Source organism: Centroberyx gerrardi, chromosome 11 (assembly GCF_048128805.1).
Source record: "Centroberyx gerrardi isolate f3 chromosome 11, fCenGer3.hap1.cur.20231027, whole genome shotgun sequence".
Classification (NCBI taxonomy): Eukaryota; Metazoa; Chordata; class Actinopteri; order Beryciformes; family Berycidae; genus Centroberyx; species Centroberyx gerrardi.
The window spans coordinates 5,634,185-5,704,688 of record NC_136007.1 but is presented as its reverse complement, the minus strand read 5'-3'; the positions used below and the strand labels follow the sequence as shown (position 1 = coordinate 5,704,688).

The 70,504-nt window shown below is 43.6% G+C and overlaps 6 protein-coding genes across 7 annotated transcripts in view; 3 read left to right on the top strand and 3 right to left on the bottom strand.

Annotated features, from left to right (window-relative positions):
• Positions 1 to 3,943: 3,943 nt before the first annotated feature.
• LOC139915493 (heat shock protein beta-11) lies at positions 3,944 to 4,940 on the top strand. The gene has a single exon (XM_071904137.2). It carries the CDS (start codon positions 4,147 to 4,149, stop codon positions 4,789 to 4,791), a length of 645 nt encoding a protein of 214 aa, XP_071760238.1. The 5' UTR covers positions 3,944 to 4,146; the 3' UTR covers positions 4,792 to 4,940.
• An 8,254-nt stretch (positions 4,941 to 13,194) lies between these two features.
• On the bottom strand, positions 13,195 to 19,397 carry fam53c (family with sequence similarity 53 member C; the record flags this gene model as incomplete). The annotated part of the gene is made up of 5 exons (XM_071904140.2): positions 13,195 to 14,208; positions 14,840 to 15,402; positions 15,466 to 15,849; positions 16,457 to 16,514; positions 19,278 to 19,397. Coding segments are annotated over 5 exons (1,419 nt in total), but the record flags the coding sequence as incomplete, so codon positions are not given.
• Positions 19,398 to 27,991: 8,594 nt separating this feature from the next.
• slbp2 (stem-loop binding protein 2) lies at positions 27,992 to 36,099 on the bottom strand. The gene is made up of 9 exons (XM_071904125.2): positions 36,050 to 36,099; positions 33,946 to 34,104; positions 32,612 to 32,692; positions 31,605 to 31,688; positions 31,038 to 31,181; positions 29,854 to 30,024; positions 28,848 to 28,998; positions 28,247 to 28,376; positions 27,992 to 28,056 (listed from the first exon to the last, which is right to left on the bottom strand). Exons 1-9 carry the CDS (start codon positions 36,097 to 36,099, stop codon positions 27,992 to 27,994), a joined length of 1,035 nt encoding a protein of 344 aa, XP_071760226.2.
• A 1,158-nt stretch (positions 36,100 to 37,257) lies between these two features.
• zmat2 (zinc finger, matrin-type 2) lies at positions 37,258 to 43,335 on the top strand. Its single transcript, XM_071904132.2, has 6 exons — positions 37,258 to 37,279; positions 38,702 to 38,795; positions 39,343 to 39,466; positions 39,997 to 40,070; positions 41,100 to 41,245; positions 41,940 to 43,335. Exons 1-6 carry the CDS (start codon positions 37,262 to 37,264, stop codon positions 42,081 to 42,083), a joined length of 600 nt encoding a protein of 199 aa, XP_071760233.2. The 5' UTR covers positions 37,258 to 37,261; the 3' UTR covers positions 42,084 to 43,335.
• Positions 43,336 to 45,080: 1,745 nt separating this feature from the next.
• Positions 45,081 to 61,686, bottom strand: LOC139915483 (cilia- and flagella-associated protein 70). Its single transcript, XM_071904127.2, has 26 exons — positions 61,615 to 61,686; positions 59,288 to 59,474; positions 58,543 to 58,641; positions 58,330 to 58,415; positions 57,983 to 58,171; positions 57,542 to 57,724; positions 56,744 to 56,838; positions 56,019 to 56,118; positions 55,154 to 55,291; positions 54,506 to 54,655; positions 54,174 to 54,248; positions 53,991 to 54,082; positions 53,388 to 53,448; positions 53,121 to 53,303; positions 52,577 to 52,708; positions 52,074 to 52,199; positions 51,327 to 51,460; positions 50,685 to 50,800; positions 49,831 to 50,040; positions 49,426 to 49,589; positions 48,456 to 48,608; positions 46,977 to 47,138; positions 46,213 to 46,302; positions 45,905 to 46,006; positions 45,340 to 45,387; positions 45,081 to 45,217 (listed from the first exon to the last, which is right to left on the bottom strand). Exons 1-26 carry the CDS (start codon positions 61,684 to 61,686, stop codon positions 45,137 to 45,139), a joined length of 3,228 nt encoding a protein of 1,075 aa, XP_071760228.2. The 3' UTR covers positions 45,081 to 45,136.
• Positions 61,687 to 65,299: 3,613 nt separating this feature from the next.
• The window catches only part of lcp2a (lymphocyte cytosolic protein 2a), a 21,777-nt gene continuing 16,572 nt past the window's right edge, over positions 65,300 to 70,504 (top strand). For both annotated transcript variants that reach the window (XM_078286697.1, XM_071904131.2), the window contains exons 1-3: positions 65,300 to 65,779; positions 67,121 to 67,183; positions 70,369 to 70,415. In XM_078286697.1, coding sequence (XP_078142823.1) covers positions 65,702 to 65,779; positions 67,121 to 67,183; positions 70,369 to 70,415 — 188 coding nt within the window. In that variant the 5' untranslated portion in view covers positions 65,300 to 65,701. The remainder of the gene's footprint in view (positions 65,780 to 67,120; positions 67,184 to 70,368; positions 70,416 to 70,504) is intronic.

The following is a 70,504-nucleotide window of genomic DNA, read 5'->3' as shown; positions in this document are numbered from 1 at the left end:
CCAAGCTGCCAGCTGCCTGGAAGAAAAATAAGCACCACCTGTCTTTTGACCACGATGCGAAAAACCCAGAACAAGAGGCAGCTTCCAACAAATGGGTATCCCCAAATAAAAAATGTGAATGGAAAGAAGTTTTCATTCTCTAGTTGATTGACTGAGGTCTTGGTACAGGGAGTAATACTACAGAACAGAAAATCTGAGTTTTAATTAATTGTATTGTATTCGGTATCTACTCCATTTTGGGGCTGTAATAGGTTTGGTTACTTTCATAATGTCTGTAAATACTAGAGTTAAACAGACTTATATTCTGTTTTATAAAGGGCTAAGAAAGTGCTGTTTTTTAATTATTTTGCACTGGCCCGCACACCCTAAAAAATATTAAAATGGAAAGTAACTTGTACTTTGAGTAATTTATTACCCAGGTACTTTTTTACTTTTACTTGAGTAGGTTTCTCAAATGGTAATTTTCACTTTTACTTGAGTCATTTTTTATGGGAGTAATTGTACTTTTACTTGAGTATAGATTTTCAGTACTCTACCCACCACTGCTTAAGAGATAAATAGGCTAGCAAAAGATAAACTATAAAGGAAGAAATAAACTGCAGGCTAAGAGATAAATGAACTATAACAAGAGATAAACTATAAACTAGGAGATAAACTGTAAAGAGAGATATAGACCATAAAGTCAGAGATAAACTATAAAGTAAAAATAAACAAATGAAGTCAGATGAATAAATTAAGAGATAAACTATAAGGTATGTGAACGATGTAACTGTAAAGTCAAATACTTATTTCTCCCTCTCCCAAAAGGATAGATAGATAGATAGATAGATAGATAGATAGATAGATAGATAGTAGATAGATAACCACTAAACCAGCTCGATCCTCTCCACCGTCTGAATCTCTGCGAACTCATAGAACAGAGCTTTCTCGCAGCTGAGAGGAAATGGAGAAAATCGCAGCGCCCTGACGATCTCGCTGCCTACCACCTTCTCCTCTCCAACTTCACCTCTGCTGTGTCAACCGCAAAGACTTCCTTCTTCATTACTGAAATCCAGTCTTCTGCCTCCAACCCCAGTAAACTGTTTTCCACCTTCTCCTCCCTCCTCAACCCACCCTCCCCTCCCCTTCCCTCTTCCCTCTCAGCTGATGATTTTGTCACCTACTTTGCTAAGAAGGTGGATGACATCAGCTGTTCCTTCCGTCATCCAGCCACTAACAACACTATTCCTTACTCCAAACCTGCTTCTCTGCCCCTTGTCCTTGGGCTTGCCTCCTTCTCTACCCTCTCCCCAGAAGATGTCCTCACACTTGTCAGGTCTAACCGAGCCACCACCTGCCCCCTTTGATCCTATCCCTTCCACTCTTCTCCAAACCATCTCCACCGACATCACTCCCTTCCTCACTACCCTTATCAATTCCTCTCTGTCCTCAGGCCTCCAGCTGCTCTAAAGACTGCCAGAGTCAAGCCTCTTCTTAAGAAACCCTCCCTTGACCCTGCTGCTATCCAGAACTACAGACCTGTATCTCTTCTCTCATTTCTATCCAAAACCCTTGAGCGAGCAGTTTCCAACCAACTCTCTCTCTATCTCTCCCAGAATGACTTCCTGGACCCTCTTCAATCCTGTTTCAAGGCTTCTCACTCTTCTGAGACTGCACTCCTTGCTGTCACAGAGACCCTGCACACTGCCAGGGCTTCATCCCTCTCCTCTGTCCTTGTCCTCCTTGACTTGTCTGCTGCTTTTGATACAGTTGACCACCAAATCCTTCTCTCCATCCTATCTGAACTGGGAATCACTGGATCTGCACACTCTTGGTTTGCATCCTATCTATCTAACCGCTCTTACCAGGTCTCATGGAGGGGATCTCTGTCCAGACCCTGCACTCTTAACACCGGTGTCCCTCAGGGCTCAGTCCTGGGGCCCATGCTATTCTCTCTCTATACTAAATCCCTCGGCCATGTGATCTCCTCTCACGGCTTCTCCTATCACTGCTATGCCGACGACACTCAACTCTACCTCTCCTTCCCCCTCTCAGATACACAAATCGATGGACGCATCTCCGCATGTCTCAAAGACATCAGTGCTCGGATGTCTGTGCACCACCTCAAGGGTTAATCTTGAAAAGACGGAGCTACTCTTTCTCCCAGGGAAAGATTGCCCTCTCACAGACCTCTCCATCTCCATTGACAACACTACTGTGTTGCCCTCTCAGACTGCCAAGAACCTCGGGGTGATCTAACCAGCTGTCCTGCTCTGCCTACATTGCAGCGACAACCCACTCCTGTAGGTTCTCCCTCTACAACATCTGCAAAATTTGTCCATTCCTTACGAGGGAAGCGGCTCAACTCCTGGTCCAGGCACTTGTCATCTCCCGCCTGGACTACTGCAACGTTCTTCTGGCCGGGCGACCCTCTGCCATCAGACCTTTACAGTGCATTCAGAACGCTGCAGCCCATCTGGTGTTCGATCAACCAAAACTCTCTCGCGTCACTCCCCTCTTCCGGTCGCTTCACTGGCTTCCCATCTCTGCATGCATCAAATTCAGGACACTGGTACTCGCCTACAGGGCAGTACACCAGACTGCCCCTCCCTATCTACAATCTCTGGTCAGGTTCCAAACCTCGCCTCGCTCCCTCCGCTCCTCCACCCTCGCAGGTCGCCTCGCCCCTCCATCGCTACGTGGGCTCAGAAGTCGCTCATCCCGGTCGCGACTCTTCTCATCCCTGGCGCCACAATGGTGGAACGAGCTCCACCCCCTTCTGTCAGGACGGCCGAATCACTGCCCATCTTTCGGCGGAGACTAAAGACACATCTCTTCAGGTTACACCTGGACCCTTCTTAAACTTAAGAAAAAAAAAAAAAAAAAAAAAAATTCAATGAATGCTACTTATTTCTATTAAAAGTCTTAGCTGATGAAGACTGTGATGCACAGTTGGTTTCACTACTGGTGACAAAATGTACTATTGTAAGTCGCTTTGGACAAAAGCGTCTGCTAAATGACGTAATGTAATGTAATGTGATAGATAGACAGACAGACAGACAGACAGACATGTGACAGATATTTTGGTCTAAATGAGGACTGGACACTTGTGGGTGTTTATAGGTCTTCACTGCTGGTATTGCACATATTGTCTATACAGATATTGCTCACATTTACTGTGTATCACTGCTTCTACAAATGAAAACATATTGGGAATTACTTAATTGCTGTTTTAATAGTTACAAATGTACCATACAGTTTCTGTTGCTATACATCTTTAAAAGAAAACATGGTGAGAGTGAATTACTTCATGATATTTCTGAGAGCTTTGTTTTAAATCAACTACAAATGAGCTTCTACATTTTTCTCTGTCACCAGGTACATTAACTCAAACGCAAATGCCCTTTTCTAATATCTAACATATCTTTTCTTGTCCTCCAATAAACATATAACCTCTAAATATCGTTTAATATCACTAATGGGTATTTGGGAGAATTACAGAAATTTGACACCAATAGGAAGTACAAGCTTTTCTTTAAATTTTAGCTGATACATCAAAAGAAAAAAGAAAAACAACAGCCGTTAATGTTCTTTATTTCTCGTATGATGGATGTTCTTGCACCATCAGAGGCTTGTGTCAATGAATAATGAACAGTACTTCAGGTTGCTGTGTACTCAGGAAGCCATGTGTGTGTGTGTTCATCTCCTTTATAAAGATGGTGAGCGGACCGCAGCGACCTGCCGCTCCGGTCCAAACCCCTGAAATAGAACAAAGCTGTGATCTGCTGGCATGTGGCAGCCGGCTGCAGTAATGCCACCGGGCCGCATTTAGAGCATGAGCACACTGTCGTCGTCATAACACACTCACACACAGCGGGACGAGGAATGCTGCTGGAAGTTTCCGGGAGGGTATAAAAAGCAGGGAGGCACGGACGGAAGGGCAGAACAGACAGAGAGACAGAGAGGGAGAAAGACCCCAGAGCAGCCGGGACCAACGCAACTACAGACAGAGGGAGAGACAGCAGAGCAGCCGGGACAGACACGACTACAGACAGAGGGAGAGACAGCAGAGCAGTCAGGACAGACACGACTACAGACGAAGAGGCGAAGACGCCAGACCAGCTAGAACCAGAACCAAACGAAATCTTTCCCCAGCCTGAAGACAAGATGCTGTGTCCCAGTGTGTTCCAGCCGTCCCCCGTCTCCATGAGGCCCTTCCTGGACCTCCACTGGCCCGTCCGCAGCCTGTGGCCGGAGACCAGGCCGCTGTTCTTCCAGATGGAGCAGGAGATGATCAGACACATGCAGGAGATGAGGCAAAACATGGAGTTCATGGAGAGGCTCCACCAGAAGATCTTCGAGGAGATCGACCAGTCCTCCTCCTGCTCCTCGGCCGTTTTCAAACCCATCTCCTTCCAGGTGGGGCCGGACAGCAACACGTTCGCCCTGACGCTGGACACCAAGGAGTTCACCCCCGAGGAGCTGTCTGTCAAGCAGGTGGGCAAGAAGCTGAGGGTGAGCGGCAAGACGGAGAGGAAGCAGGAGGACGGGAAGGGCTCCTACTCCTACAGGTGCCAGGAGTTCAGGCAGGAGTTCGACCTGCCGGACGGCGTGGATCCCGAGGCCGTGTCCTGCTCGCTGGCGGGGGGGCAGCTGCAGATCCAGGCCCCCAGGGAGAGTGTGTCGGACGGGAAGGAGCGAGTCGTCCCCATCAGCTTCGCCCCGGCCCCGCCAGCCCTCACCTCCCACCAGACAGAGGGAAGCAGCGCTGCGAGCGACGGCTCCACAGAGAGCCTGAGCAGGACAGACTGAACCACACTGTTCACCTTAGACCAGAAATAGACAATGGAATTAGATCTTTATCTGTCCATTATCAATGTTGTTTTAATTGTAATTTGATGGATATGGGGAACTCTTAATGATGCATACTGTTGTGGACACAATGAAAGCAAATATTCCTTTCTTGCACACTTTTAACAATAAACTATTTATAGTAAACGTCTACTTTGTTGCATGGTTATGTTTCAAGTGTCAGAATTGTTTTTTATCACAGCTCCTGGTTTAGTGGGAATGTCCAGTATCCTGTTAGTCATGTGGCAGGATGAAGGTGCACCTCTTTTAGTCGCTAAGAAACCATTTTGGATGCTGATGTATGATTCTGAGTATTTCAAAAGCCTTCAAATTATATGTTAATAGTTTGATTAGGTCAATTTAAAATCCATCATAATTTGCACTCAAATTGCTGGATTCACATTCCAGAGTGCGAGCCGTTACACCATGCAACCTCTTGCAGAAATGTGGATGATCAAGAAACTTGGCCAAAGTTTTAAGAACAACATGACTCCATTTTCATCACTAACCAGAAGTCACAATACTTCAATAAAGCTTGACCAGAAATGGACCTTAAAGCTTCTCGCTCCATAGGAAAGAATTAGAACAGTGAACCAAGGAGCCAGGGATAAAACTCCTGGCTTCGCTTGCTTTCACTTGTTGGACTGCCAACTTTAGCTGTGATCATCTAACTGTTGTGATCATGTGGTGGGACGGTAGTGAACACAGCTGCCTGTCATGTACGAATGCCAGAGGAAGTTTGCCTCAATTACAATCCCCTTTGTAACCGAGCTTTGAATCCAGCTGAGGACAAAACTGTGAATTATCAAACTGCAGGCAGACAGGAATGAATGAATGAATGAATGCATACATACCTTGAATAGCTGACATTTCCCTTTCAGTAGGAAGAATTTTCTTAGGCAGAGAAGATGCAATATGACAAATATATCTAACATAGTACACTATACTCATAACCATTGATTAACATATCAAACATTTATTCAAACAGCTCCACTTTCCCAAGTGTCGGGAAGGGGGAGTGACTGCCCTCCTTCATTTCTGCACCACAGAACTAGAGGATAGAACTACAGTTAAGATGGCTGCCGCAGAATGTCAAAGTTTTGTTATGTTATGTTATGTTATGTTATGTAGGCCTACATTTTGTTTGATTTTACCTACAATTACTGGAAAATCTAATAATTACAGTTGTTGCAAGGTTTAGGCTACATTATTAGGGTTGATTTTTAAAAATATCACTGAAGATATCTTTGTCCCACAGGTATTAAAGGGTAACTTCGGTATTTTTCAACCTATTTTCCCAACTTTTTGTGTCTAAGTAACTAAAGGGGACAACAATTTTTGAAATTGGTCCAGTATTGAGCGAGATCGCTTCAGCCGGCAGCCGCGAAACGAGCTGCAATGTAATCCGACGGAGCAAATCGCACCGTCAATGTTCGTCCACTAAAAGTTCTTGTTTTTGCCACTGACAGGCTCAGATTGTTATTATAAGTGTCTGACAACATTACGGAAAAGACCCTATAGAGAAATGAAACGTTGTTCTTTACCTTTCGCTTGATCCGGTCTGCGTGTAACTTCTTGCAACAACTCAACTCTCGCGAGACTTGAGCGAGAGTTGGTTACACACAGACCGGATCAAGCGAAAGGTAAAGAAAAACGTTTCATTTCTCTGTAGGGTCCTTTCCATAATGTTGTCAGACACTTATAATAACAATCTGAGCCTGTCAGTGGCAAAAACAAGCACTTTTAGTGGACGACACAAAAAGATGGGAAAATAGGGTCCAGGTTGAAAAATACCAAAGGTACCCTTTAAGACTTGCAGACTGATCATAGGTTTTGTTGTGCTGCTAAATAGTCCAAAGTTTAGATCATCCACATGTAAAGGAACACTGTGCAGCTTCAGAGGCCTCCAGGCCCTGTGGTTTGGGGTATGAGCTTCAAAAGGCTTCAAAAGGCCAATGAATGCCATGTATTGGGTGACACAAGACTAATTTAGTTTGAATAACATCTATGCAGCTCAGCAGGTTCAGATGCTCTGCCACTGTCAAGGCTGCTGCAGGCCTCCATGGACGGAAAACACCATGAAGCGACCCTGTGACCCTCATATCACTGCCTTTCTTTCTTTCTGCTCTCTTCTCCCTTCCTAAACACTCTGCTTTCCTCTTTTCACCTCATCAATTTTTTTCCTTTTATCTTCTATCTTTCTCCTCTGCTCCTCCAATCACACAGGGTTAAACACCTTGCTGTAACCAACCAGGACCCAGCTCTTCAGCATCAACACCCCCACCTCCTGTGTGTGTGTGTGTGTGTGTGTGTGTTATGGAGGTGGTGCCCATGTCCCAGCAGAGGAACAGTGGCACCGCTGTGTGGCTGTAAGTTGTAAGTAGCACTGGCTCCTTGATGTGCTTCAGTCTCAGTAATGTTCTCCCAGATGTTTGATGACTGTCACTCTGACCGGACGTTTGTCTCCATCGTTGTCGACCCCACTCTTCTCTTCTCTGCTCGCCACCATGCAGCCGTGCATTGTGGGAACACCTGCCTCCACCCACATCGCGGTGAGTTTTGGCTGTGGGTGCAGAGTTTCTCTACCGGGCGCTTTGACAGGAAACCAGCCGTCATCTGGAGGCTTTTAGCGTTACTCTAAAATCATACGTGGCTAGTAATATAGTCAAAGTGGATGCTGAATTTTGGAATTCATCATTCACTGTGGCTGGTGGATCAAAATAACAGTTTCCTGTCCTGCATTACAGCCTTAAAGGAACAGTTCACCCCAAAATGAAAATTCAGTCATTATCCTCTCACCCCCATGTCAGTTCACTACAGATGTTTTTACAGCTCCAAAACTGCATAAAGTGTCCATCAAATGTCTCCAAACAGCTCCAAACTCAAGTGTTTTGTGGCCAAAAGATTGCACTGTGGGTCCAAAAGTCCAATATTCACCTCATTATCTCCTTTATTTTCCTCACTGACTGTTGAGTAAAACGTGCCAACAGTCGCCCTGCAGCAGCAGAGTCTCCTGCCAGAGCGCTGCAGGGTGACCAGACGCCGTCAGTGAGAGAAATCTAGGAGATAATGAGGTAAACTGTCATCATTTGGCTACAAAACAAAAAATAATTGCAAAATAATTTCAAAATAATTGCGTCATTAACGGGATATAACGGTTCTAAAACGGGCTTGTTTTCCTAGTGATTGACAGGTCGACGATAACGGACCAATAGGCTGCAGCTCTGTGTCGACCCTCAGTTCACTTGCTGCTCTGGCTCCAAAAAATGTCAACATGGCGGCGATCGTAAAACCCGACCTTTGGGCTTCAAAACGGCCCTTCAGAAACCTGTGGTGAAGAACACTCACTACTACATCTGTTGTTACAGTTTATGGGGTGAACTGGCTGTTTGGTTTTCCTACAAATTTCAATGGAGTTTCCACTTACATGGGTGAGTAGATGATGAATGAATTTTCCTTTTTTTGCATCAACTATTCCTTTAATTCTTACTTCTCCCATATGGGCTTGAGTCCTAGAAGTGCTGCTCCTGGCAGACTTTCACCAGGATCCTATGCAGTGAAGACAGGTGAGCTGTAAGACTTTGTTCAGATGTAAAGAAACTCTACAGACGAAGATAATAAAAAAAAATCACAATATGCCAGTTTTTCCCTTTCTTTGTAAAATAATTTTCAATAAACTTAATTTATTCACAAACTGCTTTTGAAATTGCCATCATTTTTTTTTTAACACATACAATAAAAAACATTTCTAAAAGACAAGAGATGGCCTGCCCCGAGTCTCTCAACTAGCATCTTTACACAACTGGGTTTCAATGAAGGATGGCCGCTGTGGTTTACTATATTACAGTGTGCCATCCAAATACAGTGGTCTCTTCCATGTCGAAGTTCTTTTTTTAAACGCATCAAACACAGTGCATTCATTACCAATGTCAACACATCTCGCTCTTCTCAGAAGTCTGAGTTGTATAGATTAGAAATATTAAGAAAAACAGCAGAAAAGAATGAACAGAATGACTAAGATTTAACAGCTACAGTACACAATTCCATTTCTTCTCCATAGTTGTCATTTCCGTTTTTTTTGTTTGCTTTACAGAATAGATTATGTTAATTTAAGGCTTATGCTGAGTGTTATGGACCGATCAACAGAAACAAAGCAGGGGTGATTTGGAGGGGGGTTGTGTGTGGGAGGAGGGGGGTCGGGGGTGGTGGAGAGGTGGTGGAGGGTTGGGTGGGGTGGGGGGGGGGGTGCATACCACTTGTAGGCATCAATCATTCTTATTATTGGTGATGGACGCAAATCTTTAAACTGCAATTTTTGTGTCGTGTTCTTCTTTTTTCTTTATTTTGACCAACTGAAAAATTGGCCTGGCCTTGGAAAAGATTTCTAATTTGAATCTGAGTCCTTCAGCCTGAGACTCATGAAATCTATTGATTCATCTCAAAACATCATGGTCATCAATCTGGGAATAAGGTTTTTCCTTAATTTGTGAAAAGTTGTCTTTTTGGATATGCAAGTTTGTCTTGATATTAAATCTGACAGCAGTGGTGTGCCCCCCGCCCCCCCTGCCAACCATTGTTTTTATATGACAACATGAGTGAAGAGATCAGGCGGACTGCCCAAACCCCCCCCACCCCCCCTCTCTCACTTGTTAAATATGAACACACAGTATTAACACGAGGTAATACTGAGCCAAGCACAGATATTCCATTCTTCACAGCCAACGTTGACCAAGTGAGAGGGATACTGCGACATTTTAAATTTGGGTTATTTTTCTTCTGTAGTCACATTTTCAGCACAGAGCGTCTGCGTTGGGACTTCAGTTAACTGTCAAAACACCTTGCTAGCATTTGTCACCTAAAGTAAAGGAAACTAACAAGCTAGTTTGTGGCCAGCGGCTGGCCTACAACCACCAGCAGGCGGTTTCTCAGTTGACTGGAACACCAAGTCAGAGACGTTTTCCCCCCACAATGTGACCGAAGAAAAATAACATTAAAATTCAAACTGTCATTGTGTCCCGTTAAATCAGACACACAGACAAGCTTTAAGCAGCCCTCCAACATCCTGACCAGCCGCTCCACACAGTAAGAGCTTGAACTGTAACCGGCTGCAGTAACTGCTTCAACTGCATAAAACCAAACTCATCTTTTACAAAATGACAAGCACTGCATTTTGTTTTTAACAAATCTTTGCAATTTTAACAATAAATGTTTCAGTCCAGTGCTGCACGAGCAGATCACTGCCAGCTTGACCTTTGTCTAGCAATTTTCAGAAATCTTTACTTTTCATGAAAATAAACACAGAGAACACTTTGGCTTAAATAAATAAAAAAAAAAGCACCACTAAACCAAGTATGTGTAGTCACAATGTTGACAGAGGAAACCCAGAGGGATTCTGCAGAGACTGATTAAGACTTGTCTGTGAGATAATCCTGTAGAAATGATTCAGGTCTTGACAAGCAGACAACTTTCCTTGACAATAATGTGGAAGTTTAGTGACCAGAACTGGGACCAAAATCCACTGATCCCAAATCAGTCCAGGAGTTAGTTGTTCACTTCCAGCTTGTCACTCAACCTGGTCATTTCTAGACAGTCCAGCCTCCTGTGGTCCTAGCCCTGGTTTTGTAAAATAAATTAAAAATTACATCTTGGCTCTGAAATCAATTTCATTGGTGTTTTAGTGCAGAAGCATTGACATTTTGATCATTTTAGTCTGTTATTATGTGTCTTTTGGCACGTTTAGCACTCGCAGTGTGGGCAGAGTGTTTCTGGTGCTTCAATTAACCAAAAAACATCATGTTAGCATTATTAGCATCACTTATTCACGCTAGCTCGTTACTATGTGGCTAGCAGCGCACATAGTCTTAAATGAGAAATGCTAATGATGCTATCAAGCCATTTCAGGGCAGCTGAAGGACCAATACAGCACCTGGTGATGAAAATTAACCAAGTCAAGTTCAAAATGTCAAGATATCACTTTAACATTGATCGTTGGTTACTGTTAAGCTGTTGAAAGAGTTCTTTTGGATTCCAAGAAAAGTCTAGATCACCACAACCTGCTGTTGTTTTCACAGTGGATGATCCTACAGGCTACTCTAAGATCTCAGGGCTTGGAGGCTGCTGGGAAACCAGGAGCTGGTCTGTTGGACAGCGCACACACACACACACACACACACACACACACACAGACAGACTATGAGGGAATTAGCTGGCACTTCCAGCATTCAGATTTCATTGACAAGAATGTTTTCAGCTACTGGTAGTGGAATGTGTGAACACTCAGATGGAACAACAGCATCAGTGGCTACCTGCCCTCAGTGAGGTCTGGCAGGGCCGCACCGCACCGCGACACCGCCCAGAGGATCACCATGCCACACTCTGACTGCACCCCCCTTACACACACCTGTTGGTGTGTGTGTCGTTCCTCTCCACCTCCGTTCAAGATAGAGCCATGGAACAACAGCCAGAACACCATTTGGTGGACGCTTTACAGTACCATGCGTCCATGTTGTTAGTATCACTGCAGTGAGAATGTGTCAGTCTCAGTGCCTTGCTCTACCCACTGAGCCACCCTCATCTCTGCTCCATCCTTAGAGCTATGCAGGACCACTGTATGCATATCGGCCTAACAGCATCGGTGGTCATGGAGGATGTTGCCTTGTTACTGTACATCTGTGATACTAAGATTCTAACGTATCTAAGTATTGTATTAAAATGTATGGATCATGAGGGAAAATAGCTTTGTTGACATTAAATATGAAAAAGGACGAGACAAACTAGCAAAAGAGCTGATTAACTTGCAAGTTTGAACCGTTGGCTTGCTTCTGTACCAAGGATTGCTCCAACCATCGACTATTTATGTATAAATATTTTCCTGTACTCTTCCCATGCTACCATGTAGGCTGCGCTCCTACAAGTAAAGTCATGCTACTTAGGAAGCTGAAAGAAGAGCACATGTGACACTTGAGATTCAAAGGAGAGAACAGCGTTTTAAATTATTTTCATAAAGCACGCTCCATGGCTTCTTTCCTAGTCGAAGCCCTGCATGGTTCCATGCTCATACTTGGTAAAAACTTGGGCTGGTATTGTATTATAGGGTAAAATTGTAATGGTATTGTAATACTTGATCTTGTATATAGTTGTAGGATAACCAACTACCCTTATATTCTGTCTGGGACAACGTTGCAGATTAATTTAATTAATTTGAGGGACGGTGATACTTGGTCTGTTAAAGAAGCGTTGTGAGCTAAAATGACAGATTTGTGATACTTGGTCTGGTGCTACAGAGTCTGTGGCATGGCGATAATGGTCTAGTATCGAGGGTCACGTTGCAGTACGGTGACAGCCCTATCAGACAGTAGTGTGTTGTAGACAGACTCAGCAGCAGTGTGTTGGAAGCTCCCTTGGACACCTGGATGCCATTAAGCAGGGATGCTGAAGGGAAACCTTGACAATCTGATTTTCCTTTCCAGTCAAATACTGCATTTGGACCTCAATTACCTTAAAGGAATTCTGCACCCAAAAATGAAAACGTTGTCATTATCTACTCACCATCGTGTCAGGCGAAACACAGGTGAAGGTTGTATGTCCACATAACGCACAGCGAGTTAGCTAGCGCAGCTCCATTTTAGCCTTCTCCAAAACAACAGAAAACTGGAAACATGTTCTTTAGAGTCCCAAAAAGGGCAAAAATGACCATAAATTTACTCCAAACAGTTCCTGCAGCATAATCCAAGTGTTCTGAAACCAAACGATTGCACTATGAGCCTAAAAGTCCAATATTGACCTCATTATCTCCTGGAGCTTCCACACTCCAACAGTCACCCTACAGCAGCAAGCAGACGCTGTCAGAAATATTGTAATTATGGGTAGAGTGTGCGTGAAGGACCCGATAAAGTTGTAAATACAAATACAAAAGTTGAATTTTACATGATATCCAAGATGCCAAAATGTGACATTCTCACATTTAGTAACTTTTAATATGCAACAACTTTAACCAGTAAACTTGCGTGTGAATGTTCTCCTCTTCATTCTACTGCTGCAGCACAAAGTAGCTCTGTACCACTTGGTTTCTAAAATAGTCACCAAAAAAGCTACCTTTATTTCAGGGTCCATTTTGTTTTTTCTGACTAAAAAGTATTTGATTATGCAATCAATTTATGACATTTATGAGGACAACGTAAAGGCAGCAAGGCTCTTCATCACTGTAGAGCGACCTGAACTCCATGAGGGGAAAATCTAGGAGATAATGAGGTACTTATTGGACTTTTGCACTAACAGAGTGATCGTTCGGCTACAAAACACTTGGATTATGCTGCACAAGCTGTTTTGAGTAATTTTATGGTTGTTTTTGCCTTTTTTTGGAACTCTGAACAAGTTCCTGGCCACTTGTGTTGTTTTGGAGAAGGCTAACACGGAGCTGCGCTAGCTAACTCGCTGTGTGTTTTGTGGACATACAAACTTCATTTGTGTTTCGTCTGACATGAGGATGAGTAGATAATGAGTCATTTTCATTATGGGTTAGGAACTATTCCTTTAAGAATGGCTTGTTGGCTTGCAGCTAGCGATACTTACTGGTTTCAATCAGGAATGCTAACAATGCAAAGATGAAATTTTTAGGGGCAATTGAAGGACAGATGCAGAAATGATTTCCCTACAATATGACAAGTACTCCGGGGAGAAAAGTTGCCAACTGGATTTCAAAATGTCAAGGTTTCCTCTTAATGTAGGGCGCAAAGGTGACCGATGTTACTCTCAAGATCCTCACTTTTTAAAAACATCTTTCAAATAGCAGAAATCTTACAAAAAGCAGCCAGGAGGATTCCAAGTGTGAAGTCACAGCGCTGAGTCTAACGTTATTGGTGGTAGTCAAATCATCACTGTTGTCGTCAATCAGCTTCAGTTTACCCCAGCTCATCCAATGAGAGAAGGCGTTGTTCCTGAGAGCCCTGCTGATTGGTGGCAAAGAGGCCTGGGGGCCCAGGGATCAGAGCGTTGGGGCAATGGTAGTCGAGGAAGAGGGAGAGGTTAAGATAAATCCAAAACAAAAAAACAGAAACAAAGAACAGCCTTCCATTTACAAATACGTCAGTTTTCTTCTATTAAGTTCAAGTCTAGTTCTGTACAGTCCCTCTCAAACACAGCCTGCTGGGCCGCCTCGCGCTCGTCGGGGTCCTCCTCCTCCCCTTCGTCGTCCTCGTCCTCCCCGCCCTCTTCGTCGCTCTCGCTCAGCGGTCCGATACTGGTCCTGCCCAGGCCCTCGGCCGGGGAGCAGGAGCCCCGGAAATCCCCCAGGAAGGGCTCCAGGCCCATGCAAATGTCCCCGCCACAGGCCAGCCTGCCTCCGCCTCGCTCCAAACACTGGGGGTCAATGCTGCGGGTCTGGTGGACGAGCAACACCGGAGAAAGAAGATTAGGAAACATGGACAAAAATACTAGAAGTTCAACATTTCGCCTGTGATATTTTGCAGCAGTGCTGGATGAGGATCATTTTGTTTTGGTTCAGTGTCCAGGACTTTTGACATGACGTGCCATACTGACTCCTGAACTGAGAAATACCATATCCATATATTTCCTTGTTTCCTTATTCAAACTCTGAGTCTACCAAAGCGTTTTTTTTTTGCTTCTGGGAGAGTTCAAATTGTATGTTTTTCTTGCATTCTTTTTTTCAGAATGGGTTCAAACTACTAGCCCATAAAGGTTATTGTGTTGTTGCTTATTCTTTGGGTCTTCAACTCAGTTGTGCTTATATAACCACTGATGCTTCATTACTAAGCTTTTCCTGGAATTGAACAGAGAACTAAAAAAACTTTTATGCTGAAATCTTTGGTTGTTGAGCAAACATCCTGAAATCGAGAGAGGAGGAGAGTAAGACTCTTTTTCTTTCCCTTTTTACATGGGAATATACTTTTCCTGGGATTGCTGTAATCTGTGTATTAGTAAATGCATTAAACAGAAAAAAACATACTCAACATTGCAGAATGCAGAGCACACTTTCAGACCGTGCAGCTACCTGTGTCATCTTGGTGAAGTCGAGGACGGGCCGGGCGCAGGGCCTGTCGGGGTCGCGGCGCCTCTTCAGGCCGGGTTTGAGCAGGAGCAGGTCGCAGGGCTGGGAGTGGCAGCGCGGCAGCTGGGGCGGCAGGGCGCGGCGCAGCGACGACGGCGTGCTGCAGGCCGAGGAGGGCGAAGCCGGCACCGGGGCGCCCATGGCCGCTCCCGCGATAACGGAGCAGCCCGGGGGAGGCGCCGCCGCGTGGGTCGGCACGGGAGGCGGAGGCAGGAAGGTGGAGGCCGCCGAGTCTCTGATGAGCACCGGGGAGAGGGAGAAGCGCCTCTGGGGAGGGGGAGGCGGGTGGAGGGGTGAGGGAGAGGAGGAGCAGGAGGACGGGGAGGGGAAGAAGCAGCAGCAGGCTCCGCCCCCCGCCGCCTCACTGGGGTCCCAGGGGAAACTCCAGGGCAGCGGGGAGTCGGGGGACAGCGCCAGGCTGAAGAAGGTGGGGCTGGACGAGGAGTGGAGCGAGGAGTTCAGGGACGAGCTGGGGGCGCGGAGAGGGCAGGGGCCTCCCCCCGTGGCTCCTCCTCCCATACCGCCCCCTCCCGCCATGGCCCCCCCGCTCACGGCCCCTCCTCCCCCGCCCACCCCTCCGTGGTACTGCTGGCGGCTGACGGGAGTCCAGACCCGCGAGGCGCTGGGCCGCCAGGTGTAGCGGCAGCGCGACAGGTCCTCGGGCACCGACAGAGAGCGGCAGTGGCGTTTGGGGGGCGGGGGAGGGGGAGGGGGGAGCCCGGGGCCGGGAGGGGCCGCCGCTCCGGGGAGGGACAGCTCGGACGCTGAGGTGCTGGGCGCCAGGGGCCGGTGCTGCTGGGGGTGAGGGGGGGGAGGCTCCAGAGGGTCCCCCCCCTCCTGCAGGTGTGCATCTGGGGGCACCAGGGGCACGGGGCCGGGGGGGAAACTAGAGCTCAGCAGCCCCCCCTGCAGGCCGGACTTGGAGGGAGGGCACAGCTGCCAATAGCTGCTCTCTGAGACGGAGGGACAGGATGATTTGTAGTTAGAAGGAAAAACAGTCAAAATGTTTCAGTCGCTTGGTCCTCACTGACAGCATTGGTGTTAACTGATAAGGAATTTATTAGCAAGAAAGAGCAAAAATTGATTTTAAAGATTAGAATGACGTTACTGTATTGATTAGAAGGACAGTATTACTACAAAGCCAGTCAGAGTCTGGCATTTTGTTTGTTATCCAGTTCAGGTGCGTCTTTGGTTGTCATATAGGCTACAAGTTTTTTGTTTTGTTTTTTTTTACCTCACCTGCACAAATGTTTCGTTTCTCATTTGTTATTTATATATACAAATACTGAAAGAGTTGGTCTTTTTCCATCTTTTTTTTTGCCAGAACGCTTACATAGTAGTAAAAAAAACATAAGCGTTGATTTCCACGGTATACTACATCCATAATGAAAAGAAATCACCACCTCAAGTTCTTCCTTCAATGTCTACAAAATCAAGAGGTTCCAGTATATAATAGTGTTACCATTTGACAGTTTGTTTAAATTCTGTGCTGGCAGTCAAGAGTCGGTGTCACTTGAGAGAAATGAGGTTTAATTTTGGGACAAAACTTGAAATACTCACCAGGCATCAAGCCATCTGGGGGCCAGCACTCTGCGAGGTTTTTAGGGTCCAGCAGGGACTGAGGAGACAGACAGACAGACAGGATGAGTTCACACACTCCGGTCCAATCAGATCCACAGAGGGCTGCAGTGCTCTTATTTTTTAACATAGATACGTATAACATGATTATATGGGCAGTTGTGCTGTAAATGTAAGTGTGATTGTTATGGCTTGTGGTTGGGCCGGGCAATAAGGCCACATGATGAGTTTTCATTGTATTTCAATTTTTTCTAGCTGAGGGGGGAATTTTCCAGCTGTGTGAGTGTGTGTGTGAAGGGGGGGGGGGGGCTGCAGCTCAATGAATGTAAAGGAAACACACCAGCAGACTGTTTCCCACAGAGCTTTATAGTCACAACGGGCCACTTTAACAAAAGAACCCCCGCCTTGACTGGAAAACCCTATGAAAATCCATAACTCCATTATTCATCCATTCATTTTCATTGAGACCTAAGCCATGTTGAGCACAGCGCCCTGACAGCGACATTGCGAGCAACAAGGAGCATATTTTGAGAACATGACATGGTGGGCGAGCAAAGCAACAACTTTAGCTAACGTTAGCGGCAGAATATCAGCAGACTGTGAAAGTTAACATTAGCACAGAGGATGAACAAGTGCAACTGCAACCCAAGACTTTTGCACTTTATTTTTCTCTGCATTTGCCGGTAGCGTTAGTAAATAAGCTCCAAGCACAATACAGACTAACTGAATGGAGTTTATTTAGCTCACAAATAAAAAACACTTAAGTTGTGCACATAACCTACAATGTACATAGTGTACAAAACCTTTATAACACTCCAAAAACACAGAGTCTCTAATGAAAATGTGTATCAATTCATTGAAATTCTACCAGCAATCCCATATTAGAGTGAAGCCCCAGAGCTGAATATGTCACATGACGTCAGAGTCAGGTGAACATACAGCAGGTGACAGAAGAACGAGGAGCAAGAAAATACAATGGTAAATTCAAAATTGTGCTCTTCGTTCTGTTTAACAAAAGGTAAGAAAATAAATCTGTAATAATTAAATATTATGGTTTATGGTCTTTCAATAGAATCATATGGTGATGATATGGTGATTTTGGGAAATCATGACACACAATTCTGTTGTTTGAACTGATGATGATGAGGAAAAACTAATTAGGTATGAAACATTTACTGAATATTAATCAATATGTTTGACATCACACCCTAACATTACCATTCGGGTCAATGGGATGAACATTAATTTGATCATTTGATAGTAATGGGACGATCTGCTTATCTCATGACCAACCAGGATACGATGTAATAAATAAAAGTTCAGCGGCAACAAAGTCTGACTGTGCAGAATTCTGTTTATTTCTGAGACACAAATCTTTCTAGCGATGCCATTGGCTGCTAGAATGTAAACATCAATTTAAAAATGTCATTACAAAGTGACAATACTAAAATTTGGATGGAGAGCTTGTGAAACTGTGATGGTCAAGAGTCTCATTAGTGATTACTACAGCAGAATAACATGGAGCTGATATCACCATTCATGTTCCTGACAGCAGAATAACATGGAGCTGATATCACCATTCATGTTCCTGACACAACATACGGATTGTCACATTTTTATATTGCGATATATTGAATTTCAATATATCATCCCTTCCCTATTATTTTACATGTGATTTTGCATACTTTGCTCGAGTCCCAAGTCAGTCTCAAGTCTCGAGTCAAGTCCCAAGTCTAAATGTAGATTACCAAGTCAAGTCCAAGTCAAGTCCAAGTCATTAAAGTCAAGTCTCAAGTCTAAATGTAGAACAGCAAGTCAAGTCAGAACAAATCAAGAGTCCAGTATCAATTTAATATCTTAAAGAAAACTAAAGGACTTTTCAATGCAATATGGTTTTAATAGCAGGGTTCCCACACCTTCTTAAACATCAAATTCAAGGACTTTTCAAGGACTTTCCAGGCCCAATTCCCTCAAATTCAAGGACCCAACACGGCACAGTTTGAGACACGGATCAAGGTTAATTACTATTACAACACTGAGAATTTTTATAATGAGAACTAGCAGGCTTTACAGAAGCTCACAGACAACAATTAAAAAGAGAGAGAGGCTTGAATGTGTGAACACTTCTCAACTGTGCTGTGTTACAGTGATGGCAGACTATGTGGTCTCTTGAACTTCAATTTCTATTCTTGCACAAAATATATAAATTCAAGCACTTTCAATGACCCATGTCTATTTATGTCTATTTTCAAAAACTTTCAAGGCCTTGATTTTTTTTTCTCAAATTCACAAACTTTCAAGGATTTCAAGGACCCGTGGGGCCCCTGTAATAGGATAAAAACTTGATAAGAGCATCATGAGTTTGATTTCTATAATCAGTTTCAACTTCAATAAATTCAATCATTCCATACAAATTCAGAAAACAGAATTTAAATTCAGTCATCTGCTGGAACAAATCTCATCACTTTCAATCTAAGTCATTTACACAAACACAAGATCTCAAGTCAAGACTTTAGAAACCTTTTCAAGTCATCAGAGTACAAGTCAGAGTCAAGTCCCAAGTCACCAGAACCCAAGTCAAGTCAAGTCTCAAGTCTTCTCTTCATGCATCAAGTCAAGTCTCAAGTCTTCTCTTCATGCATCAAGTCAGTCTCAAGCAATTCAAATTGTAACTCGAGTCTGACTCAAGTCCAGGTCATGTGACTTGAGTCCCCACCTCTGTGTGATATATATCAATATTAAAAAACTCTGATTATGGCGATATTGATTTCAAGCCGTAGCTAAAGCTGCGAGTCGGTCTTACCAGGTAGAAGTCCCCCGGGTGAGCAGGGTTTCCTTCCAGAGTCTGCTTCCTCAGGCCCTCCACCAGCAGCGTGACCACAGCATGGTGGCAGGGGGCGGGGCAGACGGGGCAGACGGGGGAGAGGGGGGAGGGAGGCGGGGAGGAGACAGGAAGAGGAGGAGAGAACAGGGAGGAGAGGGGAGGAAGAGGAGGAGGAGGAAGAGGAGGAGGAGGGAGGGGAGAAGCACGTCCCTCTGTGTGTTGGTCCGTTTGGTCCGTTGCGGGGATGAGGGAGGGGCTTAGGGGTTGGCGGCTCCTCCTCCTTTCCGCCTCAGGGCCAGGTAGCCCCGCCCACTCTCACAAGGACATCGTCAGTCAGCTGTCGCCCCTGGCAACTCACCTGGGGAGGAGGGAGGTGCAGGTGAGCATTTATGCTGTACAGTTCAGACATGTAAGTGAGTATTAACGTGGGAATCCTCAAGATCCTTTTCTAAAATGAAGTCTCCATTTTTGTCCCTCAGCCTCACTGTGGTGTTTCTGCTCTGCTCTTCCCACAGATCACCTGTCAATCAAACAGTGTGGGCGGAGCTTGGATTTTCTATTGATGCAGTTTGAGTTTCTCTTTTCTCTGTCTGTTCAGCCATGGTGGCTATCACTGCTCATGCTAACTACCCAGTTCTTCTTCTTCTGTTTATTACAAACAAACCGGAAACGTAAAACGCATCACTTCCTGTGCGGCAGAGGATTTTTCCCAGGAAAGAGCGACCAGACACCGGCTGTTTAGAACAGACAGAGGAGAAGATTTATGAACTGGAGATATGTTGGATCACTGTTGAGTTAGAGCAGAGGGGCAGCACAGACATTTATATGAAAATGTCACAGATTATTACTGAAGTACTGTACAGTTATACATGTTCAGACATGTATGAATGGAAAATCACCACCAGTCAAATGCTGCTAATTCTGTCTGTTCTATTGGCCATTTTGCAGGATTCCCACGCAATTTTGATTTAAAAAATGCCAGACTTTTTCCAGACCTTAATTTCTTGACTTGAAGACTTTGGTTGCCTTTCAAGATGATTTATGCTTATCACCCAGCCCCCATCAGCGCCACCATATCACTGTAACACTACAGTCTTTACAACAACAAACACAAGAGAGATGACAAGGGGTCTGAAACCATAGAAAATGTGTAGATGTATAGCCTATATATTTGAACCGGACCTATTTTTGGTTTAATACTTTTCCTCACTATTTTGTGCAATTTCCAAACTTTTCAAGGCCTGGAAAAATTATTTAGCCATACATTTTGCGACTTTCCAAACCTACACAGGAACCCTAATTGTGGCCAATCCTACCAACCTTTCCCGATTCTATGAGTCTTGTTGGCTAGTAAAATAATGAAAGTAGCTGGTGAATTCTGGAATATACCATTGTGTGTCATTGTGGCCAGTGGACAAAAAAGGTTGTTTCCTATACTGGTACGTACACACACACACACACACACACACACACACACACACACACACACACACACACACACACACACACACACACACACACTTTCAGGGTCACTGTCACTTAAAAAGAGGGGATTATATGAAATGCAGCAATCTCTAATCGATTTCATCAGGATGAAGTTAGATCAAATGATTGCTGAACTTGAATATTACCTCGTGGTACACTACTGATTTCTACGCAGGGGGGGCGACGATTATTTAGTAAATTCGTCATCAGCGTAACGCTGACAGCACTCAAAGTGGTCGGCCTGAAGATGGTCTCATAATGGTCTTGTCTTGTCACATGGGAACGCTCCAGAAAAAAGAGACTGCTGTGTCCTTAACTGACCCACAGGCCATCACTCTGCAGAGTCCAGGCCTCGTCCAATCACACCGCTCCCTCAAGGTGGGCCACATCCAGAAAATACCATGAAAAATACTGCAAAATACATCTTGATTTACCTCTGAGACACAATTGTGGGACTGCCAGTAGCACCAGAACCAAGCTTAGGGCTAAAGTTAGGACCACAATATGTACAGATTCAGAACGTTGTAGTGATGTTGAACTTTGGTAGTACCTTGGGTTGTATAGCTTGTAAATAGACGGAAAAAAGTGAGAGACTTATTTTTTTTTTACATATATTTATATCTGCTTCGTCAAATTCCTGCCTCCCACCTATTTACAATTATTGGTAAACATATTATTTTCTTCGTTCCATCGGCATAAGTTTCCTCCAACCGGATTTCGGTGTTCCACTTGTTCAAACTGAAAGGTTTAATAAACATAAAGAAAGAGATTCACTTCAAAACAATTCAGCAGCATGACTAGTTTTTTATATATTGTCAAAATCTGCTTTGTCGGCGTTCCTTTATGTGCTAGAAGTGATTTTCAGACTGTTCCTCCATATAATGGCAGTGAATGGAGAGAGAAAAAAAAACACAATTCTCCAGTCTGCTCTACTGGAGCAACAGATCACAGAATCACTGATTTGGGGGTTTTATCATGGAGGAAGAGACACAACCCAAGACTCTACCAGAGTTCAACAGACGTTTAAGAAAATAACCTCAACGACTGCTAGTGAAAAAAGGTTATAGGGGGACACACAGTTATCATCAGCAGCAGGAGCGGCAGTAAGGTCAAAGGTCAGAGACTGTAGGGTTGACAAGACTGACCTAGCTTCTTACTGCTATGAGCCTAGCCTGTCACTCAAGACACTTTGGCCAAATTATCTGTTATCCTTTTTACCAATGTTACCGTTTTAACACGGAAAACAATAAAGAGCCACGATCAAAAGCTGGCGGTCCGGTCTTTTGCTCCATGTTTATCTTTTCATGTGAAATCCATACAATGTAGATGAGTCAGTAGAAAAAAAAAGACTGGCTTCAGCTCCCCGTCCCGATCCGGTTTGACTCTATTCACACAGGCAGACAGCGGACCGAGGGGCAGAGAAAACAGTGATGTTTTCATCCATCACAGAGCGCATGGTAAAAAAAGCATTGATCTAACTTCAGTCAGTCTATATTCAGGCTGTCTGCTGCAGCAGTTGGTTTGTTTGCAAAAAAACATTTATAACAGTTAGGATTTCTTCTGTGAGGCTTCAGAGTGCAACAGTGTTTTCCTTCTACATGGCTCCTGGATGGACACCAATACTCTTCGGTCTGCTCCTAAAGCTTTAATAGTTCTGTTTGTTATTATTATTTTATTACACCATGCAGTACAAATTTGTTTCTTTGCATACAGGCAACATAAATGTGTATATGTGACCACAGAGGTCAGAGCACTGTACACAGGACGAGACAGGCTTCGGTGTCTTAATGGACAGCTGGACAGGGATGAACAGGTTAGCTGTTAAAGGAATAGTTCACCCAAAAAAATATTTTTTTTTTTTTACATAGACCTCTGAGTAGGAGTGTAAACATGGAAACTGGGAAGGGGCGCGTGTTGAGTGTGAACACGTGACGCATGGGTCACATGTTTGTGCACTTTCAAAAACAATGTTTTTATGTAAATATCTTTGGGACTCAAAGTGCCATCGTTTCGCTACAAAACAGTTGGATTATGCTGCACAAGCTGTGTGGAGGAATTTTAGGGTCATTTTTGCCTCTTTTGGACCTCTGAAGAACCAGTTCTCTTCTGTTGTTTATGAGAAGGCTACTAACCTGCTGTGTGTTGAGTGGACATACACACTTAACCGGTGTTTCAACTGAAAAGAGGGTGAGTAAATAATGACAAAATTTACATTTTTAGGTTTGGTATCCCTTTAAGGAACGGTGTCTCTAACTTCCAGGTCATCCTCCATTCCTGTTGGAAACAGTATCTAAAACCTTTCAGAACCAACAATGATTTATTATGACAAACGCAGTTGAGCTAAGCTTTGTAGTTTTGGGTATGGCACTAATGATGTCAGGGTTAGCGGTTCCATTCCCACTGGGCCAACCACAGCAACATGTATGCACTCACAGTGCTGTGGATAAAACCGGCCACTAAACGGCAACATAAATGCAATGCAATTGAGGTTATGGATGAAAGCAGATGTCACTGCTTATTGTGTACACATTTTAACATAAAATATGATGGAAAAAATTGAACAAATCCAAACCACCTCCACCACCCCTGTCGAATTTGAACAAACCACTCACTGAATATACAGTGATACATAATAAATAATATTGTGTACAGATAATTTATATGTCTGACAGGATTGTTAGGAGCCTCATTCATTGAAAGATCTCTTCCATCAGATAGAAAACATACTATATAGTGAATACTGTTGTGTGTCTCGTATAATTTTGGTAGTTGGGGTAATTTAGTGTTGTGGATTAATATCTGTCTGTTTTCATTTTAGTGCAGCTGTAGCTAAAACATCTTTATTTTGATTTTTTTAATGACAAAATGAAAAGCAGTATTTTCAAATCGTCCCATCTAATGAGTGCTGTGGTTAATAATACCGCTATGTGTTTTCCCAGGCAGTGGTGGCCATTGTGCAGCTGCTGGTAGGCAGCCTGTTACCTAGCAAGGTGCCACCGCACTGTGATGCCGGACTGAGGCCGCTTCACGTCAATTGGTGCTAGCTTGTGGCTAACGATATCCATTGTTTTCAATGAGGAATGCTAACACTGCTAAATAGCGGTTTCCCTGCTAAGTCAAACACAAATGCGGAAATATTGTGATGAAAATATAACAAGAGCTTCGTGAAGAAATATAATAGCCCAAATCACAACGTTAAAGAAATCAGTTACATTAGCTAGCTAGCGCTGACTTGTAGCTCAGCCCCATCACTAACATCACATTAACAGTTGGCTTTCTATAAATAATACCCATCACCTCGTTATTACTTTCAAGGTCGGTCCGATAAATTCATCCATTTCACTTGCTCGTACATGCTCCAATAAAATAGCTGGCAAAATGTGCTGACACCTTGACAGCCGGAGAGACGCTACAGAGGAGGTTTGCAGCTAGTGGCTGCAGCAGCGGCTAGCAGCAGCGGCTAACGCTAGCTAACTGACCTGCTACATCAACAGTACTACTCACCCTGCGGTGATTCAAAAACAGCACGATAATCGCATGGCTGTTGTCGTTTCTCGGCCATTCCCCGTTTACAACCCGCTGTAGAAGATTATTCACGAGCAGAACGGCTGTCCGGGCTTCATCTACAGAGCCCGTGGTAATAACGCTGATAATACCGCTGGTAGCCCGACCGGCCTGTTTGGACGCGGAGCAGCATGTTAGAAAAACACGGCGGGCCATGCAGAGTGGGATGCTGCGATGAAGGCATCCAGAGGGCTGGATATTTTCCACTACAGACAGGGAATAATAAGCATTCATTTTGTTAATTCTCAACAGAATGTCATCCTTACCTTGACGGCCGAAACCTCCAGCTAATGGGGTTAACCAGCGAGAATGGATAAACCAATTTGCGGAGCGGCGGCAGACAGCGTCAGGACAGAGTGTGCGTCTCAGATGTATTGACCTAGTATTAAAAAAAGCATAACACCGTGCCGCCTGCCTGTCACAATATCCGAGGTTATCAAACGAATACACGTCGAGAATGAATTAAATCCTAAATGTAACCGGACAGAGCGTGCGCCACGGTGCGCGAGACAAAACAATCATCGCGTACAATCAATTTTCAATGTCGTCTATTTAAAAATAAAGCATCGGCGGCCACACGCCCGTGAGCGATAGGAATTCATAAATAACATTTACGGTGCCAGGCAGGAGGAGGGGCGGCGGGCCGCGGGGAGGAGGAGGCGACACCGCGGCACAGCGGGCTCAACATATTTTTAAATTAAAAATAAAATACCATTCATTATATTCTCTTGACCCGCAGCTGATAACAATACTGTCCTATAAATAAATATAATTCAGGAGGTCTCAGAATTAGCCTAGCGACGCATGCCCGCAAGGATCATGGGACTTGTAGTTTTATGCATGATCAGCGGTTGCTTGTTTACAGCAGGTCTGCGGTTTGCGTTCTCCATCACTTTGTGCCGTGATTTCATTAACAGATACCACATTACACTGTTTGTACACATCGGTTACAGCTCATGATGAGACAGATGCACAGATCCAGATGCTGCTGCTGTGAATCAGCTGCATGTGTCCGGCTGCAGCGGGACACCTGGTGGACGGGGGGAGGATCTCTGTGGTCAAGGAGTGAGCTGATAACACCAAGCTGTAATGCTACAAATAAAATAAATAAATAAATGCAGTCCTCATATGCACTTGGTGTTGGAGCCAACACTGGTGCTAAACAACACAGCAATTACATTTATGTACTGTAGGCCATTTTCTTCCATCATTGTTTGAAATGTCAGATTTCAATCAGTAGTTCAATTATGAATAAATGCAACACTAAAAAGGACCTTATTTGATTTTTTTTCTGAAGAACAGCAATATTTGACTTTCAAGGTTGGTCTGGTCCAGTATAAACTATAACAAAGACAGATTTTAAATATGTAAATGCAAAATACAGGCTGCTAAATTAGAAATAAATGGCCTTTGAGAATTCCTGTGGATGTTTTCCCTTTTTCAGAAAACAAGTCACGTGTTTGCAGTGCTCTGCTCTAAAGTCATGTCTGGAAAGAGCCTGTGGTTGTATAAAATATCTGCTACATGGTTTAAAGTAGAGACAACACCTTGCTGTGAATGTACAAAGTGCTGTAAAATAAAATAAAACGAGTGAGGAGAAGTTAACCCTCCTATTATTTGGGGTCAACTTGGTCTCTAAAAAACATTATTTTTCCAGCTTGATATTTCATGACTTTTCCTAATTTCATGGGGAAAACTGGTAAACATAAAATTGAACATGTTGATGTTTTCAAGGTCCTGTACACATTTTGGTCATTTTGACCCCAAACACAAAAGCCTTATAAAACCAGAGAAAATATAAAAGTTTTACATATATTTTCTCTTTGTTTTGACTCATACTGAGGGAACTTTCCCATGCAATTTGTTGATCTTTAAAAAAAATGTTCCCATGCTTTAGGACCCCAACATAAGACGCACGCACACCATTTCTCTTTGAGCTTTATCTCACCTGGAGATGTCCTGCCCGTAAGCTCCTGAGCTCTTTGAAAGACTATTTTGGTGACCAATTTGCTTTTTATTGGTGTTTTTTTCATTATTGACTAACTGCTATGTGTTACTTGCTGATGTTCTGAAGTGTAAACTTGGGTAACACTTTCAATTACAATCATTTTTTGTAGGTTTAAATTTCTAGGGTCAATTTGACCCCAAACATAAAGGGTGTTTGGTAATTTTAACATAAGAGAGTCGTCAGTTGAGTCCTAATAATTTGCCAATCATACATAAGATTCTCTGTTCAGCTAGGAGGGAATGTAAGCTAGTCAAGATGTGTCAATGCATCATGTTTGGCCAATATCAGATGCTGCGTGTGAAATGGAAAACATGGTCAAGTGAGTTCCAGCCTGAGCAAGAAGCATCTTCACAGGTTTAGATCCATTTACAGTCAACTGACAGAAACATCCCCCACAACTGACTGAAACCCCCCATGTCAAAAATAACTGCTGCCTTGCTTCTGGAAATAAGAGAAATAACACAGCCATCTTGAATTTGGAACACTTTATTTACATCTTTATTAATTTTGCTCTCACATCTTTCAATTTTGCTCTCAATATTCCAAGTTGCACAAAATGACAAAATTGAGAAACACAAAGTAAAAGAAAACTCACAACACAAAGCGACAGCCTTTTTCCCCTCCCCCCCCCCCCCCCCCCCCATCAACATTCTGTTTTTTAGAAAAAACACTGGGAGGTACAAAGAGGAGGGAGCGTGGAGCCTGATCCAGACAGAGAGGAAATAAAATCAAGTATGAACGTGAAGGTGGACAGAAGACAACACAGCCTCAAGAGATGACAGTCGAGGCAACCAGAAAGATCCAAGTGACACCTGATGTTCAGCAAAAAAAAAAAAAAAGGGAAATATTAAAAATAAGTGACATTAAGGACAACAAAATTAGTAGCTATTCCAAGCAGTGCAGAAGTCCCATCCATACAAAACCAAACATGATCTCATGTGAAACAGATAGTGCTCAAACGCTGATGCAGCACCGCCTGTGGTTTAGTGCAAACTAGTATAAAGCTCATGTCAAAGTGCAGCTGTCCATGTTTCGGCGCGGTTCCCTCCATGAGCTCCAAGCCCCCCCCCCCTCTTCTGCCCACAGACGCATTCAGGAGCAACTGGGAAAACTCTAGACCAAGACACAGACGTCCCAACAGCCTGAAGCAGGTTGAGGAGCGGAGCGAGCGTTTGGCTTCACCGACTCCACGCTGCTCTGACTCTTCCCAGTGAGGCCATTCTCGCAACCTTCCCAGTTCCCAGATCGTCTCGAACACGTCTGAAGTCGTCCACGCTCTTGGCGTAGTAAATGCGGATCAAGGACCAGTCACATCCCTGCTGTCATGATAAATCTTCAGCGATCTTAAAAAGACAAGCACACTGAATACTACAAGCCTTAGTGGCAGGAGACACTCGGCGAACAACGCAGCCTCAAGGTTCTTCCGCCACACATTCAAGGTCTACAAGTTAGAAAGTCGAGACAACGGTGACAACACGTCGAGTCTCCTTGGTGACAAAGCTGAAGTTTGGAGATGCTGGGTCCAGAAATCAGAGGTGGGGGGGGGTCGGTCCATGTCAGCCAAAGAGTTAGATGTCGACTGTGACCAATCATGACTTAACCTTGTAAATTCTAGACCTTGAACATCCCATAATGATCAGTATGGATTCCATAGCAGCTGGTCAGAAACCACAGGGACCTGCTGGTCGTCGGGGGGGTGATCTAGGAGCAGAAAACAAGGAGGGGTCAGACAGACTCGGACACAAACTCAGGCAGGGTTGATGCTAGCAGGGAGACAGAGAGGGTTCATCTGGATTTAGGTGGAAAGTAGCTACACCACCAGCCAATTAAGACATGCTGAGCTTCCTTCATGTCAAACACGAAAGCCGTGTTCCTCCTTCACTGAACTCACCTCGGCCATGGTCGGCCTCAAGCAGGAAGCGAAGCCAACCAATCATGTTCTCATTGGTGGTCAGCTGACTCCTGAAGGAGTAGCTCAGGCCGGGGGGGGAGCGAGGAGGACGCAGGCTCCGCTCGGCCTCCTGGGAGAAACCACAGTGTCTTTAGTCACCAACAACAACAACAACAACAACTGTGCAAGAGGGCAGAGCAAGATATACGCTTTACTTTAGGACTAAATATCACCAATACAGACAGTCACAAGTTAATCTATAGCTCTAGTGCGCTGGTCCAATGTGTCATGAGGATGTTCTATTGAACTGTCACAGGTGGACATGTATTGTCTTGTCAGTGTGGTTCATATGTCCGTTCACCAAGACAGACACATTAAAGCCAAGACGTAAAAATGTAATCAAATGAAGTCGAGGGCTGTGTGGTTGGTGGGCACATGGGATGTTTCAGTCCGACTGCCTTGTTTTGTTATGGTTTAGTACAACGCTTATCAATGTCTAATCCTACACTGTTAAAAAGTACATTAAACCCCTAGTGTCTGGGTCCCCTGTAACTGGTCTGTCGAGACAGATTCCCTGCAGGGAGGGAGGGGTGTTTGGTACCGGGGAGAGGGGGGGCAGGTCCCAGGCTGCAGCCGGGTCCAGACACACAGAGGAGGCCTTAGAGGCTGCTGGAGTCTCCTTCTCTCTCTGCTTCTCCTTCTCCCCTCCGTCCTCACACAGCTCTGAGGTCATCTTGGCCAGCTGACTCTGCCTGCCAAACAAGGATGGATAGATATTGATTTCTCTTGACTGGGTTTATTTGACAATTTTTAAAATCAGGGAGGACAAGCAACATTCTGCTCCAAGGCCAAGATCAACTCCACTGACAAGTCAACTGTGGTTTACTTAGCACTTGAGCTGTTAACCTCATCTAAGAGCATTTTAAATTTACAATAATTTGACATTTTCATATAAAAATGTCTGTTTTGTTACTCTATCGCCAAGTGATTCAACCTATATCCAGTTGATGAAATCTTTTCCTCTGTCTGTTCTATACAGCCGGTGTCTGGTCGCTCTTTCCTGGGAAAAATCCTCTGCCGCACAGGAAGTGATGCATTTTACGTTTCTGGTTTGTTTTGAATCAACAGAAGAAGAAGAACTGGGTAGTTAGCATGAACAGTGATAGCCACCATGGCTGAACAGACAGAGAAAAGAGAAACTCAAACTGCAGCAATAGAAAACTCAAGCTCCGCCCACACTGTTTGATTGACAGGTGATCTGTGGGAAGAGCAGAGCAGAAACACCACAGTGAGGCTGAGGGACAAAGATGGAAACCAAATAGAAGTCCCCATAAATGAACTTCACTTCCTGGAAAATAGAGTGTCTTTAATGGTGACATCATGCTGCACCAGGAGGCGTAAATAAAAATTCCAACCGATAAAACTACAGATTTTTGGACAATTCTGCCTCTTCAATCAAATCAAACTGCCTTTCTCTCCCTGACTGGGAGCCAGAAACTCACAGATTACTATTTTAACAGAATAATCAATTCCTAGATCAACAACATTGAAAACATCTGATAGTAAACAGTGCAACGCTCCAAACCCGAACACCTCCTGCCACCTACAGTTGGTCCACTGGGTCCTGTGTGTCCGCTCCCTCTGGCGGGGAATCGGCCGGCGGGTCCCAGAGGTGCAGCGCTCGCCTCCACAGCCGGACCTGCATGTCCCAGGAGCGCCGGCTGTACTTCTTGTACTTGTTGGGAGTGGAGGGGTGGAGCTTGGGATCTCTGAGGTGCCTGAGGAGGAGGAGGAGGAGGAAGAAGAGGAGGTTTGCCATCAGCTGCACACCAAAACCAATATACTGTACAAGTGTGACTGCATATACTGTTTATTGAATGTGAGGTCCTGCTGTCCTGCACCATGTGCATCAGTATGTACTGCGTTTCTATATTAGCTGTCAATACTTTTTTGAGCCGATGTCACAAGACTAATTCCTGAACATTTATTTATTATACTTGATAATTATTCTCCACTTTCCAGTGTTTTATTTTCTGTCTTGAGGTCCATTCAAAGCTGTGTGTGTGGTGTCATGAACCAAAAACACTCTCAATCCATTTCTCCACGTTCATTTTCCAGCATCTCTCTGAGCCTTACCAAGAACAGGCTGTTTCTGTCGCCGTGTCTTTAAGGCTCATTAATATTAACGACCCTCTGTTCCAATTGGCTAACCGTTTCAAGAGTGAAACGTGAGACAGCCGGGCTACCTGTAGCCCGGCGGCTACCTGTAGGGAAAACTCTCCGGTAATAAACAATGACAACCGCTTTGAAAAAAACACTTTGTTAGTCTATTATTTCTTACAGAAATGATAATGAGCGAACCTTTGTGACGCCACAAAGTTACGGAAGTCCAAACGGCTCGTTTAGAGGCTCGCTTTTCTAATATGGATTGTGTGGATTTAGTTGGCGACCGTGCGTTTTGATACTTTCACCATGTTTAGATGGACCATCCAACTCCTTTATCATCACAGAGGCAAGGGGAGTCCTGTTTACACCAGATGGGACCTTTAAAAAAGGTGCACAAGGCAATTTTGCACGTTGGTCGCCCCCCAAATGACAGCAAGAGGTATCTGCGTTTTAAGGACTTCAATACCCAGAAATCCTGCAAGTATTTCTTGAGTAGAAGTACTTGATTACTTCTTATGCTGTGACCTGTCGAAGAGCCCTTTTCTATTTTACTTCCTGAGCTGTGACCCCTCCCACACATTCTGACTAATCCGCAGCTCAGCCTGCGGGCCGGTGGTCAGCTCACCTGGGGACTTGCTGCAGGTAGTTCTGGTAGCCGCTGGTGTTCTTGCCGTACTGGATCTGTTTCTGCCGTCTCTTCAGGACCGCGGCGTTGGTCTCGGTGTTGGCCGGGTCCAGGAGGCGAGGGTAACATCGACCCAGCTGAGGTCTGTCAGGCGGAGAGGGAGAGGTCAGAGATAAAGCCACCAACACTGACTGTCCAAGACATCTGGTGAGGCCTGAACACTCAAACTGTGTGCTGCTGAGTACGATTTCACCATCAATAGGGTTTCAAACAACACAATGGCCGACATGTTTATTTATTTGTTGGCATGTCAGAATCAGCTGCCCTCCTGGGATTTTCACACTACAGTCTGTAGAGTTTACAGAGAAACAGCTTGTTAGAGAGGTCAGAGGAGAGTGGTTCAAGCTGACAGGATAACAGTCTTTACAACAGTGGTGTGCAGAAGAGCATCTGAACACACGAGCTGTTGGTCCTTATGATAAATAGACACTCATCAGTGGGCAGTTGTTTTTTTTTTTTTTTTTTTATATTCACAATTCAAACATTCAATTGACAGATGGTCATCACCTTCTGAAGCCGTCCAGATCGTCCGTCCCCACAGCCACACTGCTGGTGGACACTTTGAGGATACAACGCTCCAGGATGGACGACCTGATCTCACACACACACACACACACACACACACACAACCTTCAACAGCAGGAACACACATCCTGCCTCATGCTTGCCCACACAGTTTGCATTAGCTGGTAAACACCAGTAAAATCAAAGGCCTGCTAGGTAAAACAACTTGCAATATCCATTTATCCATTTTTCCATCATTGTAACTTCTCAAAGTCCAGATTAACACACAATGTAATGACAGGATGTAACTGCAACCATCAGACTGTAGACTTGTGGAAAATATTGACGATTGGTTAGTTATTTTCCTTCAGAAATCTCATACAAGTGGGACATGAAAACCTTCCCAGGTGACATGCTGGTGCAGAGGTGTGACCAAGTCAACTTTGTTCACGTCCCAAGTCAGTCTCAAGTATTGAGCCACAAGTCTCGTCCCAACTCTAAATGTAGATTACCAAGTCAAGTCCAAGTCATTAATGTCAAGTCTCAAGTCTAAATGTAGAACAGCAAGTCAAGTCAGAACAAATCAAGAGTCCAGTATCAATTTAATATCTTAAAGAAAACTAAATATCTAGGACTTTTCAATGCAATATGGTTTTAATAGGATAAAAACTTGGTAAGAGCATCATGAGTTTGATTTCTATAATCAGTTTCAACTTCAATAAATTCAATCATTCCATACAAATTCAGAAAACAGAATTTAAATTCAGTCGTCTGCTGGAACAAATCTCATCACTTTCAATTTCAATTTACACAAACACAAGATCTCAAGTCAAGACTTTAGAAACCTTTTCGAGTCATCAGAGTACAAGTCAGAGTCAAGTCCCAAGTCACCAGAACCCAAGTCAAGTCAAGTCTTCTCTTCATGCATCAAGTCAAGTCTCTAGCAATTAAAACTGTGACTCGAGTCTCCTCCTCTGTGCGGGTGACATGCAGGTGACAGTGTGCCGTACCTGCGAGGCTTGTTGGTGGACGCTCCCCTGTCTCCACGCAGCCCAGCCAGAGTGGGAGTGGACGGAGTCGGAGAGGCGTTACTGCAACAAAGACGGAGGTGAACTCAAGAGTTACAAAACAACACAAAGAAGGACATGATGCAGATCTTATGTCGAACAGGTAGACTGTTATGTCTCGCTAAAATCTGCTTGTGTCTTGTGCTTTTCCTGATGTTTGTCCTGTATCGTTCTGTTGTATGATTGATGGTTGATCAGTTTAGATCTAGTGCTTTGAGACAGACTGTGATGAAGAGATGGAGAAATAAACAAACTTAAACTTGAACTGTCAGTCTACAAGGCAAGACGCTGCTTGTCCCTCTTCATACTGCTTGTTGAACTTGTCCAACACACTTTCATCCAAAACACATTACAGCATCATGAGTTCCACATTTCGTAGCCCAGCGGCGTCAAACCCCAAAACCTGTTTAAGTTTAAGTGCTCTTAAACTAATATGTGCAACCAGTCAGGCCGACTTCCCCATGACAAAGACGGAAATTATTCCCTTAATTAGGATTATGTGCTTGTAAGACACAGTTAACATTTACACCATCATGTTGAAAGACTTATTAAAATCACAGGGAAACAGCATGTGGATGCCGTTTTGCTCCTGGACTTCTGTTTGAAACAGGAAGTCGGGGGACAGACACGTCCCCCGGGTTTTCACCAGCGGACCATGTTCACTCCGTTTCACTTTGAATGTTGGGAAGCTGCAGGTTTTATATGATGTTGTGGAGGCGGGGGGGGGGGGGGGGTCGTTCAAAGACCTGTGATGATGTAGATTCACAGATACATCATGAAGAAACCTCTACCAATAAACTGCTTTCCAGGAAGGAAACTTAGAGAGATCTTGGCATAAAAATAAAAGAAAACAATACAATTTTTTGGGCATTTATTGTTAGAATCTGTGTGCCGTATGATATGAGAACTAACCAACAAAGTGAAAGAAGTCATCTTCCAGTTGTCAGTTTGTGTCAGAGTCTCACTGAATAACAGGGTTTTCACCACCGGACCATGTTGACACCGTTTCACTTTGAACGTTGTGAATATAATGGGAGGGTTGTTCTGAGACCTGTGATGATGTGGATTCACTGGTACACCATGATGTAACCACTAAAAAATAAAATAAACCGTTTTCCAGAAAGGAAAAGTATTGAGATATTGGCATCAAAAAAAATACAAGAAAATAAAAACTTGGAAATTTTGGGGCATTTATCATTAAATACGTGTGTTGCATGATTTGGATGACTAACAAGGTGAAGGAGAGATTTCCCAGGTGTCAGAGCGGAGCATCGTACCTGACCAGGCTGTCGTAGACGGAGCTGCAGCCGGGCAGCAGCCACGGCTCGGGGCTGTAGCAGCCGGACGAGCCGGCTGCCGGCCGCTCAGGGAGGCCGTGCCACACCGCCGCCGACCAGCCCCTCACACACACACACGACCGCGGGCTGAAACAGAAGCTGGGGACAGACACACCGTTAATACACCTCCGCTTTATACACTTTTATTTGTTTTTTAAATGGCATCTCAGCATCATTAGACAGCAGGGCTGCAAGTAATGATGATTTTTTCAATTTATCGATTATTTAAGTCTATAAAATGTCAAAAATAAAGACAAATGCCCATCACAAGTCAGCAGAGCCCAAAGTGATTCTTCAGATTTCTTCCTCTGTCTGACCAGCAGACATAAAATAAATACTCTGGGTTTTCTAATTAGATGAAACCAAGAAAAGCAGCAAATCTGTGAAGCTGCAACCAGCAAATGTTTATAATTTGGTCATTATTAATTGTCATTTATCAAGCAAAAACACCAATCTTTTAATTTGCTGTCAATCAACTAAACGATTAATCGACTAATCGTTTCAGCACTACCAGACAGCACCAGTAGAGCATGAGGGGACGAGGTCTTCAGTGCAGCGGCTCTGACTGGATGTGTACAGTCTTCCAGGCAGACAGTGATATTCTGACCACCAAGGGCAGGTGGCTACTAAGTTTTAGTCCTGGCTACTGTGTCAAATTCTCCTCACAAGCCAGAGTCAGTGAGCGGTTTGAATGGAGACGTTTTCCAGACAACTTGTTCACTAAATCCTCAACTCAACTCATGTTGTCCTTCTGGTTGCAGCCAGGCTGAACATCTGACCAGACAGACAGCAGGGAGGAAGACTTCAGGTGTCACGTCTTTATCTTCCCCAGTTTATTCTGCAGACTTTTTACATCAGTCAGATGAGTTCAGATACATTTTCAGATACACAACACTAAATTAATTTCATTATTAAACAATTCATTGTATTATCTATAAAATACACTACTAGTCAAAAGTTTGGACAAATGCATTTTTATTTATTTTTTTGCACATTTTAGAATAACAGTAAAGACATCAAAACTATGAAATAACACAAATGGAATTATGCAGCGACCAAGAAAGTGTTAAACAAATCAAAACTATCTTATATTTTAGATTCTTTGCCTTGATGGAAAGGGAAAGGCTTTGGAAAGAAATTCATACATAGGATCAACTTCACCATTTATATTTGTCTAAGAAACTGATTCAAACATTTAAGCAGAAGCCTTTAGATCAAAATGGCTTTAAGAGAATGAAAAACATAGAGCATTCAGTCAGGCGGGTCCAGACTGTTGACTGGTAGTTTATAAGAGGATCTGGTCTACATAAGCATTGTTATTTTGTCAACCAGAGACTTGGCCTCAGTTACCTGCCATCCTTTAAAAGACTAGTACAATAGAGACTAGTATAATAAAGACAGGTGTGTTTACAGGTCTGTCTGCTGCTCATCAGCCTGATAAATAAAACAGTCGAGTTGAAATTAACACACAGTGAGCAGCTGGGGGACTTACTGTGGCTGCTCTGAACTGGACAGACTTCAGTTGTTTTTAGCATTATAATGGAGAGCAATTATCTAAAAAAAACAAAAAAAACAAAAATAAAATCCTTATCATGGAGCATTCAGGTCCAATATTGCTTCTAAGCTGATAGTTTGGTGTCCTACACTACCAGTCAACAGTTTGGACACAACTGACGTTTTTCATTCTCTTAAAGCCATTTTGATCTAAAGGCAATATAAGATAGTTTTGATTTGTTTTGCCTTTTTTGGTCGCTGCATAATTCCATTTGTGTTGTTTCATAGTTTTGATGTTTTACTATTATTCTAAAATGTGGAAAATAGTAAAACTAAAGAAAAAAGTGGTGTGTCCAAACTTGTGTACATCTAATAACTAAGAACACATTTAACATAATATATAGCCTAGTCAGTCAGCAGCCCCAGTGGTTAGGAGGTTTAGTGGTAAATTATATTTTGTCATAACTCCTTCAGGCTTCAGTGAGTTAATCTTAATTCCTCCAGGTTTCCACTAACAGTCAGTCAGAGTCTCTGCTGTACAGATACTGACCTGGAGCCTCCCAGCGGGCTGTGAGCTGCCGTTTCCATGCTGGTTGTCATGCTGTTTGAGTCTCGCGCCGTGCAGACAGACGCCATTAAAGGCCGACGGACCTTTAAATTGGCCACAGCTGATGGGGGCGGAGCCTGCTGCCGCGTGCAGGGCCTGTGGGCGTGGCTCAGACTCACCACTGAAGTTTTCTGCTGACTTTTGGCTGCTCCAAAGATCAGTTGCATAAAGTTAGACCTAGTCTTGGACTTAAATGTGACCCTAAGTCAAACTATAAACACTTATATTTACCTGTTCCTACTACTTCCTGCTTGTTGTAGATATCTAATGTGTTTCTATCTCTAAAGACTCTCTCTCTCTTCATACGAGATTTGCCATCATGTATGAAATATCTACATTATATAAACTTACCACTGTGACAGTTAGGCCACTCGTTGCTATAGCAACAAAGTTCTTAACCCAAGCTTAGCCAGGGGGGAGGGGCTAACTTTACTACCTCAAAATAAGTCAGTCTTAATATTTAAGCAACATACAGTTTAAATTAGATTAATCTAACTGGAGCATCTAAGACCAGTCTAAGGCTTAGATTATATTTAAACTAGCTTTATACAACTGGCCCCTGATCAGCCTGTTTTACAGCAAATCAAACATTTCAATAACCACTAACGAAAAATCCAGCCGCCACTTTGACTGTCTACTGTGTAAGAACATGTTGCTTGGCATAATAATAATAATAATAATAATATATCAAGAATCCTAATCGTAATCATAATCATAATAATCATAATCTTAAAAGAAGAAGAAGAAATCAATAAACTACTCAACACTATGAGTCTTAGCTGTTCTGAAATCACTGAAAAGCATGATCTGAAGTGGCTTGGCAGTATCCTGGTGCTCCAGTGTGCCATGGCATTTCATAGAATTAGCCTGTTCAGGTTAAGATAGTTGTTGGTTGTCCATTTCTGCACCACAGAATAGAAATTCAACATTTAATCTGGAGATCTGTGTGATACGTATTCTGTTACGTTGCTGAAACATCTGTAAGAATGGTGATAATTTGTGGGAATGTAGTAGAACACATGGAAGTATTATATAACGTTAGCATACTTACTTAAAACAGTGATAGTAATCACTCCTGTCCAGTAGGTGGCGGTATGAACCTTTTAAAGACACATGCCTTTTGCGACAGTCGTATTTTGTCACTAGGTAAACAAGATGGCGTCGGGTAGTGGGGTAAGTATCTGATGGAGTGTTATTATTTGCGTTTAAAATGACTGATATATTTAACTGCAGTCAGTCCCGCATCAGCTTGTGTATCGCTAGTTAGCAGAGCTTGTTGAACAGTTGTAACGGCAAAAACAGAATCCGTTACAACGACTGTGAACCTGTTTAAACCGGTCGGGGCTAACGTAAACTAGCAGCTATCATGCTAGCAGCTAACAACGGATAACTTTCAAACTGTGGATTGAAAGCCCGGCGCTGTAATGTTAGTTCACTGTTTCCAAAGCATTAGACCGTGTGTGACATTAAATCTCTCTGCCGCATCAGAAAAAAATAAAGTTACAAGTTGTTAATTCCGGTTCCGACTGATCAGCCCGGTATATTCCGTTCTGTACCGGGAGAACGGGACGCAAAACTCTGGTACATGCATGTTTAAGAATCTGGCAGTTCATTGTGTCCTTGCTTATCGGCAAAAGTACACACCTCCTAAAAGTATTCATCTTTCTGAACTCGACATACATGCAACACACCAGGCAGCATTTATTTCACTACAGTTTCAGCTTTTAGAATTGGTTCGTCTGTAATTCTCAATTTTCTTAACGACTCCAAAATGATGGGTCGTAGCAAGCAGTGCGAAGTAATCCTAAAAGTAGCATTTTTATTGAAATACATGTTGATTGGTGGATGACATGTATGCCGAATTGAAGAGTGACCTCTGACGACCCAGAAAAGGTATCGAGTCTTACTCTACATGTTGCCGATAGTCAGAAACTTAGTTGTTCATAACAAGTTGCCTTATTATTGAATAGAGTTTGGCGTGAGTTTGTCTTTTTACCGAGCCACTGCTACACCTAAATGGGGGATTTTAAGAAGAACTGACTAGATGGTAAAACCTCTTTTGTCATAAGAACCCCAAAGTATCTGGCTGTTGCAAAATACTTCATTAGGTGCTTAGGTAGGTTTAGTTCAGGCGTTGAAACAATAAAAAAGTCTAATTCCAAAATCAGATGACCAAAAATATGACACCTAGTCTGGCAAAATGGTTGCTGCTGTGAAAATAAAATATTCAAATATGAGAGAAGTCAGTCAAAAAATAGCAACATATAGCAAAAGTCTAGATGGTGTAATTATTTGAGTTTTTAAATTCAGCAGTTTACTTTAGGTAACATTTGTTTCCTCCAAATTGAAAATGAAACCCTCCAGTTTGTCTGTAGCAGGTACAGATTCATATAATTAGATTTTCTTTTTTTCAGGACTCTATATTATTTCTAATGAGAGATTAATGTTTCCCAGTTTGTCCAAACCATTTGTTTTGTTTTGTGTGTGATCTGGATCACATCCCCAATATGTTGTGGTCCAGTCCTTGGGTCTAGTCTTCCTGTCTCTCGCAGTGAGCTGAGTCTCTGTCCCACTCTTTCTTTCTTTGTTCTCCAGTCCAGTAAGAATGACTTCCGTCGCAAGTGGGACAAAGATGAGTACGAACAGCTGGCTCAGAAACGCCTCAATGAGGAGAGGGAGAAGAAAGATGGTAAGGAGCTGGAAACCTGAACAGTGTCCAACAGTGTCAAGTTATTTTTCACATCATTATCTGAAGCAGAGTGTGTGTGCACTGTGTACATTAATAGGTAAAGACAGTCGTGTTAAACTGTGTTCAGGTTCACATTCCAGTCGATTTGGATTTGTGATATAACTGCAAGTTCATTGGCTGCCAGAAAACACACATGCAAATGTTGTTGTTGTTTTTATCTGAAGGATTCATTCACTCCAGGCTCTCACAACCTCCCATCTCCTTTTCCTCCTGTTCTCTTTTAATGTTTATTCTCTCTCTACTTCTCACCATGTACTTTCTTGTTTTACTAATTTTTACCTTTTTATTTCTCCATTTTATTGTTACTGATTGTCTTTAGTTTTGATATTCCTCTTTCTTTGGTGTTTTAGTGTTTTGTTAATGCAACACAGCACTAAAAAACTGTTTCATCATCATTCATGGTACCTTCTTGCTGTACCTCCACTATTTGCCTGTTTGTACAAAATAACTAAACTCAGCTAACGGTGATTTTCCCGGTCTCTCTCAGGCAAACCGGTGCCTCCGGTCAAGCGGGAGCTCCTGCGTTACAGAGACTACAAGGTGGACCTGGAGTCCAAACTGGGGAAGACCATCGTCATCACCAAGACGACGCCCCAGGCCGAGATGGGAGGGTACACACCGCTTTACCTGCTTGATGTTTTATGTGTCAACAGCCAGACAGACAACATGCAACATGCACTATCATTTCATACTGTTATATTAGTTCATATTTAGCAGTCAGGATATCTGCACAGCTTCAGTCTTGGCAGGTGCAAAGGGAGAAGAGCAGGACTAAATGGAAAGCAGAGTTTCTCCTTTATATTCGTTCATATTACCTTTCCTGTACTTCCTCAGCATTGTTCCACCAGTTGCTTCTGTGGCACCTGAATTTCCCCCAGGGGATCAATAAAGTGCAATCTCATCTTATCTTAGTAGTTAGCAGAGATAATACTGTAGGGCCGGATTTACTTAGAGAAGTGTTAATTGTATGTAAAAACGTAATGAGCACACCGCAGCGATGAGCGCTTAGCACCAAGATGGAGACAGAATAAATACAAAAATAACAACAGAGGAATTTGTCGATACTTTAAATATTAGGATGAAATCTAGTTTTCATAGACTCAGACTAATGCCACATTCTGACTCTCTCTCTCTCTCTCAGATACTACTGTAACGTCTGTGACTGCGTGGTAAAAGACTCCATCAACTTCCTGGACCACATCAACGGAAAGAAACGTGAGTTTACACAGACTGACTCAGGATCAGCTCAGTGACAGGTTTATCACTTCACTCTCATTATGAGCCTGTTTTCCTGTCCCAGCTATAACAGCATCTACATACAAACACCGATAATATTGTTGGTTATTGTCTGTATTCCTTCTAGTGTTGTCACCATACCAGAATTTTGTCTTCAAAACCAATACTAAGTCTATTATCTAAACATCGGACAGTACTAAGCAGCGTCTTCCCACACTGAGGCTTTGTAGCAGCGTTTCCTCCGGGGTTTCGATCAGTTTTGGTCAGTTGGCTGTTTGTCTTTGTCGACTTTAGAAGTGAAACGGTTCCATGTTTGGCTCCTGGTGTCAGTTTTATCAACCAGTTTAGGTTGATAAAGGATGACTGCTAGCTATAGTTTGAAGAACAGGAAGACGGACGTTATCTAGGCCAGCGTGTGTCTGCAGGATTCAGGAGAGCTAACTCCGGTCGGGCTTTACTGAAGCTCCTGTGTCTTACAAACTGAGCATTTGCCGTTTTTGTTTAACAGCGACGTTCAGCTGTTCAGAGAAAAACTTGGAATTAGTGGAAAATGAACACCAGGCACCAGGCAGATCCTAGTAAACTGAGGCTGTAGCTGGTTAGTTTGTCTTTGGCAGGAACCAGTCACAGTTCAGATGTTCTGTTCTATTAAACAGATCAACTTGGCTGGTAAAATCATCGTTATCAACCAGTTAGGTGGACTGGGATCCAGTTCAAGACATAGTGGACTGTCAAGAGCCAGACTGGCACTCTGTCTGGTCCAGTCCTTCTTCCTCTTCAAACTCTTCTTTTTCTTCTTCTGCACATTAATGCCTCTAGAAGTGACGTTGAGATTAAGTTTCATCTTACAGAACACACAATTGGTGAAAGTATCAAAACATTTATAAAATTCAGTATAATAAGTCAGCCTTCCACAGCGGTGTTGAAGCAGTATTGAACTGAGGTTTATGGTGACATCACTGCTTCCTCCCAGTCCCTGCTGAAGTGTTTTGTGCTGCTGCTCTGCAGACCAGAGGAACCTGGGCATGTCGATGCGGGTGGAGCGCTCCTCGCTGGACCAGGTCAAGAAGCGCTTTGAGGTCAACAAGAAGAAGATGGAGGAGAAGCAGAAGGAGTACGACTTCGAGGAGCGCATGAAGGAGCTGCGGGAGGAGGTGAGGCGGGCGCCGCATGCCGCACGCCGCCCCCTGGTGGCTGTGAGCAGAGCTAAGCGAGGAGAGATGGGAAAGTGATGGAAGTTGAGGGGAGCAATGGATGCATCGATACTTTTATACTCCCAGATTGCATTTGGCAGTTTCTTTTAACTGATTATAAAGAATGCAACTCTTTTTTTTTTTTAGGTTTAGTTGATGCTCTGTTTCTATTGAAATGATGGAGTGGTACAAATTCAGTCACATGCCCTGTATTCAGTCATTGTGCCAGGGTTTTTACAAAGTCTGATAAAGTCTTAAAGTAAATAATCTAGTCTTACCTTTTCACCATGTGATGATGTTTCTTTGTCCACAGGGTCAGTAGTACAATCTGCATCCTGTCTGCTTTACTAAGTTGGACTTCATGTGCCTTAACTATTAATTTCCTGCTGTCCTTTTTCTTATTCTGCTCATGTATAGTTTCAGATCTTTCATTAGCTGTTCAGTCAGAAACAGGCTGGTTCTGACTGATTTCTTTCTTTATTTTGGTCTTTAAATTTGTCTGAAATTAAATTCCAGGTAGAATTTTAAAAAGATATTAAGTGTTAAATTTGGGTTTGTGAAACCTGCAGATTCCTGCATGTGTGTGTTTGTTTCTGTGTGACATGCTACTTCTTCACTGTGTGTGTGTGTGTGTGTGTGTGTGTGTGTGTGTCAGGAGGAGAAGGCCAAGGCGTACAAGAAGGAGAAGCAGAAGGAGAGGAAGCGGCGGGCGGAGGAGGACGTGGACTTCGAGGAGGACGATGAGATGGCGGCGGTCATGGGCTTCTCCGGGTTCGGCTCCTCCAAGAAGAGCCACTGATAGAGACGAGACGGACCGGACCGGACCGGAGCTCGGTGGTAAACACCTGAACCACTTCCAGGACTGGAAACTGGCTTCTGTTTTGTCCCTCGGCCCAAAACCCACCGGCCACTTCCACCATTTTACCAGTCGGCTACAATTTTAGAAGAGAGCAGGACTCCAGATGAAGGTTGAGAAGCTGCCAAAGTGGCCGGTAGAGTTCACCCACTCACCAGCCACAGCCACAGTTCACCAGCGTTTGGCTCATGAATGCTGGCAACTGCCTGCCTGACAACTAGTTCATGGCTGATTCTGGTTCAGAGCGCTAAACTCTTCAGCTGATACCAAGTCCTGATCCATCAATCTCTTACTGGTCCGTGGTCTTACTGGCTTCATTCAGCTAGAATGATTGAAATATAATCAGTTTTCTCCATTAGAAAGATCCAGCTTCCTTCCATGTGTGGAAAAAGAAGTCGTGTTTATTTTTCACACATGGTCACACATGGCTCTTAGTCGTTTTATAGTATTTGGGGGGAAATTCTGGTTAAAACAGCTGTTTTTTATTCTGGTTTCTGCTCAGTGTCTCACACGTGTATCTCTATTCATTTCACATTTCCCATGTCGTTTGTGTCTTGTTGCCTTCAGGGAGCATTTCTCTCAGCTGGCTCATGTTTTCAGATAAATCCTCCTGATATCCTGTTTGGATGCAGACTGAGCGCCGGTCCGAGCGAGTCTCCGCCCGACTGGAGGAACGCTCGGACCAGCTGCAAGTCCAGTAAAAGGAAACCTGGACACTCTTGAGCTGTAGTCTGGTTTTAGTCTTTCAAACAGTCAGTTGTTTGCATTCCTTCTGGAAACAAAAGAAAGTCACTAGTTTGTCAGCTTATTGATGGAAAGACGTTTGTTGTTTGGTGTTTTAGTTGGTCTACACTGACACAGAGAGTACAGACGGACTCTTTCTCAGTCTTGCAGCTAGTGGATCCCATTTGTTTCTATGAGTAATGAGAAAAATAAGATAAACGACAAATGTAGAGATCTTCTGCCCATAATGTGACACATCACTTCCTGGTGAGACGCGTCTTTCTCCTGTAATCCCTCCTGAACACTCGGCTGGTGAGGAACACGTCAGTCTGGAAAGCCTCTGTCTGAACATACATGCAAGCTTAGCGATGGAATTGAATCCGATTTTTTTGTTTTTTCCACTTTGATAAAACACAAAGGAAAACGTTTTAATAATTTTACTGGAGTTGAAATAAAATCCCAAAGTTGTTTACACGCAGTCCACTGAATTGGACATGTCGCGGTCTGTTTTGTTTTTAGTCCCAGTCGATTGTAAGTTGATCTGGTTTTATTGATGTTTCAGTGCTGTGTGTTTCATGCTTCAGTGTTTCCCTCTCATCTGTTTCAGTTCCTTTAAACTCTTCTCATCCGGATTAATTTTTGTGATAAATGTGCTCATTCTAAACCGTCTCCTGCCCTTGTTTGAGGGAAGTGTGTTTTTTTTAATTTATTTTTTTATTCTTCATGTTCCTGTCTGTCACGGTCGTGTTCAGAGAAACACTGACACTGACTGTGCTTCTTGTTTCTTGGCTGATAGTTGATGATTATGGGATGTACAGCTATGCAGAGCCAAACCGAACCCGTCTTCTCCCAATGCTTTATTTCTGTTCGACTCACTGTTCCATTCTAGACGGAGGAGACAACTTGGTATCCGTTTGATTTCCAGGTTGATTTATGCAGTCTGTGATGTTTCTCTGCTAGGATACTTTGACTTTTTAATGCACGTACTGTACCTCTATAGCAGTTGATGAACGCTCAGCCACCAGCATGCACTGGACCTGTACTCACCTCCACTCTCAAAATCTGAAAATAAGCCTCTAATACGGCAAATATGTCATTCTATATCATTTGTTTCAGTAATTTGACAGCTGGGGGGAAACGTCCTGCATGTCTGTGGTGAGCGCGGATCCTCAGTATGTTAAAGCAATATTACACTTAGTTTTAACATGGGGGGGGGGGGGGGGGGGGTTATTTGTCATAAACCAGAATATAAACTACTCACTAAGATCAGATGCAGCTGGACGAGTTTGTTTAAATGAGGCGAAAATATCCTGAAAACTGACATTGAACACGATGGTGAACAGATTCAACAACAGATCCTGCTTTTAAGACAATAAAGCAGTAACTGGTCCATCGTCATTTTGCATTTCTATTCTTGGTTTACACTAAAATTAATAGTAAAAATAAAAGTAGATCCGGTCTCCCAAACAGGAACTCTCTCCTAAGCAGTATCCCTCCACTTTGTTCTCTTCTGTCAGTAAAAAGGCTGTTTCTGTTTCTCACGGCGGTCAAGAGCAGAATAACCCCCCCATGTTAAAACTAAGTGGAATATTGCTTTAAAGTTGCTCCAGCAGAGCGGAGTGAAGGTTTGTGCAGATCCTGTCAGATTCTCAGGTCAGATGTGTGTTCAGTCTGCAGACGAGGCTGAGCTGGAGGGAGCTGTTCATTCAATAAACTCTCCACTTTTTCAATTCTCACATCACTTTGTTCTTTTATTCAGGGCTCTTCCACAGTATTCCCATTCATTTCTCATTTCCTGCCTCTCACATCAGTTCCTACATCAGGTATCAAATGTAATGTCACCAAGCTGCATTCAGTAATAGTATTCCACCGTAATGTAATCGGCTTACTTTCAGTTAGTTGTGCGGTATTTTATATCGTTTAACAAACATCTTATTTTCATTTTTCTTACTCGGTGCAGTGCTGTTATGTTTTCAATATTTAGTTTGATTTTTCCCCTCTCAAATCAGACCGATAAGGATTTGAAGAGGCCACTGCTCACTGAACTGGACAGGAACAGACACACATTTTGTTTTAGTGAATGTACTTTCATGTAAAATGAAAACAAGAGAAAAGAGAATTTCCCTCCAAGGAGAAATTCAGTATCTTGTTTGTCTATATTTATTTAAACTTTCAATTCAGACAAAATAGAAAACTGACAAAATTAGAGTCGCCCAGTTTGCACAAGACAGCAGAGCTTTGTTTTACACTCTTGAGGTTTTTATTTTTCCCGTTCAGAAGGACGGGTCTCCAAAGCCCAAACCATCCTGCAGCTCTTTAATCTCTTGGAGGATGGATTCCTTCTGCAGGTTCAACTGGAGAGAAAATTAAAGGTTTCCACATTCAAATTCACTCGTAACCAGACAAGTACAAGAAGCACACAGGAGACTTTCATGTGATTAAACATGGCTTCCACAGCACCGTGACTCCAGCTTACCTTGATGACATATTTGTACGACTGTTCTGCTTCCACTCGTCTGCCAGACTGAAAAATAACAAGGAAAGCAGTGTGTGTCGTCACTGAGAAGACTGGAGGCTGAAACATGAGGGAAGCGGGCCGGTGAGCGGGCCGGTGACGGCTAGTTCAAGTCCCCGGACTAGCTGGGAAAGTCTGGGCATGGAGAGTGAAGGAGAAACGCTCTCTCCTCACCGTGAAGAGACTTAAAGCTCTGTGAGACTCTGGTAGTACCTCAGGTTGTGTCTCTTCCTCCATGATAAAACCCCAAAATCAGTGATTCTGTGATCTATTGCTCTGGTAGAGGAGACTGGAGAATTTTTTTTTCTCTCTCCATTCACTGCCACTGACAATATATAAAAAACTAGTCATGCTGCTGAATTGTTTTTAAGTGAATCTCTTTATGTGGAACACTGAAATCCGGTCAGAGGAAACTCATGATGATGGAACGAAGAAAATAATACGTTTATCAATAATTGTAAACACGAGAAAAAAAGCGAGAGACTCATTTTTTTATATATTGTCGACCCCCCCCCCCTCCACTCACCTTGAGGCAGACCAGAGCCAGGTAGCCCCACACCTCTGCATTCATATTGTTCAGAGTGTTGGCCTCCGTCAGCGCATCCTCAGCTTCACTCAGCTCCTCAAGCTACACACACACACACACACACACACACACACAAAAAACACAAGTTCACATCATAATCCCACCCTAGGTTTGGTTCCTCTAAAGCATTGTAAGACTGCAGCCATCTTTACTCCATTCAGTTACAGTGGGACTCAGTTAAACCCAGCCTCCACAGCAGTCTGCTGTGTGAGACTGTGTGTGTATGTGAGCCGCAGAGTGTTTTTTACCCGGTAACAGGCGATGCCGAGGCCCAGCCAGGTGCGACAGGAGGGGGCGCTGCTGCAGGCCCGCAGGTAGACGGCTTTGGCTCGCTCAAACTGCAGATTCACACAACAGGAAGGACTTCTTCAGTTGCACATCATACTTTGTAACAGAAGCTGTTTCACAGTCATACTGATGTGTCTTAGGTTGAATCCAATCACTGGGAAGGATTTTGATTGACAGCTGCAGTGTTGCCACTTCACTTTATAGCATATACAGCTAAAAATAAAGTCATGTTAAGTTTCATGGTTTTCTGAAATTTTCAACAAAGGAGCATGTAATCCCTGAAAAAAAAGCACTGCAGGGCACACACATACACACACACACACACACACACACACCCTATCTCTGGCCTCATACCTTAAAATGTGCAGGTTGTGACACGTTGTGACAAGTCTGTTAAAAGTGCCAACTAAATGAATTTGATATGGCCTCTGTGGAGGGAGGACTGCTGTGTCTGAATGTGGTCAATCAGTGGGAAACTACATCAATCCAAAAAAATCACCAATCAGTCTGATTTTTCACTGGTCAAAATATTATTTGAATACAACAGGTCTTCCATAAATTCAAATTCCAGTTCAAACTTCAAAGTTTGATCAAAACTAACTGATGAAATGTTGGACTCAACCTAACAATGTTACAGCTAAACTTTGTTTCCACCCTGATTCACCAGCTGCTGATAGTTCCTTCACACACTTTGAAAGCCCAGAGGTTGGTGGAGTGTGTTCACCTGTCCCTCCTGCAGGTAGAGGTGTCCCAGGCGGAGGTAGATGGGGTGTGTGTCTGCAGGCTGCTGCAGGAAGTCCAGGCTTCTTTCGTAGCTCTGCTGGGCCTTCCTCAAGTCTCCGGTCAGGAAGAGACAGTGACCGCTCAGAGCCCACACGTCCGGATCCTGCTCACAGTAACAGAACTCCGGTTAGAGCCAATCCAGGACTTTTATCTTAATCTGTGCACAGTTCAACATGTGACTAGACAACCGGGAGACATTTAAACTCAGTTGACTAAATATATAGATATAGAAACTGGTTTAAGACCTGATCCTGGTTGGTGCAGCTGACCTTAGAGAATACAGCATGTAAAGAAACACTTCAGTCTGGGAAGGATTTATAAAGGCATTCGCCCATGAAGAGTAACTTTGCTAATAGGCTCTTAGCTAAACCTCTGTTTTTTTGTTTTTTTTAGATTGTTGGTGAACCTAAACTACTGCTTTTGCTGTTCTGTGATGTTAGCTTAGTCGACTCTAACATATTTGGCTATCACTGCTTTCAACAGACTGTAAAATGGTGACAATTGATAACTTTGTAATCCTAATATGCATAAGGACAGACCGGTAGCAATGCTACCAGTTCGGCTCGTCAAGATGAGTGACATGAATTTGACCAAGTTAAATATTATACCTTTAATATCACGTGTCAAGTATGAATACCTGGAAGACATGATGGAGCCCCTTATAAGAATCAGAATCACTCTAATCACCAAGTATGATTGATGATTAATGTTCATAAATGACTGAAGTACAGACTGACCCACATGATGCAGGACAGCAGAGTAACAGACTGACTGACTGACAAACTAACAGACTGACAGACAGACTGACAGACTGACTGGCAGACAGACTAACAGACTGACTGACTGACAAACTAACAGACTGACAGACAGACAGACTAACAGACTGACTGACTGACAAACTAACAGACAGACTGACAGACAGACTAACAGACTGACTGACTGACAAACTAACAGACTGACTGACAGACAGACTAACAGACTGACTGACTGACAAACTAACAGACAGACTGACTGACAGACAGACTAACAGACTGACTGACTGACAGACTAACAGACTGACAGACAGACTGACAGACAAACTAACAGACTGACAGACTGACTGACAGACAGACTAACAGACTGACTGACAGACAGACTAACAGACTGAAAGACAGACAGACAGACAGACAGCGGTACAGAAGCAGTCAGTGCAGGACGCACCATGGGCAGCAAACCATAGATGTCACTTGACATCAGTACAGTCCACACTCATCTATTGATCCATCTGGCAGTGTGTGTCAGTGTGTGGCAGTGCGTGTCAGTGCGTGTCAGTGCGTGTCAGTGCGTGTCAGTGTGTGTCAGTGCGTGTCAGTGCGTGTCAGTGCGTGTCAGTGCGTGCCAGTGCATGGCAGTGCGTGTCAGTGCGTGTCAGTGTGAGTACCTGGAAGCTGTGCTGCAGCGCCTCCCGCAGGCTGGCGGCGGCGCTGCAGTAGTCGGCTCTGAGCAGCTGCAGTCTGGCCAGACAGATGAGGTAGGAGCCGCTCCGGCCTCCGTCTGCACACAGCAGCTCCTGGGACAGAGCCCTCTGAGCCGCCTGGACACACAGCACCAACAGAGACAGACATCCAATCAAGTCACTTTTCACTTTATTATCCATTTAGGAAATTCATCTGGTCCCTGGTGCACAAACATACATACACAGTAACAATAAAACATCAACAACAACAAGAAACAAACGATAGCAGTGCTAAAAATACATTTTAGTTATAGACAGAGATACTGTATATACTTTCATTGTCAGGTAATTACGTCCTTTAGCAGCTGGGCTTGACATTAAAGGGATGAGTAAGGTTTTTACTGTCCCATAGCACAGAATGACTTGTGGGGACTTGTGCAAGAGGAGATAAGATGTTGTTGTTGTAATTCCTACTGGTCAAAAATAGAGATCAATAAAAGTACACTACCAGTCAAAAGTTTGGACACACCACATTTTTCTTTATTTTTACTATTTTCCACATTTTAGAATAACAGTAAAGACATCAAAACTATGAAATAACACAAATGGAATTATGCAGCGACCAAAAAAGTGTTAAACAAATCAAAACTATCTTATATTTTAGATTCTTTGCCTTGATGGAAAGGCAAAGGCTTTGGAAAGAAATTCATACATAGGATCAACTTCACTATTTATATTTGTCTAAGAAACTAATTTCAAGCATTTAAGCAGAAGCCTTTAGATCAAAATGGCTTTAAGAGAATGAGAAACATAGAACATTGAATCAGGTGTGTCCAGACTTTTGACTGGTAGTGTATACAGAATACAAACTGCTCTCCCTTCAGTCATATTTGAGCAGTGAGAGTGGTGTTGGCTGGCGGTGTCTTGACTTCCTGGGTGTGTGTGTTAGTTGTACCTGCAGAGCGTTGTTCTGCAGCAGGAACTGCACCGTCTCCCTGTAGATGGTAGTAGTGGGTCTGGGTGGAGCTGATCTGGAGTCGTGCCTGCCGGGCCGGATGCCTGCAGAGCCAGCAGATGCACTGTGTGTGTGTGTGTCCCTCTGTGCCTCTGCGTCCTGGTCTGCAGGTTAACAACATCAGGTCATACTGGCTGCTCTGGGCACCCGGAGTCACCGTCACACACTTAGTTTGATCTAGTCTAAAAGTTAGAGTAAGTGCAGTTTTAACATCACAACTGCATTAGAACCAGTGCGAACCAAACCTGGGACCAGGAAGACTTGCTGGAACCAAACCCCAAATCAGCCCTTGTTTCCCAGTCACAGACGATGAGACAATACACTCCTCCTGCTGCTGAGCCTCACCTGGCTTCACACTGGGAGACTGACAGGCGGTCGTGGCCTCATCCTCCTCCTGTTCCTCCTCCCCCTCTTTCTCCTCCTCCACCCCCTCCTCCTCTTCCTCCTCCTCCTCCAGCTGTTGTCCTGCCGTCTCTCCTGCCCTCAGCTGCCTGCCAGCCTCCAGAAAGGCCATCTCAGCCTGGATGTTGTTGTTCTGACCCTCATGGAACAAGCCTGGACAGGATTAGACTGTTAGCCATGGTATCAGTCCCACCTTGTATCTATCAGTACTAGGGATCAGAAGATATATCAGTACTGATATTTCTAGACTGAAGCCACCGAGAGCTGATATTTTGTGCTGATGTTCAATATCTTTTAATTTGAAATTTTCATGCCAAAAAATTACAATTATTTTCCCCAGAATTTTATTTTCATCAGGGTTAAAAAGCCTTTAGACCATGTGACACTGAAACTCTCTACTAGAGATGGGACGATATATTGAAATTCTATATATCACAATACAAAAAATGTGACGATACGTATCAGAAAAATGGATCGCAATATTTTGCTCTGCTGTAGTAATCACAAATGAGAGTTTCACAAGCTCTCCATCCAAATTATATAATTGTCACTTTGTAATGACATTTTTAAATTGTTTACATTCTAGCAGCCAATGGCAATTCTGCACAGTCAGACTCTGTTGTCACTGAACTTTTATTTATTACATCGTATCCTGGTTGTGTTGAATCCTGAACCTCATATCAAGCATTGAATCGTATGGTGAGGTAAGCAGATCGTCCATCACTACTCTCTATTGAAACCCAGACTAGTAGACTAGTATTCAGCAGACTGCAGCAGAGCGCAGGCTTCCTGCTCACCAAACAGCGTCCAGGCCGCCACGCTGGCCGGCTCCACGCCGGTGGCTCGCTCCAGGAAGGTCTCGGCTTCTTCGTAGCGGCCGCCCATCTCTGCCAGGATCCCACACATCATCAGGCTGGAGACAGACACGGAACAGACGCAAGACATTTTAGTATCGTCTCTCTTGTTTCACACACAGCTGACAAGACAGGCTGGGCCGCCCAGGTTTGTAATGGTTTTGGTAGGAAGTCAAATATACAACATGACAATAAGATTTGTATCTTTGTCCTAGTAGTAGAATTACGAAGCTCTGATTTCCTGGAAGCTGAGACGCTGTTTGCATTGAAAACATTGTTAAAAGAATGAATATCCTTTATTGAATAGAGAGAACAATCTGTTGTATCAAATCAATGTTTGAATGCCATTTGAGGTTGATCCCAGCACTTTAAAATAATCAAGACTTCCTCCAGTGAGCTCATCCCCCTGTTCAAATGTGTTTACTCTGAACAGCCGTTCTCAGAGTGAAGCCTCATCATCCAGTCTGAAGAGGCTGAGCACAACTCCACCTGCTTCACCTGGTAGGACTCAGATGTTACTCCTGTTCTGTTCTGTGGTCAAATGTTGTATTTTGGTAAATGTGTTGTGGCGGTTGGAGGGCTGACCTGGGCTGGTGTGTCTGCTGGACGGACACTGCCTGGTGGAAACACTCTTCGGCCTTCAGCTGGTCTCCAGTCAGCATGCAGAAGCTTCCCCAGTCAAACCAGTGGGAGGGTTCGGCCGGCTCCCTGCTCACCAGCTGCAGGGACACAAACAAAACACATCTTCTTTTCTTACCTGGGTTTTAATCAGATTTCAGGTTTCATTTATTTAGTCTTTTACAGGAATTTGCCTTGCATGTGAGAGCACTGAGTCAGACATTTACAGACATTTAACCAAGATAACATGGAAGACATCAAAGAACAGACATAAACCACACAGCAGGAATGACAGTGTAACATTTCAACAACAGCTGAGCTAGGTGCTGCAGCAGGTTTGGGTCGTGGCGCATTTTCAATTAAATTCAGAGTGAATTCTTTCGGCCACAGGCGGATGTCAAATCCAAAATTCACCAGTCATTTTCATTATTTTACCAGTCCAAGTCGAAAGGAATCTCCATGTGATGGTTGTTCACCTGCCAGAGTGTCTGGTAGGGTAAAGAAACTTTACCAGCATCTGCCTGCTGGTAATTTCATACCTTGGCAACAAACCAACCCACCACATTATCAGAGCTTTATTTTTACCGTAATGGGTGCTGCCTACAATACAAATCTATGCACTCACTGTACTGTCAGGCCACTTGAATAAAAGCATTCACCAAATGTCAAACTGCTGCCATTAAAAGTGTCAGAAAGCACCGGGTGGAGCTGTACCTCCTGGTAGTACTGGGCAGCTGACTGGTAATCTCCACTCAGCTCAGACTCTCTGGCAAAATGTCTGAGCTGAGAGCAGCTGAGCTGGAACTGGACCGGAAACTCCTGAACATCAACTGACAGAGCCTGAGAGGAGGAGAGGAGGAGAGGAGAGGAGAGGAGGAGAGGAGGAGAGGAGAGGAGAGGAGAGGAAAGGAAAGGAAGGGAAAGGAAATGAGAACAGAAAATCATCCCTGGATGTAAATCATTTGTTACTGTATAGTCAGTCCACATAGATAAAGAAAACAGGCTGGTAGATCAATGGATGCATCTACATCTACAAACAATAATCTATTCTTGAAAGAGTAAGACAGCCTGTGTATTTCATATGGAGTGTTTTGTTCCTGTGATCAAAATGGACATACTGTATATATACAGTATATGTGTGTGTGTGTGTGTTTGCATGTGTGCATGCATGAATGCAGCATCATCTGAGCTTGTGTTCCGGTGAGGCTGCCTGGTACCTTGTTGACCGCCTGGTGCGTCTGGTCCACCAGGAAGACGTACAGCTGGCTGATGAAGGCCTGCAGCTGCTGTGGGTCAGTGAACGCCTCGGTCCGCAGCATCTTCTCACGCACAATCCTCACCACAGAGTGCTGCACACACACATACACTCATTCACTGCTTAACACTCCAAGACACTTCTTTATGTAAACAAAGCTTGACTAAATTGAAGGGCTATAGATTCATTTAGGTAAACAATTTTTGAGAAAAAGTTCAGTGCTCATGATTCCAAACGTGCATCTGCTCACACCTTCTGAAACACCACAGTTTTAGAAGAACATTTCTTAAAGCTAGTGCAGCTTTTATTTAAGCTACAGAATATGGAGCAGAAGCTTTTGCTTTCATGTCAGTTATCATTTTCTAAAAGTGGGTATCAAGGAGTTTAATTTCTTGTCAACTTGACCCTTGCACTCCTTACCACTGGTACAGCAGCTATCTGTGACTTCAAGCTTATTCTCCCAACATGTAAAATAAAATGTAAACTGAGGTCTAGATTCCTCTCACCTTCATCTGCTCCTTGAAGGCAAAGTACTTCCCAGAGCAGTTGAGCTCTCCCAGTAGGTGAGCCTTGCGCTGCTCCTGGGTGCCGGGGTCCGGCGGCTTGGCTCCAGGTCCGAACAGGTCCTGGTACTGGTCCAGAACCTGGACCACCACACTAGATACCTGGCTGTGGAAATCCTGCACCGCCTGAATGAACACACACCAGCTGGTCAGCCTGGGTCTGCTTTTGTGCCGTGTGTGTGTGTGTGTGTGTGTGTGTGTATGGTTTACCCTCTCTGCTCCAGCAGGGCGCTCAGGCAGTGGAGGTCTGGGAGGGATCAGCTCCTTCACCCTGTTCGTTTTAAAAAAGAAAAAAATTGCAACAAACTCTGTCTAAATATTACGAGTCACTCCCAGTAAAGAAGAGGGTGCCAATTTTAAGCCGTAATGATGTAAAATCTATCTTTATTTTCCATTTAATTTTACGGACTTTACCTGCCGGAAGCTATCGGTTGAAAGTTTTATTTCAACGTCTGCCTCAGCTCTAGCTGTGTTCACGAATGTGCAAATTAATATGAAACAGTGAGCAGAACTTCTTCCAAAATGTAAGGCTGATATTAGCGTTCTGATGCAACTTTTCAAAATGTGATTGGCGGCTTCTCGTTCACAGTGATGGATTACCTTTAACCCCTGAATTAGAAGTCTCCAGTTGTTTTCCATGCCGTTTGGAATGGACTGGGAGTGAATGAGCCTGAGAGGTTTGACAAAACTGACTTCAAAATATCTTTAATTATCCAGTACGATAGTGTCCATAACACAACCTGGCCAAAGTCTTTCTACCACTGGGTCTGTCCACAGCACACTCAGAAATAAGGCGGTTGTAAAACACGTTACCTTTTGGCCAGCTGCTCCGGCGCTCTCTTGGGCACTAGCGGTTTCTCCAAGGCGATCTCAATCATGATGTACGTTCTGGCATCCGCATACATCTGGCACAGGAGGGGGAGGTCAGCGTGCTGCGGGGTCTGACAAACACATGCAGCTGTGACACGGTGCGTTGGTGCGGTGCCAGCAGCTCACCTGTCCCTCTGCGGTGGCGTTCGGCTCGATGTCGGTCACGCTGTCGGCTCCGGCCGGCCGGCCCGCACCGCCGGGCTGGAGAAACACAGGATGGAACAGCTGACTGTACAGCTCATCTGCCTTTGGTTAAATCAACCTGAGTCAGCAGTTCTCCTCTGCTGCCGTCCCACAACAGTTAGACAGTAATAAAACCTAACAATGTCTCGCTGCTGTTGGAAACCACAAATCTGCACAAGTTCTTCAGGAAGGAAGAAAAAATTTGCATTAATGCTGACGCATTTGGGCACTTGGGCCATTTCAGCGCTCCGCCTGCTGACTGACCCCCTGCTGACCTTCCTGGGCGGCTCCTTGGCTCCCTTGTTTCCTCCGTCCAACATTCTGCTGCCCACCGCCTTGACGGATCCCACAGCCGAGCCGCCGCGACCTTTGACCTGGCTGGCTGCTGCCTTGACCTGCTCTTTCAGCACACTGACTCGCTTGGTCTTCAAGCACAAGATCACACATGCACACACACACACACACACACACACACACACACGCCACAATTAGGCAAGCCTCACAGTGCACCATGGGACCAGTTATCCAGAAAACTGAAAACTGAAAAAACAAAAAAGACAAAAAACAAAACAAAACAAAGCTATCAACTATATGCTGAAATGTTTAATTTAAATATGTAAAGCTAAACTTGAATATTAGGCTGTACATTAAGTTATATGTTTTCATAACCCAATAGCTTGTTTTCTATTTTATCGCTTTTAGTGTTTTAATATTTATTTTTCTTTTTTTTTACTACTTCTGCTTCAATTGCTTATTTTAGATTCTATTTGCATGCTGCTTATAGTGTCTGTTTTCACTGCTGAATCCTATTACTTGATTTCTCCACCAGGATCAGCAGATCTAAATGTCTGTCTGTGTGTCTGTCAGTCTGCCTGTCTGTCTCTCTGCCTGTCTGTCTGCCTGTCTGTCAGTCTGTCTGTCACCTTGTCCAGCAGCTCGGCCTCACAGAAGGGCTGGACTCTGTAGGCTCCTCGGACGCGGGCGGCCCCGGGGTACAGCAGGGGTCCCAGGTCCACATAGGCCACACCGTGGAAGGGGATCTGCTGCTCCTCTTCAGCCAGCTGGACACACACACACACACACACACACACACAGGTAAAAACAAAGTACTAAAGGCTGGGATCCAACTAAACCCTTGTAGCATGTAGGAAATGTAACTCAGAGTTTCAATACTGACAGACTCACACATAAAAAGTAATTAATTAATTCATATCACTTTATTCATTAACAAAGTGATATCTTATCTTATCTCTTATTCAGTGTAAACTGAGCCTCCACTCAGCAGGTTCACCTCATTTGAATTAGAGGAGCCGCTACTGTCGGCCAATCAGGAGCCAGTATTGTGACGACTTAGTCTTCACATTCACTCAGTTTACTGTAACTCATTCAATTCAACTTTGAACTAAACTACATTTATCTGCAGAACATCATGAAGAACTTTATTCTTATCCTGAGCCGTCGTATATTTGAAAACAAAATCATAAAAAATGAATAATGTGGGACCTTTAAAAGGAACTTGGGACACTAATCTGCTGAGTATCTGCTGACAGAAGACTGATAAGATCCATTTCTCCTACTGAACAATACCTACATTGATCATTATTTTGGGATCAATGGACTAAAATGATTGAGATATAATCAGTTTTTCTCTCATTAGACATGGAGAACACATCCTCCTTTACATAACACGCTTCTATGGGTGAAAGATGCAAAAAAAAAAAAAAAAAAAAGAGGTTGCATTGCTTTGAGTTTGATTTCTCTTCGAATTTAATTCTACCATATGAATACTCTCACCGGTTTGCCAGTCTTTCCTCCCTTGGCCACCTGAGCTGATGACATCATGATCTCCACCGGCCACAGTCTGCTCTCACCAATCCTCCGGCACAGGCTGAAACCACAATCTGCTTTTCAATCTTTTTTCTTATTGTCTCATATTTTCCACATCCTGCATAAATGCTGTGATTCAACGTACGTTCTAGTGTTGTAATTGTCGGTTGGGTTGCGTTTTACACCCACATTTGCTCTTTTCTTCTTTATATTCTGTTTTTCTTTGCTGTATCCTGTTATCAAAGTTACATCTTGTCTTATTGTACGGGCGAGGAATTTGACTTGGCTTTTTACATTACACATTAAACAGACTTTACAAGCTACACAGGACACAGAATTCAGGCCCTGAGTAAAATCCCACTTTCCAAAACCTAGTCAGAGCTTCCATGAGCTAAAAATGTTCGACTGTCCTGGTTTGTTCATGGTGTTTTTCAGCTCAGAAGGAAAATCACCACTGAATGCAATGAACCTGTGAAATACACAATGTAAAATACATTCTGCTATATTCCTGTAAAGTGACCCATTTGTAAATTTCCCTTGTATTCCCAGACTTGAACTGATCAAATTCCCTGTCTTTCCCTGTCTGGAATACGCCTCTCGAACCCAGAGAGTTGGTGTGTAAACGGAGTGTGTGAGTGTATGGAGGGTGTGAGTGTGTGGAGTGTGTGTGTGTGTGTGCAGCTGACCTGGCTGCTCCTCCTGCATCCAGGAAGCAGCGTCTCTCTGTGTCCCAGCTCACCCTCTTCTTCATGGTTTCTGCCTCATCACGAAACTCCCTGTCCTGCAGTTACAACACGACCTTCAGCACTTATACACACTTATACTGTAAGTACAAAAATTCATGAATACCAGCAACTTAGTAAAGAGCAAATACAGCATTCTTACATACTTTTTTGCATTGCTTCTCTATTTTGTTTGTTGTATCATCTCTCTATCTTTAGTGAACTGTTGATTATCATGCTGCTGACGACGCCCCGATTACCCCACCACTCCTTAATTATACTGGAGATTTTCCAGAGTTACATATCTTTACATATTAATGTCAGTATGCGAATTGGCCCTGGACACACTGTTGACCAGAGGCTACTGCTACATACAGGTAACTGCTGATATTATGCAATGCTGCAGACACATTATCACATTGGATAAGAGTATCAGCTATAAGCATTACATTTACATTTCACAGCTGATGCTCTTATACAGAGTGACTTACAGTGAATGCAGCAGTAGAATAAGCTTTGATTCCTAGATCACCAAAAATGACAAGCAACCGCCTTTACTGCTGTACAGTATATTCCTGTGACCATAGAATGATCATGTGAAACAGAAGTGCTATGAAAAGAGAGAGATAGAGGGTTTCCTTTTAAGAGAGCAGAGAGGGGAAATCATTCAGTGGGAAGAAGGTTTGAGTTTTGAGTTTTCAGTCTGTGAGAGAAGATGCTGAGTCCCTCTGCTGTTGTATTCCAGCTGCTCTGCTCCAGTACCTCCGTGCCGGTCAGCTCCCCGTCCTCCTGCTCGATGGGCTCTGTCTGGATGGAGGTGTGGGGCAGGAAGTGTGCCCCCGGGGTCAGCGGGACGCCCGGCGGCCTCCTCCTGGGCCGGCCCTCTGCCTCCCTCTGCCCCCCCGCCTTCAGCAGCCCGTCACAGAACAGCAGCACCTGATCTTTCTGGTAGGAGGAGGAGGAGGACAACTATCACCAACTAAATACTGTGAAGCATAGAAAACTGTCATCAAGTAGATACTGTGATGCACTAGCTATCATCAACTAATCCCATCAACTGAATACTATGATGCATTGCAGCAGGCTGTCTGTCACTGTAGGTGTTGTAGTAATAAAAAAGCCTAATAAAAAAAAAACCTATAAAAAGCCTAAACGCACAGACACACACAGCACACTCAGTTCACCTGCCCAGTGAAGCCTCACCTTGGCGGTCAGTGGGACCTGCAGAGCAGTGATGTAAGTGGCGGGCGGCGGCCCCGGCCCGGACGCCACGCTCCACGCCTCAGGGACGGAGTAGGCCGTCTCCACCGTCACCTTCAGCAGGTTGGAGGCTGCCAGCGGGCCGGCGGGCAGCAGGGGCTCCGCCACGCTCACACACACATCCAGGGACGGCTGCTGCAGGGTCAAACAACAAGCTCCTCTTACACAGTTTGAACACAGTGACGGTCGACAGTCTATCTAGCTAGTGAAACCCTAATAACCCTGATGGTTACTGTGTGTATTAGAGTCATGTGACCTGTGGCAGGGAAAACCCTGAGCTAATATCTGACCTTAAAGCTGGAGTCCTGGGACGCTGCCTCTCCTGGAGAGCCAGGCACTGGATGCAGTGGGACTGTGCAGGAGAAGCTGCTCTGACCTGCAGACAAGAGAAGGAAAACCACCAGAAAACACCGTGCAGATGCTGCATTTTTGAGACGTACATTCTCACCTGACTGCAGCGATATATTTACACACTTCAGAGCAGAGGGGGGGTGTGGTCTTACCATGCAGCAGAGGCAGCAGGTCGACAGCAGCTTGGCCCAACACCGCCATCTTCTCCTCCTTGTGTTTCTTCTCCTTGGGCAGGATCTCTGTCAGCGTCACTGAGGACAGGACGAGTCACGTTAAACAGTGGCTCCAGAACTAAAGGCTGGACCGGAGAACAGCAGCGTTTCCTCTGCATTCACTCAGCAGTGAGAACGTTACCACCACTGCTAGAGAAATGTGACATTAAAATAACGGTCTAATTCAGCTTCTCTCTAAAAAATGGAAGTGTAGTTAAAGCTTCAAATTATGCAACTTTTTTCACATTGAAATGACATATAAATAGGATATATTACACATCAATGTGTGTCTGTGACCCTGTATGCTCAGGCCTAAATCCACTCGTTTGCCTGAAACTGGCTTTTCAATTATGTTTTAGGGGCATAAAACATTTCCTGTGGGCGTGTCTTGTGTGCTGTGTCTATCAAGGTGAGGCCAGCGGCCGCAGAGTAGGAAGTCACAGCAACAATGGAGGAAAGCAGGAAGAAAAGAAAGAAGAGCGAAGCTAAACGTTCAGAAACACGCTGAACATCAGGTCGGCTGTGGAGGAGAGATGACATCATCAAGATGACTGACAGGTGGCGGGGAGGGGGAGGAGGGCGGGGCTAACAATATACTTCCTACTTCAAGGAGAAAAGTTGCAGATTGAAGGTTTAACATTTTGATCTGAACTGTGATTTCCCCTGGAGGAAACGCGGCTCTTACATATGACAGGCTTGTGGGCGAGGTCGTCGAGGGCCTGAGCGCCGTCTGAGCAGAGGAAGCTGCAGGCGAAGTCGTAGTCGACGCTCCGCTCCACGGACACTTCCTGCTTCCTGGATGATTCTCCCAGCAGCACGCCATCCAGCTCCACCCGCACAAAACTCTGCAGGCTGTCCGGTCTGCTCCCCCTCTGAGAAGAGGAGAGGAGGAGAGAAGAGAGGAGAGGAGGGGAGGGGAGAGGAGAGGAGAGGAGGGGAGGAGAGGAGAGGAGGGGAGGGGAGGAGGAGAGGACGAGAGGAGAGAAGAGAGGAAGAGAGGAGAGTAGGAGAGAGGAGAGGAAAGGAGAGGAGAGGAGAGGAGGGGAGGAGAAGAGAGGAGAGGAGAAGAGAGGAAGAAAGGAGGAGAGGAGAGTAGGAGAGAGGAGAGGAAAGGAGAGGAGAGGAAACTTAACATTCAGAGCAATTCTCAGTGCCATAAATCATAATTCTGAATAAAGCGAGTAAACTGAATAAAAGCTGATTCTAATACTAATAGGAGGAGGAAGAAGATGAAGAAATAGAAGAAAAAGAAGAAGGAGCAGGCAACAGTAGAAGTACTGTGTGGCATAAAATAACAGCTAGGGTGTAGAGGAAGGTTAAATCCACCTGAACTCAGCTCCCCCACCTTTAAATGTATTAAAACAAGTGAAATATTAATGCCCATCTTTCTAAGATCATATAAATCTTTGTGAGATAAACTGAGGAGTTCCATTGCAAGATGAGATATCCACCATTTAAGATAAGATCGCACTTTATTGTTCCCCTTGGGGAAATTCAGTAAGGAAGGAAGTCAAGTATGTGTCAAGTACAGAATGACGGTAATGTACATAATAGTGCGAATAAATGCAAATAATGGATGCAAATAATGAATGCAGAGAGTCAGGCATGACCAGAGATGGTCACAGCTGGCTGGCACAGCGGTCGCTGATGGTGTTGAACCGGTGGCTGCAGGCACAGAGGAACGTCTGAGGCTCCGCCCTGCAGGGTGGGGGGAGGAGCCTGAGGCTGACGCTGCTCCTCCTCAGCCTCAGCTCAGGGGTTCTCCGGGATGACGCTGATCTTTCCCCTCATCCTCCTCTCTGCCACTGCCTCCAGACTGTCCAGTTTGAGTCCAACAACAGAGCTGGTCTTCCTCACCAGCTTGTTCAGTCTGTTGGCTTCCCCTGCCTTGATGGCGCCTCCCCAGCACACCACAGAAGAAGAAGAGACTGGCTGCTGCAGACTGGTAGAAATCTGCAGCAGCCTGTTGCACACGTTGAAGGACCTGAGCCTCCTCAGGAAGTACAGCCTGCTCTGTCCTTTCCTGTAGAGCTTCAGTGTTGTCCGACCAGTCCAGTTTGTTGTTGAGCTGCACTCCTAGGAACCGATAGGAGTTCACCACCTCCTCCCCCTGGATGGTGACAGGGGTTTGGGGGCTTCCTACTCCTTCTGAAGTCCACCACCAGCTCCTTGGTCTTCCTGATGTTGAGCTGGAGGTGGTTGTTGTCACAACCTACAAAGCTCTCCACCAGCTCTCTGTACTACTTGTCCTCCGTGATGCAGCTGACAATGGAGGAGTCATGATCCGGAGTTGAAGCAGAAGTCCGAGGTGATGAAGGTGAACAGGAATGGTGACAGTACGGTTCCTTGGGGTGCGCTGGTGTTGCCCATTGAACTGTCCTCTTAAACAAGAGACACCAGGTCTTATCAAATGATTGACAGCCCAAAACTGTTTTTTAAGGTTAGGAAGTAACTGAAGACACTGGTTGACAAAATGATGACACTGTTACAGACTGGGCCTTCTGTGTTTTAGACATATTGAATGATACATTTCAGGCCGTGATGTTTCCCTACATTGATAGATAACGTTTTGGAATTGTAACTTGAATTAAACTAATATACTGTAGGTTATATGCTAATATACTGTAGGTTATATAAGAAAAAAAAAACACAATAAACGTTTCCATTCTTGAAAAATAATTGTGTGTGTTGTGATTTGTAGGTATTGGTGACAGTGGTGGTTGGTCGCCCTGTTTTGGTGATCTCCGCCTGCTTGGTTTCGCCACTTTTTTATTTTTGACTGAATAACTTCTGACTTAATCGCCTAATAAAACATTGTGACAAGCCGTCCACAGGTTCAAAACTATTCAAAAACGTATTTAAGGAGGGGAAACCCGGCCTTTTTCATTAAAGTTACGTTTCTGTAGGTTCAAAGCTGGCTAGCTAACGTTAACGTTACCGTTACCGTTCCCTCGGACTCTTTCTGCTAGCTAACGTTACCGTTTAACGCTTCTGAAAACTAAACGAGCTTACCAAGTTATTTCCTCGCACGACAGTTATCTTCACAGGTGCGGGTTTATCTGCAGCAGTTAGTACTGGCTCCATGTTAGAGAGAAAAACTGTAAATTATAAAGTAAAGGAGTCGACTCTGTAACCGTTGCTACATACACAGAGCTCGTTTCCATGGCAGCGGTGATACTGATGCTGTGTTCGCGTGCTGTCGGAAATGTCGCACTTACCACTGAAAGGCACACGAACCACAGTGTGTCTCATCTTTTACAGCACACGGGAATTTATCAGTAATTTATACCGGTAACTTTACAGTACAGGGCCTCTTCAGCTCCACTGGAACTTGGGGTACAAGGTGTGTGTGTGTGTGTGTGTGTGTGTGTGTGTGTGTGTGTGTGTGTGTGTGTGTGTGTGCGTGTGTGTGTGCGTGTGCGTGTGTGTGTGAAGACACTCTTCACATGGTTGAATACCAGCTGCCCTAGTTGTATTTCATTAGGAATTAAATTAATATTGACCTTAATCATTATGCGACTCAGTAAACAAAGCTAAAGTAGATCTTGCAACACAGTAAAACTGCACTCAGCACACACACACACATCAGCTGCAGATCTCATTCTGAGTCTCACAGAAAACATTGTTTTTGGTCATTTGGAGCTTGTTAGTATTTAATATGCCATGACGCTGGGTGAGATATGTGCTGGTCATTTTGTGTTGATGCAGCTCCGCCATAGACTTCACTATATCTGAAAATATATCTGGAAATGGCCATTTAACTATAGATTACTGTTAATCATGGTGATTGATTTGATAATGTTAGGAAGCTTTCGTGGCTTGCAGCTTCTGTCATATAACTAAATAGAACTCACTTCTATTCTATTCTATTATATTCTGTGGGAATATATTTGTTGCTAAATGGATTTTGAAACCTGCCAGTTGCAAAACAGCCTGCAGCGTCTGCTTTGACGTATGTGAACATGTCTTGTTTTCAGCAGTAATTCCCTGGAAAAGAACCTCAGGACATTTAATTAGTCATTCAAACATTTACTGGTCTGAACAAACTTCAGAATAGCAAGGCCTGGTACTGGACGTGTTTACTGGACTTTGCTCCCTATATGATTTTAGTACTGTTTAGTTAGAAAAGCCTGCAGGCCATTCCCAGTGTTTCTAATGAGTGATATGCATCTTCTTTATTGTTATGTTAGTTTGTTTCATCTCACTGAACATCGATCTGCTTCCTGGCAGCTTGTCTCTGCTGAAGCTGCTGTCAGCTGACTCATCTGTGCAAATGAAGGACGTGTTCAAACTTCATTCTGATTTCTGGCAGAACAAACTTCCCCTTGCTACTTGGCACCGAGTGCGATCAACAGGAAATACGAGAGGAAGTTTGCTTTCTTTCCTCTGAATGCTTCGCTGGCTGCTGATCACTTCCCCTAAACTCTCAAGATCAGAAAAGTGCGGCAGACTGCAAGCTGCCAGTCAAACCGTGACCCACGTCACCGTTTACATGCTGGGAACTGTTATCAGTAACGGAATCTGCTGTTTACTCCAACTCAGTGTAATCTGATTACTTTCTGTTACTGTTGGATTACATTGTTCCCAAATCAGTGGACTATATGAAGCAGAACTGACCCTTTATTTGCATTTTACACGCTAGAGCAGCAGCACCTGCCAGCATCATGTCTGCCTGTCTGTCTGTGTGAAGTTATTTCAATATGTACAAACTCATTTTCCCTGCAGACAGGATTTTGTCTCACCAAACAAATCATCTGTTTCAAAATGCAGATGCAAGATGATTCCTGTGGGCTTCTCAGCAACTGCAATGGATGTTACCTATTTTTGTCAGTGCATCACTTCAGTCTGTAATCAGTTACTTCACAGTGTGTCATCACCGCTGGTCATGTGACATCACAGCCATCATGCTTTTGACAGGAGGAGGAAGGAGATGAATTAGACAGGGTTTTTTTTTCCAATGACACTCTTTAAAAAGATAAGCTGAAGTAAATGAGTTGAGGTGCACAAGCAGGAGCAGACAGATGGAGCGAGGAGAAACACTCTGTTCACTGGAGCTTTATGGACACTTGATTCAGTTTGAGTTGCATTTTCTTGTGTTTCTTATGGGAAGGGAAAGTGTCAACTTACACCATCTGCTGGCTGCATTCAAAGAAAAACAAAAAAAAACACCATTCATTCTCCCATAGGGGGATATTTAATAATTGATTATAAATTAGCGACAGCTTGAACTCTCATATATCACTCCGGCACATCAGCTATGAATGAGATGAAACATATTTTTTTTGCAAAGGCATCACAGTGTTCAGATACTTACTACAGTTGTCTTGAAACTCCAAACGTGGTGAGTTGAAGTAATCACTGAGTCATTGGGGTTGATCAATAACTCTATCAACCCAACAGAAGGCCATTCTGTGCTATGGGTCAGTCAAAATCTTATGGATTGCCCCTTTAATTTACTTTGTTATAGTCAGGTGTTTTAGAACCAGCAGCTTCACCAGAGCAGAAACTAATAATTAAACTAATCAAATCTAAACTACTTTTTTTCTGTTTTGCTTGGTATCTTATTTTAATCTTTTTATAACATATTTTAAACAAAATGTCTTTTAACATCATGTTGTCTAGGGCTTCTCTGCTTCAGTATATGTGTGTTTTAGTTTTACTCGCTCTTACCTTTGTTTTATTCCTTCATCTATCATGTGTATGCAATGTTTTCCTGTTTTTATTTTATTTTTTCTTATTATTTTATTGTAAAGCATCTTGTAACCTAGTTAAGAAAGGTGCTATACAAATAAAGTTTATTATTATTATTATTATTATCATCAAAACCTGATCAGTCTAGTCTACTGTCTTCATGTGGACTGATTGTTTTTAAACCAGCAGTATCATCTTTTAAATCACTTCTAAAAACATACTTTTATCAAGAAGCGTAATCCTGGTCTGATTTGTAGCCAAGTTGCTATATTCATTATTAAATTAAAAAAATTCTGTAAGATTTTGAATTATTTATTGTCATTTGTTTGTCTTTCTCTTTGCTATGTTATGTATTTTTTTTACAGTACCTTCATGTTTTATTCCTTGCACTTGCTCCTTGTTGTGAAACACTTGTTTTGAAAAGTGCTCTATAAATAAAAGGTATTATTATTATTATGTATGTACAGTCTGCTGTCTGTAATATGTATTGTACTGTACACTGTGTGTGAGGTGCTGCTGCTCCTGTGTGTCAGGGTGAACTGTGTCTCCGTCCATCTGTACTCGCTGGCTGGTTTGCCGCCTGTTTCCTGCCTTGTTTCAACACAGATTTTATTTTAAGAGTGCAGCGTCTCGTTGGCCGTTGAGCTGCAGCAAGTGGGTGCAGCTCAGTGTCTCTATTCCGCTCTGTGGTGAGACAGAGAGGGGGATGCTGCCTTCCTTTTTTCACCCTTCTCTTCTTCTCAGCACCGTCAGAGCGTTCACTTCCTCTAAGTCAGAGAGAGAGAGAGAGAGAGAGAGAGAGAGAGAGAGAGAGAGTGACACACAGACAGAGAGGCAGAGACAGAAGCCATTTTCTTTCCAGCAGGCCGAGCAGCTCGTCGCCCCGGCTGAGAAACATGTACGCTTGTGCTTTTCTTTCTTTCTTTAATTTCACTTCAACTTTACGTCTAATTTCCTGAAACTAAAAGAACTTCAGAGCGCTGAACACTTGAGGAACTAAGAGCAGTTAAAGACACTTGACAGCGTTTTATTTGCCTCTGCCTCACCAGACTTTTGGTTTTGTGTTTGCAGGAGTAATGTGAAAGCGAGGCCCGGCTGACTGACACACAGCGTCGCTCTGTGGATTCTGACTGGAGAGTGCAACTGCTGAGTATCTGATTCGAAGAAAAGGCTCTACATGCCTGGAGTTCATCTTCCAGTATCTCTAAAACCTAGAAGACCCAGACTACAAAAGTAAAAGAAAAAAATCACCTCGTCAAGCTTGGACTCCAGTCACCGTCACTCAGATGGTGATCGCCTCCTTCTGGAACCAGACTCTCGACTTGTGATCAGGAACGTCGTCCGCCGGATTGACTCAGCGACTCCATTAGTGTGTATGTGAGAGGAGGAGAGGCGAGGGGAAGGCAGGATGAGTTTTGAACGAGTGCCGCCCAAGTCGGAGGTGATGGGATGGAGCCCAAACCAACTGGCAGACTACCTGAGGAGGGTGAGAGCTTTATTATTATTACTCCACACAGAGGTCAGAGGTCAGGGGTCAGAGGTCCGGAGCATTCAGCAGGGGGGGGGGGGGGGGGGGAAGAGTACTAAAACATCCTACTCAAGTAGAAGTACTGTTACTTTGCTGGCATTTTACTGCAGTAGAAGTAAAAGTACTGGTGTGAAAATCTCCTTCAGTAAAAGTAAAAAGTGTCTGATTTAAAATGTTCTCAGAGTAAAAGTTCCTGAGTTCCTCTTTAGAACAGAGAACGTTGTCAGCTGTGATCTTTTCCATGTGATTCTAACAGGAGAGAGGACAGAGTTCAAACTGGATTATTTTAACTGGAAACATTAGAAATTACAAAATAAAGTGCAGAAAGTAAAGTCAGTTTACGTTGAGCCAGTTTCTGTTGCTGATGGAGAAACACAATCTGTTCTGTGGTGGATGGATTTAAAACGGACTGAAGGACAAAACTGCAGGAGAAATGGTAAAAGTAAAAGTCAAATTACCGACTTTAAAAAATACTCAAAAAGTACACAGAAAAGCTACTCAGTTACAGTAATGTAAGTACATGTAATTACTTACTTGCACACCTGGGGTTCAATGTCTTGCTCAAAGACTCTCGGTGTCATGAGGGATCAAACCTGCGACCCTCTGGTTACTGAATGGGAGAAATACTGTACATTGCATTATTGCGTCATATCATTTAGCAGACGCTTTTGTCCAAAGTGACTTACAATAAGCACATTTTATCAGCAATAGTCAAACCGACCGTATATCTCAGTCTTCATCAGCCAAGCCTTTAATAGGAATAAGTAGTATTTGTAGAATCAGAGAGGTTTCTTTTTGTTTTAACGAGTAAGGAGATCATTACATGACAGACAGGTCAACAGGGTCCAGGTGACGAGATGGGTCTTCAGTCTCCGTCGAAATATAAATATCAACTTTGAAGCAGTAAATTTGCCCTGCTCACCCATCTTTCCCTTCACATCTTCGTGACATCAGCAGTTTGAATCTTAGTTCTGTGGTTTCTGGATTTGGCAGAAAGTTGTTCATATTCACAGATGTCGATTGATGCACACATATTCTGCAACTCTGTTTATTTGCCCACCTGAACACAGTAATGTAATGCCTTTTTAGTCTGAACAAACAAACTGTGGCTCTGTGGAGCTCAGTAGGCAGAGCAAGGCACTAACACTGCCAGGGTCGGGGGTTCAATTCCCACTGGACCACCCATAATAAACATGTTACACTAGTGGTGCTGTACGGTGCTTTAGATGAAAGCGTTCACTCCATATTAAACAGTACAGTACAATAACAGTGTGTTATTTCTCTGTGTCTCTCCTGCAGATGAACCTGTCTGGCAGTGACAAAGTGGTGATGAAACACTCGATGAGTGGCTCCAGGTTTGTGGTAAGTCTGTCTGGTTTCAACTCAGACTAGTCAGTGGCTCAACATTTGAAGAGTTTAATTTCAAAAGACCTTGAATCCATGGCCAGAAGTAGCACAAGGAGGCCATCAGGATTTCAAAAAACTCTACAGGTGCTCATGGGAAGGGAAAAAGAGCGGGTGACAAGACAAAGGAAAATTATACTTCTGTGGTTGGAAGAACAGAGCTCAGAGTGTTCTCACAGAACAGGACAGAACAGGACAGATTAGAACAGAACAGAACAGAACAGAACAGATTAGAACAGATTAGAACAGAACAGGACAGATTAGAACAGAACAGAACAGAACAGATTAGAACAGATTAGAACAGATTAGAACAGAACAGAACAGAACAGATTAGAACAGAACAGAACAGATTAGAACAGAACAGAACAGAACAGATTAGAACAGAACAGAACAGAACAGAACAGAACAGATTAGAATAGAACAGAACAGATTAGAATAGAACAGAACAGGACAGAACAGATTAGAATAGAACAGAACAGAACAGATTAGAACAGAACAGAACAGAACAGAACAGATTAGAATAGAACAGAACAGAACAGAACAGATTAGAACAGAACAGAACAGAACAGAACAGATTAGAATAGAACAGAACAGATTAGAATAGAACAGAACAGAACAGAACAGATTAGAACAGAACAGAACAGAACAGAACAGATTAGAACAGAACAGAACAGAACAGATTAGAATAGAACAGAACAGAACAGATTAGAATAGAACAGAACAGGACAGATTAGAACAGAACAGAACAGAACAGAACAGATTAGAACAGAACAGAACAGAACAGAACAGAACAGAACAGAACAGATTAGAATAGAACAGAACAGAACAGATTAGAATAGAACAGAACAGGACAGATTAGAATAGAACAGAACAGAACAGAACAGATTAGAATAGAACAGAACAGGACAGATTAGAACAGAACAGAACAGAACAGAACAGATTAGAACAGAACAGAACAGAACAGATTAGAACAGAACAGAACAGAACAGAACAGATTAGAATAGAACAGAACAGAACAGATTAGAATAGAACAGAACAGAACAGAACAGATTAGAATAGAACAGAACAGGACAGATTAGAACAGAACAGAACAGAACAGAACAGATTAGAACAGAACAGAACAGAACAGATTAGAACAGAACAGAACAGAACAGATTAGAATAGAACAAAACAGAACAGAACAGATTAGAATAGAACAGAACAGGACAGATTAGAACAGAACAGAACAGAACAGAACAGATTAGAACAGAACAGAACAGAACAGAACAGATTAGAATAGAACAGAACAGAACAGATTATAATAGAACAGAACAGAACAGATTAGAATAGAACAGAACAGGACAGAACAGAACAGAACAGATTAGAATAGAACAGAACAGGACAGATTAGAACAGAACAGAACAGAACAGATTAGAATAGAACAGAACAGAACAGATTAGAATAGAACAGAACAGGACAGAACAGATTAGAATAGAACAGAACAGAACAGAATAGAACAGAACAGATTAGAATAGAACAGAACAGAACAGATTAGAATAGAACAGAACAGAACAGAATAGAACAGAACAGAACAGTTTAGAACAGATTAGAACAGAACAGATTAGAACAGAACAGAACAGAACAGAACAGATTAGAATAGAACAGAACGCTGAGAAATGCCGAAAAGTGTGTTGTTGGTGTTTTTATATTCTCTCTGCCCTCTAAAGCAGTTTCCTCAAATCCGGTCCTCTGGGCCCACAGTACTGCTGGTTTTCTATTCTGCCAGGTAGTTTTCATTCTAGCTGTCTAATCAGAGACCGATTTAGACTTGGGATGACAGGTGAATGCAATTAACTACCTGGCAGAATAGAAAACCAGCAGCACTCTGGACCCCAAGGACCGGATTTGAGGGCCACTGCTGTAAGAAAAGATTATAAAAATTCAAAATGTCCAACCATAGAAGTACAATTTCCCTTCATCTTTTCAACATGTATCCATTTTGAAAAACAAAAAGTCTTTACCTGCATGTCATCATTAGGGATGTTCCTAACGACTAATTTCCCTGTCGATTAAATGAAAATTTAAATTTAGACTAGTCGACTAGTCTAAAAGTAAGAAAACACTCAGAAAACAGTCAAAATTAAGCACAATTTAATCTATAAGGGTTAGTTATATTGCATGTATTTAAGAGCCATTTGAAACCGTTAATCACATTCTTCAATAACTGTGGCACTTGGCGCCGTTTATTATGAACATTGCACATTACAAAACATGACAACTCACCCCTGCACCGTGTATTCAGCCTCAATATAGTCCATTAACTTTCGGAAGCCTTTGCCTTCAACAAAGTTGAGTGGAAGCATATCTCGTCTGCGGGTCAGGGCGGTAAACGATGTCATATTGGTTTGCCATATTAATAAACCATATTGGTTTATTTTCCTCTTCTAGATCAAAATACTGCCAAACCACGCTGGTTTTACGAGATGCCGTCTCTGTCCGGTCCCACTTTCCACCTCGCTGGTTTACATCCGGGCGTAACCGCCTGCGGGGCTAGTGGCGGGTGGCTGCGTAACATCTTAGACGCAACAGTTAACCGGCGTTGTACATTAGTAATAATTAGTTTAACCGACTAGTATTTCTGGTGCCGAGTAGCGAGGGTAGAAACGTTTAATCGACTAGTCGACTAATCGCGCACATCCCTAGTCATCATTCAGTGTCTAAAATGCAGACGATCATCTTCTTGAGTAAGAATAAAGCCTAGAATCCGCACATTACTATGCACACACATCTTTATTTAATAGAATTACACAGACAATGTTTCAACCCTGTTGGGTCTTCATCAGCTCTCAATATGAATTAAATTTACAGTACATATATATAGATAAAACATAGTAGTGGCCACCTACACCAGCTGTGTGTATACTATTTGGGGAACAAATGCTTACACTTTGTGGGGTGTTATGGCTTTTACAAAACACACCACATCCCCTTCATGCTCATTGCCACAGAAATAAACATCAGAGGCCGGACCACAGCAGAAAGTAACTGTAAGCTTGGTGGCCATATGTAGGCTATCTTGTGGTGAAATGTGATACAGTCTAAACTGTATCACTATATGTAATATGATGTATGTTGACTGAAAATGTTTCTTCTGCGACTTGTAGAATATGAGTGACAACGACCTCCAGAAATTCCCCAAACTCCACGCTCCGTGAGTACTAACTACCTGTTGATTCAGGTTACTGAAAATGTAAAAAAAAAAAAAGTGTAAAATGTTGTATTTTCACCTATTTCTGTTAT

Excerpts from the sequence above, each read along its gene's own strand:
- LOC139915493 (XM_071904137.2), top strand. The coding sequence starts at position 4,147 with ATGCTGTGTCCCAGTGTGTTCCAGCCGTCCCCCGTCTCCATGAGGCCC.
- slbp2 (XM_071904125.2), bottom strand. The coding sequence starts at position 36,099 with ATGACAACCAGCATGGAAACGGCAGCTCACAGCCCGCTGGGAGGCTCC. Across the intron at positions 31,689-32,611 it reads TCCACCAACAAGCCTCGCAG|GTCGTCCATCCTGGAGCGTT; the intron begins GTACGGCACACT and ends GTGTGAGATCAG. Across the intron at positions 28,057-28,246 it reads TGAGGCCGACCATGGCCGAG|ATCACCCCCCCGACGACCAG; the intron begins GTGAGTTCAGTG and ends TTCTGCTCCTAG.
- zmat2 (XM_071904132.2), top strand. Across the intron at positions 38,796-39,342 it reads GGAGAGGGAGAAGAAAGATG|GCAAACCGGTGCCTCCGGTC; the intron begins GTAAGGAGCTGG and ends GGTCTCTCTCAG. Across the intron at positions 41,246-41,939 it reads TGAAGGAGCTGCGGGAGGAG|GAGGAGAAGGCCAAGGCGTA; the intron begins GTGAGGCGGGCG and ends TGTGTGTGTCAG.
- LOC139915483 (XM_071904127.2), bottom strand. The coding sequence starts at position 61,686 with ATGGAGCCAGTACTAACTGCTGCAGATAAACCCGCACCTGTGAAGATA. Across the intron at positions 57,725-57,982 it reads AGGTCCCACTGACCGCCAAG|AAAGATCAGGTGCTGCTGTT; the intron begins GTGAGGCTTCAC and ends TCCTCCTACCAG. Across the intron at positions 54,656-55,153 it reads AGGCCGAGCTGCTGGACAAG|ACCAAGCGAGTCAGTGTGCT; the intron begins GTGACAGACAGA and ends TTGTGCTTGAAG.